The 72,089-nt window shown below is 39.9% G+C and overlaps 2 long non-coding RNA genes and 1 pseudogene across 2 annotated transcripts; 2 read left to right on the top strand and 1 right to left on the bottom strand.

The window, feature by feature from the left end:
• Nucleotides 1-16,559: 16,559 nt before the first annotated feature.
• LOC148877262 (uncharacterized) lies at nt 16,560-18,169 on the bottom strand. The gene is made up of 2 exons (XR_016105321.1): nt 18,032-18,169; nt 16,560-16,956 (listed from the first exon to the last, which is right to left on the bottom strand). It is a non-coding gene; the product is annotated as an uncharacterized LOC148877262 (long non-coding RNA).
• Nucleotides 18,170-18,203: 34 nt separating this feature from the next.
• On the top strand, nt 18,204-19,673 carry LOC148877261 (uncharacterized). Its single transcript, XR_016105320.1, has 2 exons — nt 18,204-18,368; nt 18,461-19,673. It is a non-coding gene; the product is annotated as an uncharacterized LOC148877261 (long non-coding RNA).
• Nucleotides 19,674-51,990: 32,317 nt separating this feature from the next.
• On the top strand, nt 51,991-60,566 carry LOC148877260 (ethylene-responsive transcription factor ERF053-like; annotated as a pseudogene).
• Nucleotides 60,567-72,089: the final 11,523 nt, after the last annotated feature.

The following is a 72,089-nucleotide window of genomic DNA, read 5'->3' as shown; positions in this document are numbered from 1 at the left end:
CTCAGACAGTCTCAATATACCTAGGTTTTGACCCCCTCTAAGGATCTCACTAATTGGCATATCAAAGACAACCCAATTTGACACCTAATTTAGTACCATAATCAAATGTAGGGGTTAGGTGTAACATTCCAGTTTTGCCCATTTATCTCCAAGGTCCAGGGCAATATTGAAATTTGGTCCGGTTTAGAATTTCAAGAAAACCCACACTACATGTACCTTAGGTCTCACCCTAGCAACTGAGACAAGTCACCCCAACCAACTTGGCGACACATCAATGTCAGCCATGACAGGGTAAATCTCCCCATATCTATCCAATCGGCTTATACCCGATTGGACCTAAGTGCAAGTGGGAGCTGTTAGACAGATATGCCCTTAGCTCCAATCAGAATGGTGTATTTTTTGACATTTATTGTAAATGAATAAAGTACATAATTGATTCATGTCATTGTTGTGTGTTTCTCAAACACTTTCTGTGTAAGTGGCTTAGTCAATGGATTTACTACATTCTCCATTGACGATACTTTCTAAATCAGGACGTCCCCTATACTAACTATTTCCCACAGTACATGGTACTTCCTCTCGATGTGTGCTTCAACTTTGAGTGGGTTCGTGGCTCCTTAGCCTAAGCTATAGCTCCATTGTTGTCACACAATTGTGGAATGGGTGATGTGCTGGATGGAACAACTCTTAATTCCTGAATAAACTTTTTCATCCAGATGGCTTCTTTAGCGGGTTCACTTGCGGCAATGTTTCAGCTTCGGTTGTGGAATCTACGGTGGAACCTTGTTTGCTGCTTTTCCAACTAACTGCACAGGCCCCCATCATAAAGATGTACCTAGATGTAGACTTTCTAACATATGGATCTGACTAAAAATCAGCATCAATATACCCTTGGGTCTGTAGTGAACTACCATCAAATACCAAACAAAACTCTTTTATCCTTCGAAATTATTTTAGTATGTTTTTCACAGTTGTCCAATGTTCCTATCCTAGGTTAGACTGGTATCTACTTACCACACTCACTGCCTGAGCTATGTCAGGACAAGTGCACAGCATGACATACATGATGCTCCCTACGACTGAGGCATAGGGAATCTCCTTCATGCCTTCAATCTCCTCGGGAGTCTTGGGAGACATACCCTTGGAGAGAGCGACTCCATGCCTGAAAGAAACATTTCCTTTCTTGGAGTTCTCCATACTGTATATCTTGACTATTTTGTCAATGTAAGTAGATTAGGATAATCCTATTATCCTCTTCGATCTATCTCTATAGAGTCAAAGTCCCAAAATATAGGTGGCTTCTCCAATATCTTTCATGGAGAACTGCTATGAAAGCCATACTTTCACTGTATTTAACATTCCTACATCGTTCCCAGTGAATAGAATGTCATCTACATACCAAACTAAGAACGTCACCTTATCCCCACTAGTCTTTTTGTAAATACAGGATTCATCCGGATTTTGCTCAAAGTCAAACTGTTTGATAGTAGAGTCAAACTGGATATTCCAACTCCTAGAAGCCTGCTTCAGTCCATATTTGGATCGGTTAAGTTTGCATACCATGTGTTCCTGACCTGCAGCAATGTATCATTGTGGTTGCTGCATATAGATATCTTTAGTAAGATCTCCATTCAAGAATGCGGTTTTGACATCCATTGCCAAATCTCTTTGTTTTGGTATACTTTTACAGCTAGCTAGATCTTAATAGACTTCAGCATAGCCACTGGCAAAAAGGTCTCCTCATAGTCAATTCCCTCTTTATGAGTGTACCTTTCGCCACAAGACGAGCTTTATAAGTCTCAATGTTACCATCTGGGCCCTTCTTCTTCTTGTAAATCCACTTGCAACCAATTACTTTCACCCCAGAGGGTCGGTCCACAAGAGTCTAGACCTTGTTGGTCTCCCTCGAGTCCATCTTAGCTTTCATGGCATCTACCCGCTTTAGGGAATCTATGTACAACATAGCTTCCACATAAGTCGTGGGATCCTCCTCACTCGTCGTGGCTTCCACCAAATAACCTTCTTGGTCATAGCCATAATGAACTGGAGACCTGGATGCCCAGGTAGACATTCTAGGTTGAGTGTCTGGAGCTTATGGGACATCTCCCACTACTCCTAAGCTCTCCTCATCAAGAACAACCTTCTACTGAAGATTCTCTAGGATGTAATCTTCTTCTAAGAAACAAGCATTTCGACTACAATTCGGATCATAGAATAGGTAACCTATAGAGCCTTTGAGGTAACCTACAAATAGGCAACGGTTAGTCTTAGATTCCAATTTGTTAGCACTTGTGTTTTTAACATGTGTCGAACAACCCCAAATCTTCAAGTTTTTCACACTTGATTTCTTGCCGATCCAAAGCTCATAGAGAGTCTTCAAAACGGATTTAGTTGGAACTCGGTTCAGCACGTAAATCACAGCCTCCAATGCGTATCCCCAAAAGGATGTCGATAATTCTGAGTGAATGAGAAGTGATAGAATCATATCCAATAGGGTCCGGTTCCTCTTCTCTAACACATCGTTTAACTATGGCGTAGCGGGAGGGGCTAATTGTGATACTATCCCATTGTCCTTTAAGTAGTCCCTGAATTCATCAAAGAGATACTCACCACCTCGATCTGATCGAAAGGCTCTAATTTCTCTCCCAAACTGTTTCTTGACTTCTTGTCTGAACTCCTTCAACTTTTCAAAGGATTTAGACTTATGTCTCATTATGTACACATAACCATACTGAGAATAATCATCGGTAAAGGTTATGAAATAAACGTGCTGAATACGTGTCCTAACATTCAGGGGACCACATACATCAGTATGTATCAGGTCAAGTATGCCTGTAGATCTTTCAGGCTTACTGGTAAATAGTCGTTTCGTCATCTTACCCTGAAGGCAAAGTTCATAGGTTGGAAGATTGACGGGTTTGTTGAAGCCCTCAAAATTAGTACTAGTCCCATAATAAGATATTTGCAGTAAAAGTGGTACTAGGTCAAATCCCACAGGGAGCTAACAATAATCTCTTAGCCGAATGGATAATATTACTGAGTGGGAAAATTAAGTACTGAAATTAAAAGAAGAAATAGCAAACTTAAACAAACAAGAGAAATCAGTCTTACCGAATTCTGGTTCAGGGGTTCGGTTTAGCCAATTGGCCATCAATCATAGGTATCCCTGTAAATCTTGCAATTCAAGCATTTAACCTTAGATTTTTTAGGATAGCCATAATAAACCTTGTGTTTTCCTAAATCAGCTGACCAAACACAGCATTCGATCAACACTTATCACTAATTGACTGGGTACGATAGCGTTCCATATCAATTAGTGATAGCATTAAGCTTTGTGAAAATAGTTAAACCAACACAACAATAATTGAGATAGCTGCAATTATCGAATCTTGTTCCATCGATTCCCTTAGGTTAAACCATGTCAATACATTGGTCAAAGGCTGTCACGAACAATTGACCCAAAAAGATATTAACCTAATTGCTACTTGTACCACTATTCGTGACAATTACGGATCACTGAAATCATAGATAGCAGTAGGAAAATCAACACTAATTCAGTTTGTCAGACTAATTAACATTAACATCCAATGAAAATATGCACAAGAACCAATGAATACTTGAATTAGAAAACAAGAACTTAAAATTAAATACAGAACCTCACAATGACTTAATCGGACCTCCCCCCTTGAACCAGAAAAGAGAAGTTTAGCTGTTCATGATCTTCGAACCCTCCATGCATTTCTTCTCTATGGCCGAACTGCTCTCTTGGTAGCTTGAGTTGCTTGGTGGTCTCTTGGATCTTGGAGTGAGTGATGTTAGAGTTGGTCCACCCCCCTCTTTATATAGCCAAAGGAGAGGGTTGTTTTCCAACTCCTTCTAGGAGATCATCTTATCTTCAGGGAGTCCTGATCTTCTTTGAACTAATCCTATCCTATCTCTTATCTAATCCACAACCTTCTTATCTTTATAGGATTACATTCAAAATTTAGATCTAATAAGACTCTCTCCCCCTTGGAGGTTACATTCGAATTAGGACTCTAGGCTCTTGCATCCGAGTTGGGCTTCTCTAACAACTTGGGTTGCTACCAGGTTCTTTTGCGAGTTCGGCTCCAGTTGTGAAATGGGCCTGGCTGTGAACTTGCTCCGATTTCGGGCCCAGTTTCATACTCGATGCGGACCGAATCTATAAAAACCCAAAACATAAAAGTTGTTGGCCTTTCTTTCATCTTTCTAATGCTTATTGAATTGTCTAATTCGGATTCCGGAATTGAGAATTATGCCCAGATTAGTTACTGTCGCCGAAACTGTGCAAAATCACCGATTTGCCCTGTTTTCTTCCAATTGCCTTCTTTATTGCCCTGAATCGAAATACAAGAGTAATGAGTCAATTTAAGTGATGAAAATTAGGGGATAAAAATAATATTCTTTTTAGTCTCATCAAAGATCTTCTACAATTAGAAAATCGAAAGGACCATCATTTACCAACCTTGTGATACGATTTATGTTAATGTGGCCAAGTCGGTAATGCCACAGGCACGTGAGATTAACTATATCATGGATTCTTTTATTGGGGATTATTCCCAACGTAGTTTTGGTTGATTTCTACAGAGGGATGGAGAACATAGAGACCATTCTGAAATTCCCCATATGCTAGGAATTTGTTATTCCGTTTAATAGTAATCACATTACAAATCAAAATAAAATAACCATCCATGCATAATTTTGAGACAGAAATCAAATTTCTTCTTAAATTAGGTACGAAAAGACAATCTTTTAGTACAACAATCCCTTCTCTGAAAACTCATTGTACAGTGCCTATGGTCGTAGTTGTAACAGTTGTAGAAGTCCCCAAGTAAAGTGTCATTTCTCCATCACTTTGTCTTCTGCTTATCTTGAACATCTGCAGTGAGTTACATGCATGAGTCGAAGCCCCAGAGTCAATACACTGGGAAGTAGAAATGACCAACATATTGGTTTCTATGATGAAAGAATCGAACATACCTTGTTTCTTAGTCTCCACTTATTGAGGACAATTCCTCTTCTAGTGTTCGGTCTACTTGCAGAAGTGACAGGCATCCAATGCCTTGTCTTTCTTCTGCATTTTGGTTTTGCTACTTTTCTTCTGAGTCTTCCTTTTAGCCTTTCGCTTTTTCTTGCCCGATTTGCCACTTTCAACAAGCATCGGCTTATCCTTCTTAATCAGCTCTTCAGCCCTCTGCAACATATTACTGAGTTCTTAAAGGCTAACGTTTAGCTTATTCATGTTGTAATTCATGATAAACGGATTGAAGAATGGAGACAAGGAATTGAGAACATTATCAATTTTAGTGTCATGATCTACCCTTGACCCAAGAGCCTCCAGTTCATTGATATAACTCATCATCTTTAGACAATGGTCATGAACCTGTTAGTTCTCAGTCATCTGTGTGGTTATAAACAATTTTAAGACCTTTTGTCGAGTAGAACAATTTTACTCTTCGTACATAGTCTTCAGACTATCCAATATATCTTTGGACATTTCGATCTTATCGAATTTTCGTTGTATCGGATTGTCTAAAGAAGCTATAATATAACACCGGGCAAGAGAATTTTTATCTTTCCATTCTTGATATTTCTTCTTCGGGCCTCAGAAGCCCTGTCACCCGGACAATCCGGAGCAGGGTTCTTAGCAATTTTGTCCAATTTCTCGGATGTCAGAACCAACATAAGGTTTTGGAACTAGTCAACATAATTAGGGCCCTTGAGTTTGTTATCATCCAATAACTTAGTGAAGTTTTCATTTGCCATTTCTGGTAAATGCAAAGAAGATTTATAAGTCCACAACCTAATTGATTCATGTAATCACATAGAAAGGGATTTTAATCTATGTCCCATTTCCATTTTGGGCATCTCTAAGATTCTCTCCAAACTCAGTGACGAAAATAGTTGTCTCTAGAAATGTGGAAAAACACATGGGATGCATGGAGCCAACTGTTTTAACTGCAAAACCCCACCACCTTTATCCACTCATCTTATGACCTTTCTCTTTGGCCTCTGTTAGACAAGGTTCATAGCCATTTTAGGTTAAACCTTTTCGTCCAATAAGTGCTCACCCATCATGTTTGTGAACGCCAATGTACCATGAGAGAGTCTTACATTTTAGGATATGCCACTCCTATCATCTTATGAAGCAATCCAGTTAACTGCATTAGCAGATGGATAGCCCACTTTTATGTTAAATCTCCATCCACCAATACAACCAACCTTCATACTAATGATGGAAGGCCTTTAGAGAATTCATCATATGAAATTCCCTATCACATGCACTTATACTTTTAGGAGGGAACAAATAATTACACCCTAATTTTATTTAGGTCAAACCAAAGTGGCTCCCATTGACTTTCATAAGGTCAGATTCAAAGTGGGCCCAAAACGGGTAGGGTTCCGAGGTGTGTTTCTCTTGGGGAGAGACTGAAGTGGGCCTCACTGAGAAAGGAAGATCATCTAATGATCTTAAGGGCACCATGGCAATGATGTGCATTCAGCCATGGTGTTCGAAAGAGCCACTATCGAATTAACATGGGCCAAGTACTTATGGCCCATGTACGTAGCACATCATACACCCATACATCACATGCATGATAAAAATTGATCCAATCAATTAAAATATCTGTAAAACCCATAATTAAAGCCCATTTAGAATCCATAATACTACCAATTAATCTTATCTAGGCATATGGGCTGAACTGCAAAGAACAGTTCGACCCATATAGCTTTTATGCTGTATTGGGCTTATCCAATTTTAACAAATTAAAAATGGGTTTTATAGATGTGGGTTGAATTGCATCTTGCAATTAGCCATCAAACCCTAGAATTTTTGGCCTGTTAATAGCCCTAATCGAACCACATATTTGGTCCAACCAGTTTGGTCCAATGTGTGTCAAAAAGGTCTAGGGTTTGATGATTAATTCAAGATCCAATTATTGAAACATGCTATGAAATTAAAGAAACTGATACATGACAATCAAGAATCAGTAAAAAATAACAAGAGGGTTGTTCGTAAGGCTGCAACCCTGCAAAACAAAAGTTAGTTCGTAGTTTGCAGTTAGATTGTCGAACCCAAATCTGCAAAATTTCCTCCTTCGCGCTTCCAGTGGTTTCTTCTGATGAAAAAAAATAAAAAACCTAATTTCTCTATTCATTACATTAGAATCAAATTCCTAATACATTCTGTCTAGAAAATAAAAAAAAAAGTAATTATTTATAGACCTAGAATGGATACAATACAGAAGTACATCCGTAGATTCACAACACTTGAAGAAAAATCGATCTCCACCATACGAACAACCCAGATTCCAAGAAATGTAAATAGAACAGTTCTAAATATATTGTAGAAAATAAATAATTTAATTTCAGATCAATCACCCATAGCTGAGAACCGAATTTTCAGAAAAAACCTAATCTGTGCAAATCGGGTAGAACCGATTCAGCCTATTTGCGCAGGTTCAAGAATGCGAACTTGGCTCTGATACCACTGAAGGGATGAGAGATCCATCATATGGATGGCTGAACCCTACAGGAAGGTTGGACAAAATTTCAAAAAATTTCTCTCTCCCATCTAAGAATCGCATTCCCTACTTTAGAAAATTGCACTTTCAATGATCATTCTTGAAACAAAACTAGACCTTATCTAAAACCAATAGGATGGAGAGGGATATACCTAATACGAAGTAGCAGTAACTCCCAATGAAGGTGTTTACGTCCAAGGAGAAGACCAAAACCCATTTCCAATAAAGATAACATAGTGTGCGATGAAGCAGGATCAGTAGGATGGCTCTTCAACAAGAATCATGATTCTTCAACAAGAATCGAACAGAGGCTGGTGAGCATGACTTCAGATTGTTTCTTCAACCAAGAAACAATATCAAGAACCTTTCTTGATCAATTCCACAAGTGGAGATCGAACTGGGTAGGGATGACAAGAATATGAGAGAATTCTACAGATTGTTGTGTATAAAATTGAGGAATCGCCCCCTATTTATAGTCTTCTTTGAATCAACTTCCTAAGTAATTAGGAGAGAGTTTCTTGATCCAAATATGATATTTGGATATGGACTCTTAAATGGATAAGACTTATCTTATCCTTTAGCTAATCTTAATCAGATTATAAATCAAACCTTGCTCCTTTTAGTTAACTAACTAAAGCCCAATTCGAATTGGGCTTTAGGCCCATTAAGCATATGTGCTCACTTACTCCTTAACCTGCTGCCCAGTTGCCTCTCTTTGTATGGCATGAGACTCTTACATCGATCAACACATTAGCCACATGGGTTCAGTCCAGCCTTTGTTACAAGGCCTGCCCGAATTCACTGTAGGAGATAGTGAACCCCTGAGTCCATCACCATGGGCTCTTAATGGGCCCAACATTTACACTAAATGGTTCTTGGATCCAACCACCTTATAAAAACCCAAGAACTGTAGGCAAATGCAAGATTAGCATATCAGGTATTACCCTCAATGGTCTTACACTTAACCTCTCAGCCCATAATGATCAAACACTGCCCGACAAGAGAGGACCTCTCCCTCGGCTGCAAGGTGCAGTGCTTCACTTTCTACTCACATGGATCGCGATGATTAAAATCTTTTTGCAAACATTTTGAAACCATAATATATATGTATATCTCTATAGAAATATATTTTGGAAAAACAAATTTCAATGTTTGAAATCAACTACTAACAGTTTAGGTTTCTATCAGAGAGAGTGCATTCCCCGATTATTCACTTTGTCTGACAAAGGGGCTGATCCTGTCACTATGATCACCCACTCAGATAAATTCTCAGGTTGTCCCAACATACCTAGGTTTTGACCCCCTCTAAGGATCTCACTGATTTCCATATCAAAAACAGCCCAATCCGGCACCTAGTGCAGTACCATAATCAAGTCTAGGGGTCAGGTGTAACATTCCAGTTTTGCCCATCTATCTCAAAGGTCCAGGGCAATACTGGAATTTGGTCCGATTCAAGGTTTCATGAAAACTCACCCTGCATGTACCTCAGGTCTCACCCTGGCAACTGAGATAAGTCACCTCAACCAACTTGGCGGCACATCAATGTCATCCTTGGCAGGATAAATCTCTCCATATCTATCCAACGACTATGAAAATTCTAAACTAACATGATTCTCATAAGTGTCCAGTTTAAGGGTATTACACAGAAACACACTGCAATGACATGGATCAATTATGTAACTTGTGAAAGGGATGGTAAAATTCATCGTATGGATGCCAAAATAGTTATGGAATGGGTGGGCGAATTTCAAAAATTTTCTACCTACCTTTCAACTGGGAATCGTATTCCCTAATTTTAGAATCAAGATTCAAGGATCCTACTTGAACCAAAACCGAACTAGATCTGAACCAAAAGAGAATGGAGTAATTATACTTGATCCAGAGAAATAATATTTCCCAAAGTTGGTGTTCACGCCCAAAGAAGACACCAAGATCTGCTCCTGCCGAAGATGACACAGCAACTATGGAGCAGAACCAGCAGAGTGCATCCTACACACTAAATCCTTCGCAAGAATCCTTTGGATGTCAATGAGCACTAAACAAAATCAACCTTTCAACAAAGACAGATGTGAAGAACTCTTTCTTGATCTTTCTTTGACAGAGAAATCGAACTACAGTAGATGATGGCAGCTGCAACAAGAGGGAGCTAGAGAAGAAGATGACGAACTGCTTTTTTTTCTCTAGCGTTTCTGAGATCCTATCTCACAAAACTGCAGGGTGTGTTCTGTTTTCCCTAGGGTTTGAATTCTTGTAATTCGAATAGGGTTTCCTCTAGTTGCTTAAGGATTAAGAAAAGATCTCCTGATCATGTCAAGAGTTGTCTTTATCCAAATCTGTATTTGGATTAGGACTCTTCTTAATCCTATCTGCAGATTAGATAAGCTTTTGGGATCATCCTAATCTCAGATCCGCCCTTTGTTAATGACTGATCAAATCAGCCCAATTCGAAATGGGCTTTAGGCCCAATAAGAATCAAGTGCTCAAAAGACTTCCAAACTGCTGCCCAATTGGACTTCTTTGTATGGCATGGGACCCAAGCATTGATCTACACACCAGCCACATGGGTTCGGCCCAGCCTTTGTTACAAGGCTTGGCCGAATTCACTAGAGAGCCCAGTGAACCCCCTGAGCCCATCATATGGACCCTATGGGCCCAACACTTATACTAAGTGGTCCCTGGGCCAAGCCATCTTATAAGAACCCAGGGACTGTGGGCAGGTGCAAGATTACCCCATCAGGTGTTATCCCAAATGGCCTTACACTTAACCTCTCAGCCCATAGTGATCAAGCACTGCCCGACAAGAGAGGACCTCTCCCTTGGCTGCAAGGAACAATGTTGCATTCTCTACTCACATGGATCTCGGGAATTAAAACCATTTGCAAATATTTTAAAATCTTACTTAAATATATATCATATATATAAATTTTGCAAAACAAAATTCCAATGATTGAAATCAACTGTCGGTAGTTTGGTTTCCATCAGAGAGAGTGCATCCACGATCATTACCTTTGTCCGACAATGGGGCTGATCCCGTCACTATGATCACCCACTCAGATGAATTCTTAGAGTGTCCCAACATACACAAGTTTTGACCCCCGCTAAGGATCTCACTGATTGGCATATCAAAGACAGCCCAATCCGACACCTAGTGCAGTACAATAATCGGGTCTAGGGGTCAGGTGTAACTTTCCAATTTTTCCCGTCAATCTCCAAGGTCCAGGGCAATAATGGAAATCTGGTCTGGTTCAAGGGTTCAAGTAATCCTGCACTGCATTTGCCTTGGGTCTCAACCTGGTGGCTGAGACAAGCCACCCCAACAGTTGGCAGCACACCAGTGTTAGCCTTGGCAGGATAAATCTCCCCAGACTTATCCAACGGCTGTGAACATTTATAACCAACACAAGTCTCATTAAGTGTCCAGTTTTAGGGTCTTACACATAGAAGTATACTACACAACATGAATCGAACATGTACTTCATTTATTTACATTACATATCAAAAGTACATCAAAACTTATTGAAGCTTAAGGCATACAAAAACTACCCAACATCTTCCACTTGCACTTAGGTCCAATCTAGTACAAGCCAGAGTCCCATACTTTCCACATGTTTTTCAAACACCTTCTGTGTGAGTGGCTTAGTTAATGGATCTACCACATTATCCGCTGATGCTACCTTCTTAATCTGGATGTCCCCTCTACCAACGATCTCCCGTAGTACATGATACTTCCTCTCGATGTGCTTTGACTTTGAGTGGGCCCGAGGCTCCTTAGCTTGGGCGATTGCTCCATTGTTGTCACACAACAATGGGATGGGTGATGTGCTAGATGAAACCATTCCTAATTCGTGAGCGAACTTCTTCATACACACAACTTCCTTGGCAGCTTCACTTGCGGCAATGTACTCGGCTTCGGTTGTGGAGTCTGTCGTGAACCCCTGTTTGCTGCTTTTCCATTAAACAACACACGATCCTATCGTGAAAACATACCCAGATGTAGACTTTCTATCATCTTGATCCGACTGGAAATCGGCATTAGTATACCCCAGAATTTGCAGTGAACCACCATCGAATACTAGACAAAACTCTTTTGTCCTTCGAAGGTATTTAAGTATGTTCTTCACAGCAGTCCAATTCTCCTACCCTGGGTTGGCCTGGAACCTACTTACAACACTCACTACCTGAGCAATGTCAGGGCGAGTGCACAGCTTGGCATACATGATGCCCTCTACAGCTGAGGCATAGGCAACGTCTTTCATGCCCTTAATCTCCTCAAAAGTGTTGGGAGACATCTTCTTGAGGAGAGTGACTCCATACCTGAAAGGAACGGTTCTTGGATTTTTCCATGCTGTACCTTTTGACAATTTTGTCAATGTAAGCAGCCTGGGATAATCCAATTATCCGCTTCGATCTATCTCTATAGAGTCGAAGACCCAGTATATAGGAAGCATCTCCAAGATCTTTCATGGAGAACTGCTACGAAAGCCACACCTTGACCGAAGTCAACATTCCTACATCATTCCCAATGTGTAGGATATTGTCCACATATAATACCAAAAAGGTGACCTTATCTCCACTGGTCAAACGATTTGATAGCAGAGTCAAAACGGATGTTCCAACTCCTAGAAACTTGCTTACGTCTATATACAGATCTATTAAGTTTACATACCATGTGTTCCTGACCAGCAACAATGAAGCCTTGCGGCTACTGCATGTAGATATCTTCACTAAGATCTCCATTCAAGAACGTGGTTTTGACATCCATTTGCCAAATCTCGTAGTCATGGTATGCTGCTACAGCTAGCAGGATCCTAATGGATTTAAGCATGGCCACGGGTGAAAAGGTTTCCTCATAGTCGATACCTTCTTTCTGAGTTTACCCTTTCTCCACCAAACGAGCTTTGTAGGTCTCAATCCTGCCATCGGGGCCCTTCTTCCTCTTATAGATCCATTTGCAACCAATTGCTTTTACCCCGGAGGGTGGATCTACTAGAGTCCAGGCTCCATTGGCCTCCATCAAGTCCATCTTAGCTCTCATGGCCTCCACCCACTTCTGGGATTCTATGTCCAACATAGCTTCTACGTAAGTCACAGGATCCTCCTCACTAGTCAAGGCTTCCACCAAGTAACTATCCTGGTTATAACCATAACAAATTGGTGGCCTGGATACCCGGGTGGATCTTCTAGGTTGGTCACTATCTGGAACCTGCGGGACATCTCCCACTGATCCCGAGCTCTCCTCATCAAGAACTATTTCCTGACAATGACACTTTCTGCTCACTTGGGTCATAGAAAAGATAACCCATTGAATCCTTTGGGTAGCCTACAAATAGGCAACGACTAGTCTTGGATTTCAACTTGTCCGCACTCGTTCTTTTAACGTGCGCAGGACAACCCCAAATCTTCAAGTGTTTAACACTTGGTTTCTTTTCCGGTCCATAGTTTGTATGGGATTTTCAGAACTGATTTGGTTGGAACCTGATTCAACACGTAAATTGCGGTCTCTAATGCATATCCCCAAAAGGATGTGGGTAATTCCGAGCGTGTGAGAAGTGACTGGACCATGTCTAATAATGTCCTATTCCTCCTCTCTGAAACACCGTTAAGCTGGGTGTTGCAGGATGAGCCAATTGTGAGATAATCCCATTGGTCTTCAAGTAGTCCCTGAATTCGTCAGAGAGATACTCGCCACCTCGATCTGATCAAAGGACCTCAATTCTCCCCCTAACTGTTTCTTGACCTCTTGTCTGAATTTCTTGAACTTTTCAAAGGATTCAGATTTATGTCTCATTAGGTACACGTAACCATATCGTGAGAAATCATCGGTAAAGGTGATGAAATACACGTGTTGGTTGTGGGACCTAACACTTAGGGGACCACATACATCACTATGTATAAGGTCAAGTGTGCCTGTACATCTTTTAGGCTTACCGTTAAATGGCCACTTTTTCATTTTGCCTCTAAGGCAAAGCTCACAAGTGGGAAGGTTTTCTACGGTTAGAAAACCCAAAGGACCATCCTTTACCAATCTTGTGATTCGGTCAATACCGATATGGCCAAGTCGGTAATGCCACAGGCACATGGGACTAACCATGTCACGAGTCCTTTTCTTGGGGATTTCGACTGACGTAGTTTTGGTTAGGTTAGTTTCTAGAGAAGGATGTAGAACATAGAGACCGTTCTCCAGTTCCCCGCATGCGATGAATTTGTTGTTCCTTTTGATAGTAATCATATTACTAAAAGAGACAATATATCCATCCACACATAGCTTAGATTTTGTACATAAAGATAGTCTTTTAGTACAAGAATCCCTTCTCTAAAATTTAATTATACGGTTCCTATCGCCGTAGCTACAACACTTGTAGAAGTCCCCAAGTAAAGTGTCACCTCTCCTTCACTCAGCCTTCTTAGATTTACTTTTAACTCTTTAAAACTGCGCTTTACAAGTTGGGCTGAATTAATCCCTGCAGTTGAACATCAGATTTGGGCCTGGTAGTGTGAGAGAACTGGACTAAAAACAGTCCCCTTTCGAACCCTGGATTCGGTCCAAACAGATTTGGTCCGATCTGGTCCGAGATGGTCCGAAATTGATTTTCAATTCAAGAATTAATTCAGGAAAGATTTGAAATTAATATCTCTGAGTTTTTAGGCAATCAAAAAATAGACTTGGATTGTTCGCACCACCTGCAAGACAGAGGTTAGTCACTAGGGTTACAATTTCATAAACTGCAAAACGCAGACTGCGATCTCTCCATCTACAAATCTCCAGCACCGTCGTCTTCTTCAATAAAGAAAATAAAATAAAAATTAGAAATCCTATTTCTATTAATTAATTACATCCTTGATCCTATACATTCAGTCTAAAAAAAAAATTACAGACCAAAATGAATAGAAATTGCAAAAAAAGGTGCACAGACAATCTGCACCAAATCTGCACTTCGATCTCTAGGTACAAATAGTCCATTAAATCAAGAAATAAATCAAGAACAATTCTAAATAAATTTCTGATTTAAACAAAATTAATTTCAGATCAATCGCCCTCAACAAAAAACAGTTTCTTGAAATAAAACAGCAAACTATGCAATACTTGGATAGAATAGCTTCTATCGAATTGCGCAGGTTCAGATCTGAGTTCTTGGTTCAAGATTCGAACCTGGCTCTGATACCACTGAAAGGGATGGTAAAATCCATTGTATTGACACCAAAACAGTTGCGGATTGGGTGGGCGAATTTCAAAAATTTTCTACCTACCTTTTAACTGGGAATCACATTTCCTAATTTTAGAATCAAGATTCAAGGATCCTACTTAAACCAAAATCAAACCAGATCTGAACCAAAAGAGAAGGGAGTAATTATACATGATCTAGAGAAATAATATCTCCCAAAGTTGGTGCTCATGCCCAAAGAAGACACCAAGATCTTCTCCTGCCGAAGATGACACAACAACTGTGGAGTAGAACAAGCAGAGTGTGTCCTACACACTGAATCCTTCACAAGAATCCTTTGGATGTCAATGAGCACCAAACAGAATCAACCTTTCAACAAAGACTGATATCAAGAACTCTTTCTTGATCTTTCTCTAATAGAGAAATCGAACTGCCATAGATGATGGCGGCTGCAACAGGAGGGAGCCAAAGAAGAAGATGGTGAACCGCTTTTTCTTCTCTAGGGTTTCTAAGATCCTATCTCACAAAACTGCAAGGTGTGTTCTATTTTCCCTAGGGTTCGAATTCTTGTAATTCAAATAGGGTTTCCTCTAGTTGCTTAATGATTAAGAAAATATCTCTTGATCATATCAGGAGTTTCCCTTATCCAAATCTGTATTTGGATTAGGGCTCTTCTTAATCCTATCTATAGATTAGATAAGCTTTTGGGCTCATCCTAATCATAGATCCACCCTGTTAATGATTGATCAAATCAACCCAATTTGAAATGGGCTTTAGGCCCAATAAAAATCAAGTGCTCAAAAGTCTTCCAAACTGCTGCCCAGTTGGGATTCTTTGTATGGCATGGGACCCAAGCATTGATTTACACACCAGCCACATGGGTTCGGCCCAGCCTCTGTTACAAGGCCTAGCCAAATTCACTGGAGAGCCCAGTGAACCCTCTGAGCCCATCATATGGACCCTATGGGTCCAACACTTACACTAAGTGGTCCCTGGGCTAAGTCATCTTATAAGAACCTAGGGAATGTGGGCAGGTGCAAGATTACCCCATCAGGTGTTATCTAAAATGGCCTTACACTTAACCTCTCAGCCCATAATGATCAAGCACTACCCGACAAGAGAGGACCTCTCCCTCGGCCGCAAGGAACAGTGCTGCACTCTCTACTCACATGGATCCCGGGAATTAAAACCATTTGCAAATATTTTGAAACCATACTTAAATATATATCATATATATAAATTTTGCAAAACAAAATTCCAACGATTGAAATCAACTATCGGTAGTTTGGTTTTCATCAGAGAGAGTGCATCCCCGATCATTACCTTTGTCCGACAAAGGGGCTGATCCTGTCACTATGATCACCCACTCAGATGAATTCTCAGACTGTCCCAACATACACAAGTTTTGACCCCCGCTAAGGATCTCACTGATTGGCATATCAAAGACAGCCCAATCCGACACCTAGTGCAGTACCATAATCGGGTCTAGGGGTCAGGTGTAACTTTTTAGTTTTGCCTATCAATCTCCATGGTCCAGGGAAATATTGGAAATCTGGTCCGGTTCAAGGGTTCAAGTAATCCTACACTGCATATACCTTGGGTCTTACCTTGGCGGCTAAGACAAGCCACCCCAACAGTTGTTAGCACACCGGTGTTAGCCTTGGTAGGATAAATCTCCCCAGACTTATCCAACGGCTGTGAACATTTAAAACCAACACAAGTCTCATTAAGTGCCCAATTTTAGGGTCTTACACACAGATGCATACCACACAACATGAATCAAACATGTACTTCATTTATTTACATTAAATATCAAAAGTACATCAAAACTGATTGAAGCTAAGGGCATACAAAAACTGTCCAATAATTTATTCATTTACAATAAATGTTAAAAGATACATCAATTTGATTGGAGCCAATGGCACAACTGTCTAATAATATGCAGCAATGTTCTTTTATCCATAAGCAATACCAAGGAACTCCAAAATGTTTTAGACACCCAAAGCATATGAATCTAACCAAAAGATTTTCATCCCAAATTGCTAAGAAAACATCACCACCATAACCTTTGGTTACATAAACAAGACCATTAGCTAATTACCACGTATTAAATGTTGTCAAATGAACCTCTCTGCATGAGATGGGTACTTTTATCCAATGTATGCTTGAAGACACTTTTGAAAGCAGAGACTATCCATCCACATTCTACTCATACCACAACAGGCACCTTGAGTGTCGTGTCTAAGCTGAGGATGCCAATCAACCCATGAAGAAAAAAATAAAAGAGTGGTTAGTTTCTTTCACAGCCTAGTCTTGTAAAAACTGGAGCCTTATTCCCTTTTTCCTTTCATTCAATATGATCAGTTCTATCAACTTTAATAGGCCATCTTGGCCTCCAACCAGAATGGACCAAGCTTTTGGAGGCAATAGTGTCACCTCAGTGAAATGTCTTTATGCTAAACATCCTACATAAGTCCCAAGTTAGATGTGCATTCTAAACATACTGTCAGAAGCTCTTGAGGATAACATAGCAGTCTATTATGTCATATGATCATTTGGTCCAAGCTAGAAATGTAAACCAGAACTCAGCCAACAGGAAAAATTTTCAAAAAATGTTCTTTTCAGTCAAAAACAACCATCAAGGAATAATTGATAAGTCAGGACTTGAAAACATCAGACATTAATTCATGGCGATATACAATGTGGAAAGTTACTTTTACTGCACTCTTTCATGTGTTTCACAGGTTTACTGAAGTGGCCATTCACTCCTTAATATGTTTTTGAAAAACCCAACCATCATCATCAATTTCATTATCATCTAAGCCTTGTCCCAATTATATGAGGTTTTGAAAAACCCAACCATGAAGAGAAAAAGAATGTGCCATAACGTTTGAGTATACTTTTAAAAGGAAGAATTTTAACTGGACGAATAAAAAGTTCTCCTTGAGATGGAGGATTTTGTCCTACTTTACCAAGATAGAAGTGGATAAAATGATTGAATAAAACTAATATATAAGGGCTACACTATCATTGGCTTTTTAAATCCTTCCAGAAAATGCAGAAATTAAATGTACTGAACAAGAAATATCAATGTGCCCAACTAAATTAGTTATTTCTCCACTAACAGAGAACTTTGTGTGTATATGTGTGATAGGCACACAGCTAGGCCCATCACCACTAATCGGCCCATCAGAATGATCCCCATACAGCCTTATCCAAAGACCTATGTGAGGAGACCATGTCAGCTGGTTAGTTATAACTGAGAACAGACCCGTGTGATATAGGGCTTATAAATAACAGAATAGGAGTAAAGTGACCTACCTTTTTTAGCACAGATCCTCTTTCTTCTCTCTGTAGGAGGTCTAGCTCCCTCCAAGAAGCTCCTGTGGTAGGCAGAACCTACCAAGTGGTATCAGAGCCCAGTCCTGGGTGGCAACATGGTAGGAACCAGATCCTCAGCAAATGATGAACGTATTGAAAAGCTTGAGGGGGGCATCACTGAATTCAAGGCGGCTCTCTCGGCGGTCTTGGCCAAGCTAGAGAAGGCACCCATCAGCAAGAACAACGAAGATGAGGGAGAAGGTAGCAATCAGATCAGCAATCAATCTTGAGGAACAGGGGCATTGAGACAGAAAAATCACCTTCCCAAACTTCTCAGGTGAGGACACTATACCATGGATTTACAGAGCTGAGATTGCATGGAATACCAAACTCCATTGTCTCTAACCAGGATCCTCTATTTATGGGAAGATTTTGGCAGGAGTACTTTTAAGATTCAAGGGGCACACCTGGCACACTCCACGAGCTATCATCCTTAATCTGACAGGTAGACGAAAGTAGTTAACAAATGCATTGAGACCTACTTGAGGTGGTTCGCTGGGCAGAGACCCAAGCAGTGGCTGAAATGGTTACCCTAGGCCGAACTATGGTACAATTCCACCTACCATGTGACTATAGGAATGACACCTTTCAAGTTTTTGTATGGAAGGGAACCCCTCGCCATTCTTCCCTATAATCAGGCTCTACAACAGTAGCTGCAGTCGATGAGTACCTCTCCGACTGAGACTTGATCTTGCAAGAGCTCAAGAACAATTTGCAAAGGGCTCAGCAGATTTTGAAGGCTGCCTATGACCATAAACACCGTTCCTTGGAATTCCAGCCCGGTGACATGGTTTATTTGAAGTTGCGTCCCTAGAGACAGACTTCGGTGGCCAAGTGTGCATGGCAGAAATTGGCACCCAAATATTATGGACCCTTCAAAGTCCTTGAAAAGGTTGGCTCAGTCGCCTACAAGCTTGATCTACCACCTTCCTCCAAGCTCCACCCTATTTTCCATGTATTCCTATTCAACAAGCACATGGGACAAGTAAAGAAAACACAAGCTGATCGACTTCAGTTGGGTTCGCAAGGGCAAGTATTACATAGAAGAAGCCTTAGCTGTTTGGAGCAACCTACCTGAAGAAGAAGCCACTGGGAGGAATACTCTCGATTACAGCAAGAATTTACCCACATCAACCTTGAGGACAAGGTCATTCTCAAGGCGGGGGGAGTTGATAGGCACACAGCTTGAACCATCACCACTAATTGGCCCATCAGCATGACCCCCTTACGCCCTTATCCGAAGACCTACGTGAGGGGACCGCATCAGTTAGTTAGTTACAACTGATAACATACCTTATAAATAACAGAATAGCAGTAAAGAGACTTACCTTTTTGAGCACAAATCCTCATTCTTCTTCTTCTTCTTCTTTCTCTGTAGGAGGCCTGAGTTCCCTCGGAGAAGCTCCTGTTGTAGGCAGGATCTACCAGTGTGTAGATATAGATATAAATATAGATATGTTGAAGTTTTGAATGTGTCTTATATGCATGTGACCTCTTCTTTTTCCCATGAGAAGCAAGAATTGATGTATGGTATTGGCAATAGATACAGATACGTTGACAACAAAAGAGGTATTTCCTACGTCCATTACTTTTTAATTTTTCAAAGTCGCTCCCATTATTATGAAGGATCATTGCATTTCTTGTAGAGTTTAGTCTTGTAGAAATCTATAACATAGACAGTGGTGGATAGCCTTGACAGTGCCTTGATAATTTGACTTAATTACAGCATCATATAAAAGAAATTGGAGGCATCCCATGCATAATTTCTAAGATACATTAACAATGGTAAAGCTGGAATGTTAAAAAGAAAGGAAATGCTATGCTGCTGGAAAGGCATCATACTGTTATACCTTAAGAGCTTTGACCAATCGACCCGCCAGGTGAATTTTGATAAATACCACCTGATTGGTTACCACTTATATGACACCGTTTGATTGGTTACAAGCTTTTCCAGTATCATATCTTTCCTGTATCACACACACAGAGATTATATATATATATATATCAAAGGCCACAGTCAATTTTACCTTCAGAATGTGAATGACAAGCACAAAGTTTTTCTACCACCACTTTTTCATCTTTAGCTCTGAGATTCACCCCATCTGTATACCTAGCAGCAAGAAAATCTGTGAAACAAGGGCAAAAGAACGTTTGAGATCCTCAAGTGAAATCGGTGTAGAGAAAACTTAATGCAAATCAAATTTAGTGCTGTAGCATCCCCATAATTCATTTTGGCTGAAATCTCTATCCAGAGATCTAAAAGTGTCACTGCATTTAATTATTTCTATCCTAAAAAGACTCAAATAAGCCCACCTATCTCCAAGTGTGTCTCCAAAACTGTTCTCTACAAAACGTTAAAACGCAATGTTCTTCAAGGCAGTTATCTACTTAACAGACACTGCAGACTATACTAGGAGGGTTCAAAGAAAATCAAAACCATTCATGTCATACCCTTCTAGAAATATTGATGAGCAATGAGCATCTAAAACTAGTTATCTGTTAGGATTTAAAACTAATATAAATTAGACTACAAGTACAACAGGTTTCAGAGGAAAAAGTATTTAGTTATTTCCTATGATACCTAGATACCTGTACAAGGGTGCCATATTATGTGGAAAACTTAAAGTTTTGGTTTAAATTCCATTCCAACGCCTCTTCCAATCATCTCCTTAGCATATCTGGGTAATATAGATTATTCTCCCTTATAAAACTATAACGTGATTGTGGGCCTTCTCCAACTAGCTACCCTGTTTGTGTTTAGGAATAATATATTTGTTTTCCTTAAGAGGCAAATTTGATCAATGTGGTATAAATTTCTTCTCAATCCTTCTAAGTTCTGCAAAATAAAGGAAAACATTAAAATAACTGTTGGTGAGGATTTTCTGCAACCTAGCCACATAGGTTAAGGGGCTGATGCAGCATGCACATGCCAGATGTAGAATACATGTGGAACTTTTCACAATGCAAATGATCAAGATCCTCTGGTGTAGTTTGATGAAAACCCTGACCAAGGTTGATCTACTGAGAGCCAATCAATGACCATTGTTGGTCACCAGCAGAAATGAAGTAAGTGGGAGAACAACAAGCAATGATGTGAGGTGGTCATTTGTGAGATAAGACACAACCTGGCTCAACTTCAGCAGATTCTAAGATAGTAGGACACCTTTTCTGTTATTGACCTTCTTTTTATCGAGAAGGTTGGTCACAAGGTCAGCAAGAAGCTCTGTGGGCACAGCATAACTGAAGTGGGGGTCAATCATCAAGAAGGCAGGCCTATGTTGCGGGCCAATGTAACTAGGGGTCACACCCACCGTGTGGGATGACTTTGCAACCAAGGTTGTCAGAGGCCAAAAGGTGCACTTTTGCCACCTTCTTGAATATCTTCTAAGTCCTGACCAGGATGGTCTTATGGAGATAGTTGAACCAGTGGCAACTTCCCACATCTGTCCCTGACTTGATCCAAAACTGGCTTTACAGGAAACGTTAAAAGAATAACAACCTTTTTAAAGTTTCTTTGTTAAAGCATTAATCCTTGTCAAATTTAGTGTAATGTTTTGGTGGTTTAAGCTGAAATTATGAACCTCACAAGAAGTGTGGTAAAAAACAATTCATAACTGAAGGTGTACTACCTAATCAAGGTCTTTTGATGCAATTTGATCTTGTAGGTCAGAATTTCAAGTTTCTTTCTCCATGTTCACACATTTGTGCATCAAGAAGTGCTCAGATCATCTTCATTTTCTGAAATTTAGATTTTATTCAATTACATATCCAATGATCCCAAGACCACACAATTTTGAGGTGTTATGGCTAAACACAAAGAACAAAGAAATCACCATGTTTGCATTTCAATCTCGTTATGGTTACAGTTGCTCAAACTACATATAATAACATCTTCTAAAAATCTCTCTTTATTTTCATTTTCTTTCAGTACATGTGCTCAAGTATCTTGTGTAGTAGGACAGTTGAGGTTGTATATGGATCAATAGGTCATATCAGTTTAATAGTAACCTGAGTAAAGAGAGACATATTTAAGATTCAAGATAAATATTTAATATTGAGTATGACAACAATGTTAGGCATGTATATAACACCTTGTTATCCTTTCTCAAAAACACAATCACTTTATGAAGGAGCTAAGCTTGTACTTGAGAATATGTACAAAATAAAGAAGAAAACACATTAAAAACCCATCCCTCAATATCAAAAAATTGTGTAGGCAAAGAGGTCTTGATATATTAAAGCCAAACCCTTTTTGGCTAGGCATGCATTTCATAAGCTAGCAGAGCATAATTTAGAAAAAATAATTCTTTATTCCGGAATGTATGGTTAGACAGTTTTGTATGTCCTTAGCTTCAATCAGTTTTGATGTACTTTTGATATTTAGTGTAAATAAATAAAGTACATGTTTGATTCATGTTGTGTGGTATGCTTCTTTGTAAGACCCTAAAACTGGACACTTAATGAGACTTATGTTAGGTTTAAATGTTCACAGCCATTGGATAAGTCTGGGGAGATTTATCTTGCCAAGGCCGACACTGGTGTGTTGCCAACTGTTGGGGTGGCTTGTCTCGACCACCAGGGTGAGACCCAAGGCACACGCAATGTAGGATTACTTGAACCTTTGAATCGGACCAGATTTCCAGTGTTGCCCTAGACCTTGGAGACTGATGAGCAAAACTGGAAAGTTACACCTGACCCCTAGACCCGATTATGGTACTGCACTAGGTGTCGGATTGGGCTGTCTTTGATATGCCAATCAGTGAAATCCTTAGCGGGGGTCAAAACCTAGGCATGTTGGGATAGTCTAAGAATTCATCTGAGTGGGTGATCATAGTGACGGGATCAGCTCCTTTGTCAAACAAAGGTAATGATCTGGGATGCAATCTCTCTGATGGAAACCAAATTGCCAACAATTGATTTCAATCGTTGGAATTTTGTTTTGAAAAATTTATATATATGATATATACTTATATACGGTTTCAAAATGTTTGCAAATGTTTTTAATTCCCGGGATCCATGTGAGTAGAGAGTGCAGCACTGTTCCTTGCAACCGAGGGAGAGGTCCCCTCTTGTCGGACAGTGCTTGATCGTTATGGGCTGAGAGGTTAAGTGTAAGGCCATTTAGAATAATACCTGATGGGCTAATCTTGCATCTGCCCATAGTCCCTAGGTTTTTATAAGACGGCTTGGCCCATGGACCACTTAGTGTAAGTGTTGGGCCCATAGGGTCCTTGTGATGGGCTCAAGGGGTTCACTGGGCTTTCTAGTGAATTCGGCTAGGCCTTGTAACAAAGGTTGGGCTGAACCCATGTGGTTGATGTGGAGATCAATGCTTGGGTCACATGCCATACAAAGAAGCCCAACTGGGCAGCAGTTGGGAAACTTATCGAGCACTAACTTATTGGGCCTAAAAGCCCATTTCGAACTGGGCTGGTATGATGACCCACTTAAGGGGGCGAATCTACAGATATGATTAACCTCCTGATGAGATCAAGAATGGGCTGATCTAATCTACAGATAGGATTAAGATTATCCCCTATCCAAATATAGATTTGGATTGGGATAACTCCTAATGGGATTAGGAGGTTTTTTAATCACTAAGAAAGGAGGAAATCCTAACAGAGAATTACAAGAATTCGACCTAGGGTTTTATAGTTATACTCTCTGCAATCTGAGATAGGATCTCACCTCCCCTAAGCTGAAAACTGCATTCACGCCTCTTTCAGCTTGAGGGATCTCCTCCAGCCACCGCCACCTTGCTGCATAGTTCGAACTCCATTGAAGGGAAGATCAAGAAATCTGTTCTTGATATCAGTCTTTGCTGAAAGGCTGATTTGGTTCGGTGCTCTAAGCCTCCAACGAGTTCTTGTGAAGAGTTCGGTACGTGAAACGTACTTTGTTGGTTCTGCCCCACCATCGCTGTGTCATCTTCAGTGGGAGCAGATCTTGGACCTCTCTTTGGGCGTGAACACCGACATTGGGAGATTTTCATTCTCCGTATCAGGTATAACTCTTCCTTTGATCTTTGGCTCAGATCTGGCCTGGTTTGGTTCAAGTAGGATCCTTGAATTTTGATTCTAAAATCAGGGAATACGATTCCCAGTTGGAAGGAAGGTAAAAAATTTTTGAAATTCCCCCACCCATTCTGCAACCCTTTTGGCGTCCATACGATAGATCCTACCATTCTTTCATATATCAATGAATTAGAAATATTATTCATTATATGATGGCAGAAGAACAGCATATTGATTTCTCTGATAAGGCTCTTTTTAGTAGCAGAATATGCCTTCAAATTTTTTCTTTGTTATGCATAGCAGTGTATATAGTTTGTTTTCCTTTAAAAGAGGGCATTTTCCGGTCCATAGTTATTGAATATTTGGCTCAGTTTAGGAGTACAAATACAAATATGTAGAGTGCAACACCTTGTATTTTGTATTATTTTGCCTACGTTTATACTGTACAGATTTGTACTTGTACACTTTCCGAACCGAGCCTTAGTAACAAATTGCTTGATTTACAGCACTGACCCTCTTCTCTACCAACCGCCTCCCCTCAAGAAAAGTTTTCTTTTTTTCAACAACAACCATGTGTACAGCCTCACATTGGATGACAATGTTCTTTAATGTAATTCTGAGAAGGAAGCACCGATTGACATGAGACCTGCCAATTTTTCCATTAAGTTCCTGGGAATGCTAAGGGTCATCGGCACTCCAAATTAGTATATGTATTTGACTTATTTTTCTTTGTGAGACACCCTGTTTAAGCAGATCCGGTCTCGTTGTTGTTTGTCTGAGACGGCTCGTCATTCATGCAATATAACGGTCCGTCCACCGCAACAAAACCTACCAAAGGCGATATCAGTTGTTAGAGATTCAGGTGGTGTTTGGCACTGATGCCATTGCTTCAGAAAATGGCTTGCCACATCAGAGAAAACATTGCACCAAGAAACACAACTTCTATTTAAACCCGTTGTTTCAGAAAACAGCCATGCCTTAGAATTTGGGAAAGCATTGTTCGAGAAAACATTGAATTTGGTGTTTTCTCATTTTCTTAACCATTGTTGCCAATAGTACCATGGCCTGGCATCATGTAAACCACTAGACATATGGACCAATGCTGAAAACAAGTATAGAGCATTGATACCAAATAAAACATGTGCCTTTTCCTAGGAAACATCTTATGTGGCAGCATTGATGTCAAACAAGAAAAAAAAAACTATTTTCTCAGAAAATGGCTCTGAAGCAACACATTGATGGCAAACACTTACTTAAACATAAGAGTGGAATATCCTTCAAGAGTAGGAATTCACATTTGCGCCCCACAGCACATCCCATCCCAACAGTAAGAGTGTAAAATGTGGGTGAGCCATGAGCCGAGAGAGAGAGAGGGATGTGGATGATAATAAAAAAGAGTTCACATTAGCACCCCACAATACCTCACAGCACATCCTAATTGTATATTGGAAGCATCTCCCATACAAGGAAAAATCTATTGAGCTATCCCTTAAATTTTAAGAGATCACATCTGCACCCCACAGAGGGTGTCCCACAAACACCCCACATGCACATCTCAGCATGCATTTGGAACATCTCCCGAAGTTGTCAATGGGAGATGTTCACAATACACGGTTGGATTTATACACTCTTTACAGTTCATTATATTCCATTACATTTGGTTTACATGTGATTGCACGTGACTGTTGACCCAAGTCTTGGTTACAGCCTCATGATTTGGGACAAACTCTCATGGAGGTTATATTGCATTATATCAATCAGCGCCCCAATTCCCTTATTTTTCTCCATTCAAACCAGCAACACCAGAGTAGTGACCACCGAAGGTGTTAATGCTTCAATTTTGACCAATTGCAATCCAACAATAGTCATAGCAAGCAAATGGGGCAATACTATGACAAGAATATTCCATTGCTGAAGGTGACACCATTGCTGGTCTTGTTTCGTTTTTGGTTTTGGCCGTTTACTGAAATCCACCTTCCCTTTTCTTTCTCCTTTCCTAAATCTTCCCATTTCTCTATGTCTATACCCTTTACATGTTGGGCCCAGCTCATTATGGGATATTGATCCATATTATAGCCCACTCTCCTTCAGCCAACTGTTTTTTCTTTGTTTTTTAAAATAGAAAAACAAAAATTAGGGTTAGATCTTTTTTGTGCGCGGCATCTTGAAGAGAGAAATCAAAATACTGTGTAGATTTTTCAGTGCGCAGAGTTCATCAAACAGCCGGAACTTTCCGATCCACCGTCCGATCGAGCAGAAATTTGGATAGTAAGTGGACGACTCATTTTTCTTCATTCTGAATGGTCGGATCTTTGATCAGAACTCTGAATCGCCAGTTATTTGAGGTCGAAAAGAAGCAATTCGTAGTTGTTCGGGAAAAGAAAACATCTCGCGGCAGTCTTCATCAATTACTCTGATCAAAGGACATTTTTGGTTCGATTTGGCTGAAATTTGGTGGGATTGTTTGAAACTCATAGACCTACGATCTGAACGGTGGAGATCTGATTTGGAGTAGTAAATGTCTCTATGTTGTGGCATGAACAGTTGCCGCGTTTGTGAGTTTTTCTGACTATTATTTTCACTGCTTTTGGTATTCTCGTTTTTATTTTTGAGAATCTGTATTTGCTCTAAGTTTGTAAGCATATTGTGGTGTTTGAATTGTTGTAATTGTTACCTCAAATTATTACTGGAGATTTTTTGTTGGGTCTCCTTGGCCTCGTGGTTTTTTATCCTTCACATTAGAGGGGTTTTCCACATTAAATATCGTGTGTGTCTCTCTTTTCTTGGCTTATGATTGTTTTTGTTGATATCTTGCTTGGAATTGTGATAGCTGAATATTTACAAGTTTTTATTTTTGGGAGAGAAATAGTTTATAGATAAACTTAGTTTCTTCCCAACAAAGTGGCATCAGAGCCGGGTTATTTGTTTGTGGATTTGTTTGATTGCATGATGGAGCCTAATTATGGTAGAATGATTAATTTGAATGGCACCAATTACCACAAGTGGAGAGGAAAAATGAAGGATCTACTATTTGTGAAAAAGTTACATTTACCAGTTTTTTCTACTCAAAAACCTGAAAATAAATCTGATGAAGAATGGGCTTTTGAGCATGAGATGGTTTGTGGCTTTATTCGACAATGGGTAGATGATAATGTTTTGAATCATATTGCTAATGATTCACATGCCAGAACCTTGTGGGATAAGCTTGAGACTTTGTATGCATCTAAATCTGGGAACAATAAATTATTTATGTTGAAATAGGCTATGAATTTGAGGTACAAGGAAGGTACTCCTATTTCTGATCACATAAGTGAATTTCATGGTGCTTTGATCAATTGTTCGACATGGGTATTAAATTTGAAGGTGAAATTTTGGGACTTTGGTTGCTTAATACTCTACCTGACTCTTGGGAAAATTTGCACGTGAGTTTGTCCAGTTCTGCTCTTGGTGGTGTAGTGACATTGGAATATGTAAAAGTTGTTGTTTTGAATGAAGAAGTCAGACGACGAACTCAACAAGCATCATCTTCTCAATCAGAGGTTTTGATTACTGAAAACAGGGAGAGAAGCAATGATAGAGACCGAGGACAAGATAACAGAGGTAAAAGTAAGGATAGAAGCAAATCAAGGTCTAAGTACAAAAACCTTGAATGCAACTATTGTGGTAAAAGGGACATATCAAAAGATTTTGTTTTTAGCTGAAGAATGACAACAAAGGTAACAAAGGTAAGCAACAAAGTAAAGATAATGATAATGATGATCGTGTTGCCACCACTACTATAGGTGATCTTGTGATTGTTTGTGATGAGAATTTGATTAATGTTGCTTGTGATGAGACAAGTTGGGTTGTTGACAGTGGTGCCTGTTTTCATGTTACATCGAGAAAGAATTTTTTCACATCTTATATTCCGAGTGATTATGGGGTTTTAAAAATGGGTAATAATGGTTTGTCAAAGGTGATTGGCATTGGCACTATTTGTCTAAAAACAAGTAATGGGACTGAATTGATTTTGAAAAATGTTAGACATGCACCAGACATTCGTTTGCATCTGATTTCTACCAGTGTTCTTAATGATGATGGTTATGTTAGTACCTTTGGTAATGGACAATGGAAACTCTCGAAAGGTTCTTTGGTTGTGGCACGTGGAAAGAAGTGTTATGGTCTGTATTGGACCAAGACTTCAGTTTCCATTGATGGTGTGAATGCAGTTGAGTGTGATAACTCATCAGTGTTATGGCACAAAAGACTAAGCCACATCAGTGAGAAGGGACTTAATTGTTTGGCCAGGAAGAATCTACTTTCAGGTTTGAAAGGTGCAAGGTTAGAAAAGTGTGCTCATTGCTTGGCTGGGAAACAAAATAGAGTCTCTTTCAAGAGCCATCCTCCCTCTAGAAAATCAGAGTTGCTTGAGTTGGTGCATTCAGATTTTTGTGGTCCGATGAAGACAAAAACATTTGGTGGTGCACTTTATTTTGTTACTTTTATTGATGATCATTCAAGGAAACTTTGGGTTTATGTCTTGATGAGTAAAGACCAGGTACTTGGTGTCTTTAAGCAGTTTCAAGATTCTGTTGAGAGGGAAACAAGGAAGAAACTGAAATGTATTTGCAATGATAGTGGTGGTGAATATTGTGGACCATTTGATGAGTACTGCAGGTAGTAGGGCATTAGACAACAGAAGACGCCCCCTAAGACTCCTCAGCTTAATGGCCTGGCAGAGAGGATGAACAGGACGTTGATGGAGAGAGTTAGATGTTTGTTTTCAGAAGCAAAATTGCCTGGATCTTTTTAGGGTGAGGCTTTATATACTGCTGCACATTTATTAATTTATCTCCTATTGTTGCTTTGCAAGCTGATGTTCTTGACAGGGTGTGGTACGGAAAAAATGTATCCTATGACCACTTACGTGTCTTTGGTTGTAAAGCATTTGTGCATGTGCCAAAAGATGAAATGTCCAAGTTAGATGTCAAGACAAGACAATGTATCTTCATTGGCTATTGTCATGATGAATTTGGCTATAGATTGTACGATCCAGTTGAAAAGAAGCTTGTAAGAAGTCGTGATGTTATTTTTATGGAGGATCAAACCATTAAGGATATTGATAAGGCGGAGAAATCAGAGTCTTCAAGTACTGATGGATTGGTTGATCTTAATCCAGTTCCTAAGACATATACGCCTAGTGTAGCTGAGTTTGGTAATCATGATGATGGCCATAATCATATTCCTGATGATTTGGTTGAAGAGAATGATGATGATGTTGCTGATGATATTGTTGCTTCTGCCAGTAGTGCTATTGGTGAACCTGTTGCCCCACTTAGAAGGTCTTCTAGATAGCATATTCCCTCTACTCACTATTCGTCTAACGAATATGTGCTTCTCACTGATGGGGGAGAACCTGATTGCTACAAAGAGGCTATGGAGTCTGAGCACAAGAAAGAATGGGTTGCCGCTATGAATGATGAGATGAAATCTTTGGTTGACAACCATACTTTTAAGCTGGTCAAGTTGCTTGAGGACAGGAAAACTGTGCAAAATCGGTGGGTTTACAGGTTAAAGACTGAGGAGAATACTTCTAATCCACGATACAAAGCTAGATTAGTTGTCAAAGGCTATCGTCAGAAAAAGGGAATTGACTTTGAGGAGATTTTCTCGCCTGTTGTCAAAATGTCTTCTATCCGAGTTGTTCTTGGTTTGACAGCCAGTCTTGATTTAGAGGTTGAGCAGATGGATGTAAAAACTGATTTCCTTCACGGTGATTTGGAGGAGGAAATTTACATGGAGCAACCAGAAGGTTTCATGGTGAAGGGTAAAGAAGACTATGTCTGCAGATTAAAGAAAAGTCTATATGGGTTGAAACAAGCCCCGAGGCAATGGTACAAGAAATTTGAGTCTGTTATGATTCAGTAGGGATTCAAGAAAACAACCTCAGACCATTGTGTTTTTGTGCAGAAGTTTTCTGATAATGACTTCATCATTTTATTGTTCTATGTTGATGACATGTTGATTGTTGGTCATAACTGTTCTAGAATTGACAGGTTGAAAAATGAGCTTATTAAGTCTTTTGCAATGAAAGACTTGGGACCAGCAAGACATATACTTGGCATGCAGATTACTTATGACAGAGAGGCCAATAAGTTGTGGTTATCTCAAGAGAAGTATATTGAGAAAATACTTCAACGGTTTCATATGGATAAGGCTAAAGTGGTAAGTACACCTCTTGCTTTACACTTTAAGCTTAGTACTAGACAAGCTCCTTCTAGGGATAAAGAAAAAGGAGAAATGCAACGTATTCCTTATGCATCTGTAGTAGGAAGTTTAATGCATGTAATGGTTTGCACAAAGCCTGATATAGCTCATGCAGTTGGTGTTGTTAGTCGTTTTCTATCCAATCCAGATAGAGAACATTGGACTGCTGTGAAGTAGATATTGAGATATCTCTAGGGTACTTCTAGTTTAAAACTCTGTTTTGGAATTGGGAAACCTATTCTTTGTAGTTTTACAGATTTAGACATGGCTGAGGATGTTGATTCTAGAAAGTCTACTTCTGGTTATTTGATTACCTTTGCAGGGGGAGCTGTGGCCTGGCAGTCTAGGTTGCAGAAGTGTGTTGCATTGTCTACGACTAAGGCTGAGTTTATCGCAATTATTGAAGCATGTAAGGAGTTGCTGTGGATGAAAAAATTTGTGCATGAACTTGGTTTCACTCAACAGAGGTATGTCTTATATTGTGATAGTCAAAGTGCTATTCATCTTGGTAAGAATCCAACATTTCATAATAGATCGAAGCATATTGATGTAAGATATCATTGGATTCGAGATGTTTTGAACTTGAAAAGAATCACACTGACAAAAATGCTGCTGACATGATGACAAAAGTGGTGCCTCGAGAGAAGCTTGAACTGTGTGCCGGAGTAGCCGGCCTTAAATTTGCATAGTTTCCTTTTTTTGAAGTGTCTCCCTTCTCTCATGGGCTGGAGGGGGAGAATTGTTGGGCCCAGTCCATTATGGGATATTGACCCATATTATAGCCCACTCTCCTTCAGCCAACTATTTTTTTTTTCAAAAACGAAAAACAAAAACTAGGGTTAGATCTTTTTTGTGCGCGGCGTGTTGAAGAGAGAGAAAAAGAGAGAAATCAAAATACTGTACAGATTTCTCAGTGCGCAGAGTTCATCAAACGACTGGAAGTGGATGGCCCATTTTTTCTTCATTCTGAACGGTTGGATATTTGATCAGAGCTCTGAATCGCCGATTATTTGAGGTCGAACAGAAGCAACTTGTAGTTGTTTGGGATAAGAAAACATCTCGCGGCAGTCTTCATCAATTACTCTGATCAAGGGACATTTGTGGTTCGATTTGGCTGAAATTTGGTGGGATTGTTCAAAACTCAAAGACCTACGATTTGAACGGTGGAGATCTGATTTGGAATAGTGAAGGTCTCCATGTTGTGGCATGAACAGTAGCCACGTTTGTGAGTTTTCTGACTGTTATTTTCACTGCTTTTGGTATTCTCGTTTGTATGTTTGAGAATCTGTATTTGCTCTAAGTTTCTGAGCATATTGTGGTGTTTGAGTTGCTGTAATTGTTACCTCAAGTTATTACTGGAGATTTTTGGTTGGGTCTCCTTGGCCCCGTGGTTTTTTACCCTTCACATTGGAGGGGTTTTCCACGTTAAATATCGTGTGTGTCTCTCTTTTCATGGCTTATGATTGTGTTTGTTGATATCTTGCTTAGAATTGTGATAGCTGAATATCTACAAGTTTTTATTTTTGGGAGAGAAATAGTTTGTGGATAAATTTAGTTTATTCCCAACATTTCATTCCTACTCTATCGCAAATTCGCAATTGCAAACTCCATCACAATAAGGTGAATTAGGATTCTTTAATACCAAAAACATCTCAGTTTTCTTAATTAGATTGAGCTTTATTACCTTTCTTTTCTTGACTGCATACTTATAATTTACCTTTAGGTTATGTGTGGTTTGAAGGAAAAGATAGGGAAAGGAAGGGAAAAGTAGGAAAATCTATATAAGGTTTGTAAAGGTTTCTCTTTTTTTTCCTACTTTTTCCTTCAAACCCAACACAACCTTAATGTGATAGAATTCTCAATGGAAAAATATATGACTAATAGTTGTTAGAGGAGACATGACTGATTTCTCTTTGCAACTACTACTGGAAAGAGGAGGGCACAGCCATGGAAATGGTATCGGTCTTTTCTCTGATAAGAGAAGAGATCTTCTTCTTTCCCCGAGCAATGGTGCTCGGCACCGCTCACAAAGTAGTTAAGAACAGAGGACAATTTTGGATATTAATTCACTATATATGTTTATTCTCAGACAGAGGTGTTTATATAACCCAATCCGTTACAACTAGTAGTGGAGGATCACCGAATAACCAAATTGATTTTCTTGTAACTGAAAATATTCCCTCATGCAAGGTGGCAAGCTGCATGCAAGATTCCCATGCAAGGTGGTGCTCGGGTGACAGGTGGTCTAGCTGGGATGCATTCGGAGTAGGATCTGGGATCCATATCATCTCCCCACCCCTAGAAATCGTCTTGTCCTCAAGATGGGTGAAGGGATGAGATATCCATTGTATGGACGTCCGAATCTTGCGGAATAAATAGGCAAATTTCAAAAATTTCTCTCCATCGTACTGGGAATCATATTCCCTATTTTAGAAAAATCATATTTCTCAAGGATCAATCTTGAACCAAGAACTAAACCCGATCTGAACAAAAGCAGTAGTAGAGGGATATACCTGATATGGAGAAATAGTATCTCCCAATGGAGGTGTTCACGCCCAAGGAAGGAACCAAAAACTGCTCCCACTGAAGATGGCGCAATGTAGGATGGAGCAGAATCAGTAGCGTTCTTCAAAAGAACCAGATCCTTCGCAAGAATCAGTTGGACGACACGTGAGCACTACTTCCAATCAGCCATTTCACAAAGGACTGATATCAAGATCCAATCTTGATCACTTCCACTAAGAATAGGAGATCGAACTGGCAGATATGGCGGCGGCTGGGAGGAGGCGGTAAGAAAGAATTTAGCACACTAATGCTGAATTCTCTCTTCTGTGGTTTCAGCTCTGAAGAGGATGTGAATATGAATATCTTCTTAAGGCTGCCACCCCTTCCTCCTTTTATAAGCTTAAAGGGATTAGCTCCTAATCCAATTAGAAGTTGCTGATCCAAATCATATTTGGATCAGAATTCCCTTCAAGTGATAAGGGTAAACCCTTATCTTATCTGCAGATTAGATCAGCCCCCTCCTAATCCTATTAGGAGGTTTCCAGATCTGAATCACACATTCAGATCTGGACTCTCTGAGTGGATAGGGTTAAGACCCCTATCTGCTAATCTAATCTCAGAATTCGCCCCTTGTTTAATTGATCAAATCAACCCAGTTCGAAATGGGCTTTAGGCCCAATAAGGTTATGTGCTCACTTAGCCTTCCAAACTGCTGCCCAGTTGAGCTTCCTTGTATGGCATGGGACCCAAACATGGATCTACACATCAACCACATGGGTTCAGCCTAGCCTTTGTTACAAAGCTTGGCTGAATACACTGTTATGGACAGTGCACCCCCTGAAACCCATCACATGGGCTCTATGGGCCCAACACTTACCCTAAGTGGTCCCTGGGCCAAGCCACCTTGTAACACCTAGGGACTGTGGACAGATCTAAGATTAGCCCATCAGGTATTACCCTCAATGGCCTTACACTTAACCTCTTAGCCCATAATGATCAAACACTGCTCGACAAGAGAGGACCTCTCCCTTGGCTGCAAGGAACAGTGCTGCACTCTCTACTCACATGGATCCTGGGAATTAAAACCTTTTGCAAATGTTTAGAAATTGTAATATATATGCTTTTATATCTCATATAAAAGATATTTTGCAAAACAAATCTCAATGATTGAAATCGGCTGCTGGTAGTCTTGGTTTCCATCAGAGAGAGTGCATCCCCGATCATTATCTTTGTCCGACAAAGGGCTGATCCTGTCACTATGATCATCCACTCAGATGAATTCTTAGACTGTCCCAATGTACCCAGGTTTTGATCCCCGCTAAGGATCTCACTGATTGGCATATCAAAGATAGCCCAATCCGACACCTAGTGCAGTATCATAATCGAGTCTAGGGGTCAGGTGTAACTTTCCAGTTTTGCCCATCAATCTCCAAGGTCCAGGGCAATACTGGAAATCTGGTCCGGTTCAAAGATTCAATTAATCCTACACTACATGTACTTCGGGTCTCACCCTGGTGGCAGAGACAGGCCATCCAACCGACTTGGCGGCACATCAGTGTCAGCTATATCAGGATAGGTCTCCCCAGACTGACCCACCGGCTGTGAACGTTCTAAACCAACACAAGTCTCATAAATGTTCGGTTTTAAGGGTATTACACAAAAATCAAATATGTACTTTATTCATTTACAATAAATGTTATAAATACATCAAACTGTTTGGAGCTAAGGGCATACAAAATTGTCTAACAGCTCCCACTTGCACTTAGGTCCAATCTGAAATAAGTCGGAGTCTCATACTTTCCACATGTTTCTCAAACACTTTCTATGTGAGTGGCTTAGTCAATGGTTTGCAACATTATCCGTTGAAGCTACCTTTTGAATCAGGACGTCCCCTCTACCAACAATCTCCCACAATATGTGGTACTTCCTCTCGAAGTGCTTGGACTTCGAGTGGGCTCGTGGCTCCTTAGCCTGAGCAATGGCCCCATTATTGTCGCACAACAACGGGATGGGTGATGTGCTGGATGGAACTACTCCCAACTCTTGGATGAACTTCTTCATTCACACAGCTTCCTTGGCAGCCTCACTTGCGGCAATGTATTCGGCTTCGGTTGTGGAATCCGTCGTGGACCCCTATTTGTTGCTTTTCCAGCACACGATCCTGTCGTGAATACGTAACCAGATGTAGACTTTCTATCATTTGGGTCTAACTGGAAGTCAGCATCAGTATATCCTTGGATTTGTAGTGATGCACCATCAAATACTAGACAAAACTCTTTTGTCCTTCGAAGGTACGCAGTTTTGGCCTGAAATCTACTTACTACACTCACCGCATGAGCAATATTAGGGCGAGTGCACAGCATGGCATACATGATGCACCCCACGGCAGAGGCATAGGGAACATTCTTCATGCCCTTGATCTCCTTAGATGTCTTGGGAGACATCTTCTTGGAGAGAGCAACTCCGTGCCTGAAAGGAACGTTTCCCTTCTTGGAGTTTTCCATGCTATACCTTTTGACGATTTTGTCAATGTAAGCAGATTGGGATAATCCTATTATCTGCTTCGATCTATCTCTAGAGTCGAAGACCCAATATATAAGACACTTCTCCAAGATCTTTCATGGAGAATTGCTGTGAAAACCATACTCTGACCGATGTCAATATTCCCACATCATTCCCAATGAGTAGGATATCATCCACATACAGAACCAAGAACGTAACCTTATCCCCACTGGTCTTCCTATAAATATAGGGCTCATCCGGATTGTACTCAAAGTCAAACATTTTGATAGTAGAGTCAAATCGGATGTTCCAACTCCTAAAAGCTTGCTTAAGTCCATATATGGATCTATTCAGTTTACATACCATGTGTTCCTGACCCACAACTATGAAGCCTTGTGACTGCTACATATAGATATCTTCAATAAGATCTCCATTCAGGAACGCAGTTTTGACATCCATTTGCCAAATCTCGTAGTCATGGTATGCTGCTATAGCTAGCAGGATCCTAATGGATTTAAGCATGGCCATAGGGGAAAATGTTTCCTCATAATCGATGCCCTCTTTCTGAGGGTACCCTTTCGCCACCAGACGAGCTTTGTAGGTCTCAACCCTACCATCGGGGCCCTTCTTCCTCTTATAAATCCATTTGCAACCAATTGCTTTTACCCCAGGGGGCGGATCTACAAGAGTCCAAACTCCATTGGTCTCCATTGAGTCCATCTCAGCTCTCATGGCATCTACCCACTTAAGGGAGTCTATGTCCAACATAGCTTCCGCATAAGTCACGGGATCCTCCTCACTAGTCAAGGCTTCCACCAGGTAACTATCCTAGTCATAACCAAAACGGATTGGTGGCTTGGATACCCGGGTAGATCTTCTAGGTTGGTCACTACCTGGAACTTGTGGGACATCTCCCACTACTCCTGAGCTCTCCTCATCAAGAACAACTTCTTGATGATGATTGTTTAGGATGTAATCCTCCTCCAAGAAATGGATATTCCGATTACAGAACACCTTCTATTCTCCTGGGTCATAGAATAGATAGCCCATAGAGCTTTTGGGGTAACCTACAAATAGGCAACGGCTGGTTTGGGATTCCAATTTGTCCAGTCTCATTCTTTTAACGTGTGTCGGACAACCCCAAATCTTCAAGTGTCTGACACTTGGTTTCTTTTCGCTCCAAAGTTCATATGGAGTGCTCGGAACCGATTTGGTTGGAACCCTATTCAGCACGTAAATCTTAGTCTCTAATGCGTATCCCCAAAAGGATGTGGGTAACTCCGAGTGTGCGATAAGTGACCGGACCATATCAAGTAAGGTCCTATTCCTCATCTCTGAAACACCGTTAAGTTGTGGTGTAGCAGGAGGAGCTAATTGCGATACTATCCCGTTGACCTTTAGGTAGTCCCTGAATTCATCAGAGAGATACTCGCCACCTCATTCGGATCGAAGGGTCTTAATTTCTCTCCCCAACTGTTTCTCGACCTCTTATCTAAACTCTTTTAACTTTTCAAAGGATTCAGACTTGTGTCTCATTATGTACACGTAACCATACTGTGAATAATCATCGGTGAAGGTGATGAAGTATACATGTTGGTTACAACTCCTAACATTCAGGGGCCCACATACATCACTATGTATATGGTCTAGCATGCCCGTACATCTTTCAGGCTTGCCGCCGAATGGCCGTTTTGTCATCTTACCATGAAGGCAAGGCTCACAAGTGGAAAGATCTTCTACAGTTAGAAAATCCAAAGGACCATCCTTTACCAACCTTGTGATTCGATCAAAATCGATATGGCCAAGACGGTGATGCCACAAGCACGTGGGACTAATGGTATCACGAGTTCTCTTGGGAACGTTAACCGACATAGTTTCAGCTATGTTGGATTCTAGAGAAGGATGCAGAATATAGAGACCATTCTCCAATTCCCCGCATGTGATGAATTTGTTGTTTCTTTTAATATTAATCGTATTACTAAAGAAAGTAGAATATCCATCAGCACACAATTTTGAGACAAAAATTAAATTTCTTCTTAAATTCTGTACATAAAGACAATCTTTAAGTACAAGTGATCCTTCTCTAAAAAACAATTCTACGCTACCGATGGCCATAGCTGCAACGCTTGCAGAAGTTCCCAAGAAGAGTGTCACCTCTCCCTCACTCAATCTTCTGCTTATTCTGAAACCCTGCAATGCGTTACATGCATGAGTCGAAGCCAGAGTCAATACACCAGGAAGCAGAAGTAACCAACAAATTGGTTTCTATGACACAGGATTCGGGATTACCTTTCTTGGATTCTAGGTAGGCAGGACAGTTTCTTCTCCAGTGGCCAGTTTAGTGACAATGGTGACAGGCATCGGATGCCTTGTCCTTCTTCTGTCTCTTGGATTTGTTTCCCTTTTTCTAGGGCCCCTTCTTGCCATGCTTGCCTGCTTCCATAAGCATGGCGATGGGCTCATGCTTACGAATCGGTTCCTCAACTCGTTGCAACATATTGTTGAGCTCTTGTAAGCTGACGTTTAGCTTATTCATATTATAATTCATGACAAACTAATTGTAGGATGGAGGTAAAGAATTCAGAATGGCGTCTACCTTGGTGACGTAGTCTAGCCCAAACCCTAGGGCTTCCAGCTCGTTTATGTATCCCATCATCCGAAGACAATGGTCATGCACTTGCTGTCCCTTGGTCATTTGAGCGGTCATGAACTGGTTCAAGACCTTCTATCGAGTAGAATGATTCAACTCTTTGTACATAGTTTTCAGACTGTCCAATATGTCCTTGGCCAGTTCGATCTGATCGAACTGCCTCTGTATTAGATTGTCCAGAGAAGCTATGATATAGCAACAGGCTAGGGAGTTCTTTTCCTCCCACTCCAGGTAGTCCCTTCTGTGGTCCTCAGAAGCCCGATCACCTGGATGCTCCAGGGTGGGGTTTTTGGCAATTTTATCCAAATTTTCAGAAGTCAGTACCAGCATGAGGTTACGGTACCAGTCAGCGTAATTAGGGCCCTTAAGTTTGTTGTCATCAAGAAGCTTGTCGAATTGTCCGTTAGCCATTTTTTGGTTAAACCGTAAACATTAGTCCACAACCTAATTTTATTCATGTTCATTACATAGATATGGCTTTTAATCTATGTTCCATTCCCATTTGTTCATCTTTGAGATTTCCCTCCCATCTCAGTGATGGAGACAACGACTTGTCTCTAGAAATGTGAGAAACCACATAGGGTGCATGGAGCCAACTGTTTCAGCTGCAAAACCCACCACCTTTTTGTGAAGGATCATATCCACTCATCATATGAGTTTTCCCTTTGTCCTCTGTCAGGCAAGGTTCAGAGCCATTTTCAGGCAAACCTTTCTGTCCAATGAGTGTTCACCCATCATATTCGTGAACGCCAAGGTACTGTGAGAGAGTTCTCATTTTCTAGTGAAGCCCCTCCCACATCGGTCTATGACGCCCCTATCATCTTATGAAACACTCAGACAAGCCCAACAACAAAATGGATAGCCCATTTTCTAGTGTGTTTCCTCATTACTGAAGGACCCATCCTCATGCTAATGATGGAAGGCCTTTAGAGAGTTCATCATATGAATCTCCCTATCACATGCACTCATATTTGCTAGAGGGAACAAAAAAATTACGCCCTATTTTAATTTAGGCTAAACCAAAATGGGCTTTTAGCAGTTTTAATAGTTTTATCTACGAAGTGGGCTTTTAGCAACTTTAACAATTTAAAACTGGGCCTTTACAGGTTGGGCTGAATTAAACATTCAATTAATTATCAATCCTTAGGCCCACTAGTGGGAGAATTAGGGCTGACATTCAGCCTTGATCGAACCCTAGATTCAGTCAAACCAGTTTGGAACAATCTGGTTCAAATGGGTTTAGGGTTTGATCTTTAATTAAAGATTTAATTCAAGAAATTAATATGAAATTATATACTCATAAAAGAAAATCAAGAATCAGTCAGATAGGTCTGTTCGCACAATCCATCATGCAAAACAGATGTTAGATCATAGTTTGCAATTTCATAAACTGCAAATTGCAGATAGCGATTCTCCCATATGCGAAATCTCCTTCCTTGCGCCGCCATCTTCGATCCAAAATAAAATAAATAGAAAACCTAATTTCTATTAATATTACATCAGATTGAATGCCTATACATTTAGTCAAAAAAATTATTTTACAGACCAAATGTAATAAAATAATCAAGAAACTACAAAAACATAGGTTCCCTACGACAATCAAAATTTCGATCTCCATGTGTATGAACAGCCCATAAATCAAGAAAATTATAAAGAACAATTCTAAATAATAATCAGATTTATAAAATTTAATTTCAGATTAATCTCCCATTAACTGGAAACAAATTTTCCAGAAAAACCTTATATCTACGCAAATCGGGTAGAACCCCTTCTGCCCATTTGCACCGGTTTAGATTTGATCCAATTCAGTTCAAGATTTGAATCTGGCTCTGATACCACAGAAGGGATGAGATATTCATCGTATGGACGCCCAAATCTTGCGAAATAGAATGGGCAAATTTCAAAAATTTCTCTCCATCTTACTGGGAATCGTATTCCCTATTTTAGAAAAATCATATTTTTCAATGATCAATCTTGAACCAAGAACCGAACCAGATCTGAACAAAAGCAGTAGTAGAGGGATATACCTGATATGGAGAAATAGTATCTCCCAATGGAAGTATTCATGCCCAAGGAAGGAACCAAAAACTGCTCCCACTAAAGATGACACAGTGTAGGATAGAGCAGAATCAACAACATTCTTCAAAAGAACCAGATCCTTCGCAAGAATCAGTTGGATGACATGTGAGCACTACTTCCAATCAGCCCTTTCACAAAGGACGGATATCAAGATCCAATCTTGATCATTCCCATTGAGAATAGGAGATCGAACTGGCAGATATGGCGGCGGCAAAGAGGAGGCGGCAAGAAAGAATTTAGCGCAGTGATGCTGAATTCTCTCTTTTGTGGTTTCAGCTCTGAAGAGGATGTGAATATAAATATATTCTTAAGGCTATCAGCTCCTAATCCTATTAGGAGTTACTGATCCAAATCTTATTTGGACCAGAATTCCCTTCAAGTGATAAGGGTAAACCCTTGTCTTATCTGCAGATTAGATCAGCCCCCTCCTAATCCTATTAGGAGGTTTCCAGATCTGAATCACATTCAGATCTGGACTCTCTAAGTGGATAGGGTTAAGACCCAATCATATCCGCTAATTTAATCTTAGAATTCGCCCCTTGTTTAACTAATCAAATCAGCCCAGTTCGAAATGGGCTTTAGGCCCAATAAGGTTATGTGCTCACTTAGCCTTTCAAACTACTGCCTAGTTGGGCTTCCTTATATGGCATGGGACCCAAACATTGATCTACACATCAGCCACATAGGTTCAGCCTAGTCTTTGTTACAAGGCCTGGCCGAATACACTGTTATGGACAGTGCACCCCCTGAAACCCATCACATGGGCTCTATGGGCTCAATACTTACCCTAAGTGGTCCCTAAGCCAAGCCACCTTGTAACACCTAGGGACTATGGGCAGATGCAAGATTAGCCCATCAGGTATTACCCTCAATGGCCTTACACTTAACCTCTCAGCGCATAATGATCAAACACCGCCCGACAAGAGAGGACCTCTCCCTCGGCTGCAAGGAACAATGCTGCACTCTCTCCTCACATGGATCCTGGGAATTAAAACCTTTTGCAAACGTTTATAAACCGTAATATATATATTTTATATCTCATATAAAATATATTTTGCAAAACAAATCTCAACGATTGAAATCGGCTGCCGGCAATCTTGGTTTCCATCAGAGAAAGTGCATCTCCGATCATTACCTTTGTCCGACAAAAGGGTTAATCCTGTCACTATGATCACCCACTCAGATGAATTCTCAGACTGTCCCAACATACCCAGGTTTTGATCCCCGCTAAGGATCTCACTGATTGGCATATCAAAGACAGCCCAATCCGACACCTAGTGCAGTATCATAATCGATTCTAGGGGTCAGGTGTAACTTTCCAGTTTTGCCCATCAATCTCCAAGGTCCAAGGCAATACTAGAAATCTAGTCCTGTTCAAAGATTCAATTAATCCTACACTGCATGTACCTCGGGTCTCACCCTGGTGGCAGAGACGGGCCACCCCAACCGACTTGGCAGCACATTAGTGTCAGCCTTATTAGGATAGGTCTCCCCAGACCGACCCACTGGCTGTGAACATTCTAAACCAACACAAGTCTCATAAGTGTCCAGTTTTAAGGGTATTACACAGAAACACACCATATATCATGAATCAAATATGTACTTTATTCATTTACAATAAATGTCATAAGTACATCAAACTGATTGGAGCTAAGGGCATACAAAACTATCTAACAATGGGTACCTGGGTATCACTTCAGGAGATTAGACTAGAGCTCCCACGTGGCATCTGTTGGGGAAGTCCCTTGCCATTGGATCAGAAGTTCCGTGGCTGCTAGATTCCCCTTCTTGATGATGTGTCGATCCAATACCTCTATTGGGCTGGGTTGGAGAATACCTTCAGTTGTCAATGGTTGCAAGGTGGCAATGGGGTGTATATGGGCCCCCAGTTTCATTTTCATCCACAAAACATAAAATATTGGGAGTAGTTTACATCCTTTTGGCAGCTCCAAGTGATAAGCTACTGTGCCTATCTTCTCTAGGACTTTGAATGGCCCAAAGAAACAGGTGGATAACTTTTGGGATTTCCTTGTGGCTATGCTGCTTTGGCGACATGGTTGTAAGCGTAAATAAATCCAATCCTTGATCTCAAATACCCTCTCATTCCGATGCTGATCTGCAAAATGCTTCATCCTTTCTGGGCTAGCTTCAAGTTGTCCCTAAGAATTGCTAGGATAACTTCCCTCTCTCTCAGTTCTTCATTCATTGACTGTACCTTAGTGGTGTCTGGCACATATTATAGCAGTGTTGGTGGTAGATATCCGTAAACAATTTCGAATGGAGAACTCTTGGTTAAGGAGTGGTGTGTGGTATTGTACCACCACTTGGCTAGAGAGATCCATTTGGACCAATGATGGGGAAGAGAACTGGTAAAGCACCGGAGGTATGTCTCACGGGTCCAGTTCAGTACCTTGGTCTATCCATTAGTTTGAGGGTGGTATGTTGAGCTCATACAAAGCTTGGTCCCCTGAAGCTTGAAGAATTCTTTCTAGAACTGGCTAATGAAGGTTGGGTCTCGATCAATAACTATAGATATTGGTATCCCATGTAGTTTGAATACCCCATCTACAAATTCTTGAGCAACATCCTGGGTCGTATATGGGTGAGACAAAGGAAGAAAGTGTCCGTACTTACTCAGTCTGTCTATTATCACCATGATGACTGACTTATGGTTTGAAGTTGGAAGACCTTCAGTGAAATCCATGGATATTTCAGTCCACACCTTTGTAGGAATAGGCAGAGGTTGGAGTAGTCCCAGGGTTGGGAGGTTCTCTGCTTTGTATCGTTGACAAACATCACATTCATGGACCCATGCTCATATTTCCTTCCTGTAACCTTTCCAAAAACAGACCCGCTTGAGGCATTGTAGTGTGTTTTGGTACACCAAGTGTCCACCTGTAGGAAAACAATGGGCTTCTTCAAAGAGTTTGATTCTGAACTGAGAATTTGGTCTTATCATCACCCGCCCATTCTTCCATATGAGCTCATGCTTCACTTCATATCTTGGCCCTGGTTTGCCTCCCCTAAGGATGGCCTCCTTGAGAACTTGTAGGTCTGGATCAGTGGCTACCTCCTCTTCAAGTGCTATCCAGCTAGGAATTGGTTTTGAGAGGGCATGAAGAGCTTCAAAGTGGCATCTCGATAGGGCATCTGCAACAAGGTTCTCTCTCCCCTTCTTGTATTGTACCTCAAAATCAAAGCCCATCAATTTGCTTATGAGCTTTTGTTGGGATGGGGTGTGAAATTTTTGTTGCAATAGATAGACTAAGCTACGGTGGTTGGTCCGGATAGTGAATTTCTTCCCCAACAAATATGGCCTCCATTTTTGAGTGGCCATCACGACAGCTAGGAGTTCCTTGCTATAAGTTGAGAGTGAGAGGGCTCGGCCCTGTAGAGTTTTTTTTGAAATAGAACAAGGGTTGACCATTCTGGGAGAGTACTGCCCCAATTTCATTTCCTAATGCATCACATTCTGGGAGAGTACCGCCCCAATTCCGTCTTCAACCCCTGAAAAAGCCAGATCAGCCTTTGCTGCCCAGGCCCACCCTCCCTTGCTAGAAGCTCATACCCCTTATTAAACTTACGATAATACCATGCAAGACCCATAAACCCCCTTAGCTCTTTTTCTGTCTTGGCTTGGGCTAGTTTTGATTGCTTTGTATCTTGTTAGATCCATGCTCACGGCTGATATGATGTGTCCTAGGTACTCAACCCGGTTTGTGGCTAACCTGCACTTCTTCATCCTGGCATACAATTATTTTTTTCTCAAAACTCCCAACGTTAGTCTTAAGTGGATTATTTGCTCAGTGCAAGACCTGTTGTAAACCAATATATCATAAAAAAAAAACATCAGAACAAAGTACCAAAGGTACTCATGGAAAATCTCATTCATTAATGCTTGGAAAGTCGAGGGAGCGTTACTAAGGCCAAATAGCATCACGAGAAACTCATAGTGCCCTTTGTGAGTTCTGAAAGCAGTTTTATGCTCATTGTCGCATTTGTTTTGGATTTGGTGATGACCGGACCTTAAGTCCAGTTTGGTGAAAATGCATTCTCCTTGTAACTCATCAATCAATTCGTCCACTACCGGGATGGGGAATCTGCCGGGAATGGTCACTCTATTTAGGGCCTGGTAGTCCACACATAATCTCCAAGACCCATCCTTCTTCCGAACCAAAGCACTGGAGCTGAATATGGACTAGTACCGAAGGTACTCATGGAAAATCTCATTCATTAATGCTTGGAAAGTCGAGGGAGTGTTACTAAGGCCAAATAGCATCACGAGAAACTCGTAGTGCCCTTCGTAAGTTCTGAAAGTAGTTTTATGCTCATCGTCGCATTTGATTTGGATTTGGTGATAACCGGACCTTAAGTCTAGTTTGGTGAAAATGAATGCTCCTTGTAACTCATCAATCAATTCATCCACTACCGGGATGGGGAATCTGTCGGGGATGGTCACTCTATTTAGGGCCTGGTAGTCCACACATAATCTCTAAGACCCATCCTTCTTCCGAACCAAAGCGCTGGAGCTGAATATGGACTAGTGTTGGGGTGGATTATACCTTCATGGAGCATCTTCTTAATGAGATCCTCAATTCATTCTTCTGGAAGTGGGGGTACCTATATGGACGAACATTTATGGGTCCAATTCCCCCTTCAAGGAAAATAGCATGTTCGTAGGCCCTAGTCAGAGGTAGTCCCACCAGTTCTTCAAATACATTAGAAAATTCAGTTAGTAGTTTATTAATCTCCATGCATGGACTGCTGACCTCTTGTGTTACCATTTGACCCACCATCTGTAACAAGTAGACCTGATGGGCCTTACAAATGGCTTGCTGACTAGAATCAGTCTCTTAGGCCTCTTGCTGCTCTGTCCCCTTGAAGATGTGTGTACCCATCCCATAAGGCTCACTGTGCTAAAGTCCCATTGGACAGGGCCCAGTGTTTTAAGCCAATGGGTTCCCAATACCGTGTCATACCTTATTAGAGCTAGGAGGAAAAAATCCATGGTAATGGTGGTGCCTTGGACTTGTATAGCCACCCCCGACCAGACACCGTTCCCAGTGAGCTTCTCACCATTGGCAACTACAACCTCAAAAGCCTGATCAGAGGTGGGTGTGATATTGCCTTTTTGGGCCAACTGTGGGTCTAAAAAGTTGTGGGTCGATCCATTGTCCACCAAAATGTGCAAGGGGTATTTTCCAATCCTTCCCAACAATCTCATAGTCTTAGGGGAATCACTCCCGATCAATGCTTGCAGAGAGATTTTGAGTGTTACCACATGGTCGCCCCTGTCCATTGATTGGTAGGGTTCATCATCTGTGACCGCCGATTTGTCCTTTTGTGGCCCCACAATCCAAAACAGCTATGGTGTTAAGGGTGGTAGAGCTCGTCACAATGGAAGCACAACCCCTTAACCCATCTTTCTCTAGCTTCTGCCAGAGTTATCTTCTTTATCTCTGGCACCTTGGTAGTGGTTGGACTGGATACAGGAGCCTTGGGTTTCTAGAACTCCGTCTGGTTGATTCTCCTTCTCGGATTTTGCTCCTCTTCCTCAAGAAGAGCTAGTCATATGGCATAGGACAGGGTGACAAGCTCAAACTTCTCGACACTGACTTTGAGGTCGGCATGGAGTCTTGCCACAAAACAGCCAAAGAGAAACTCCTCTGGCAGCCCTTTCACGCGGCTTGACAACCTCTGGAAGTCTTCCAGATACTCCTGAACTCCGGTCACATGGGTGAGCTTGGCCAGCCTACTAGCACAGTTCGATCCCATGGGACCATTGAACCTCCCATCCAAAGCCTCGACAAATTGTCTCCAAGTGGGTGAGGGATGGAGATCCTGAAACCAACTATCCATTGCTCCTCAAGAACTTCTTGAATTTCAAAGTATTGGCGAATCTGGAGGCGCCACTCATCCAGGTTTGTACCATTAAACCGGGGAAGGTCCAACTTAAGTCACCTCTGAAAGCCACCGTGAGAGCTTCCCCCCTTCTCCCCGCCCTAGGTCTGTGAGTCTTCCAGAGCACTCTGTCTAGATCCACCTTCGCCTGAGGTCAAAAGATTGAGCTTCTGAATGACCTTGTCCAATCTCCACCCGAGATCTTTCTGGCTCTTTTCGGTGCTGCTGAGCTGAAGTTCCACGTCCCCCACTTCTGGCTACCGAGGATCCAGTGGTTTTGATACCAAAATGGTATCTATCTTTTCTCTGATAAGAGAAGAGATCTTCTTCTTTCCCCGAGCAATGGTGCTCAACACCGCTCACAGAGGAGTTAAGAACAAAGGACAATTTTGGATATTAATTCACTGTATATGTTTATTCTCATATGGAGGTGTTTATATAACCCAATCTGTTACAACTAGTAGTGGAGGATCACTGAGTAACCGAATTGATCTTCTTGTAACTGAAAATATTCCCTCATGCAAGGTGGCAGGCTACATGTGAGACTCTCATGCAAGGTGGTGCTCGGGTGGCGGGTGGTCTAGCTGGGATGCATTCGGAGCAGGATCCGGGATCCATATCACATGGAGACATGGAGTCCTACACCTCATGAAAAAAGATGAATTTTTGTCTGCACTCATCTAGGTCAATTTTAATGTTGAGTATGGAAATTTCAACCATTGTGAATTTAGAAATAGATTAAACACCATGACTTCGTTACCATTATTGAGTTTAGAGAGGTTTGGTATTATAGATGATGGATACCGGTGATAGATGCCTAGACGGTGTCTCTCCTCTCTGCTTGTGTCCAAAATAGTAAAGAGAGAGAGGTGGTGACGGTAACAATTTATTGATCAAATTTCTGTGAGATTTCAAAGGTTTTCATTTAGCTTTACTATCTGTCACATTATTCAGAAAATGTTCTATGTCTTGGAAAATTTTGAAGATTAATAAAAGGCAAATTTGACATTTCAATCTTTTTCTCAATTGTTTAACACTGATGTTAATTGTCAAAAAACTTTGGGGTGCTTTAAGGGATTTTGCAAACAATAACGGTGTATAAACCTAGTTCTGAAAACTTATGGATAATTTAAGAGATTCTCTTAAAAAATAAGGAAAAATATGTAAAATTGGTTTAGACACAGAACGCAGAGCAACAATTGGAGAAGAAGACTATGATTTCATTAAGTGACTGAGATATTTATAAATAAAATTTGTAGGAGAAAATGCCCAACTTGGATAAAAGGTGATGAAATTGATCGGAGTTGAGAGCTTTTAGTAAACAAGTCAGCCGGCTGGTTGTAACTAGGTAAATGTTGTGGATGGATGGTTCCTTGCTGAACATGGTCTCTAAGAAAGTGGCAATCGATCTCGATGTATTTTGTACACTCGTGAAATACTAGATTTGCTGCGATGTGTAAGGTAGCCTTACTGTCACAATATAGAGGTATGGCATTAACAGAGATTGTGAGTTCAGCAAGGAGTCTTTTGAGCCATAAGAGTTCAGAAGTTGTGCCTGCCATTGCACGATACTCAGCTTCAGCAGAGGAGCATGAAATGGTATGTTGCTTCTTTGTTTTCCAAGATATGGGAGAGTTGCCAAGCATGGTAATGTAGCCTGTAGTGGAACATTGTGTTAGTGGGCAGTTGGCCAAATCTGAGTCACAAAATCCTCAAAGGGTGAAGTCATTCTGGGCTGCCATGAAGATGCTAGAAGAGGAAGTGCCTTTGAGATAGCAGACAACACGCAAAGCAGCATCGAGATGTTCTTGCTTGGGGTCATGCATGAACTGACTTAAGTAGTTGACAGTGAAGCATAAGTCCGGTCTAGTGACAGTGAGGTACATTAGTCGGCCAATAAGCCTACGATATTGTGTGGGATCAGCCAGAGATGGACTAGAAGAGTCAATGAAGTGTCTTTGGCACTCCAAGGGTGTTGGTGCAGGCTTGCAGTCTATCATTCTTGTATCTTGAAGTATCTCACGAATACATTTTTGTTGATTGAGGAATAAGCCTGAATCAGTGCGGGTTACTTCAAGGCCCAAGAAAAAACTGGGTGGTCCAAGATCCTTGATTCCAAAGTGCTCATTGAGGTAGGCTTTGAGAGAAGAAATGACTAAGGGATCATTCCCAGCAACTATAACATCATCAACATAAACTACGGCAGCAGTGTAATTTGTTTGGCAAACAATGAAAAATCTGTCATAGATTGAGTGAAGTCTAGGAAAAGAAGAGCTTGGGTGAATTTATGAAACCACGTGCGAGAAGCCTGTTTGAGCCCATAAAGAGATTTCTGCAATTTTCATACTCGACAATCACCTTGTTTGGAAAAAACGGGAGAGATAGTCATGTAAACTTCTTCATCAAGATCTCCATGTAGAAAAGCATTGTTAACATCTATTTGGTGAATGTTCCAATTTTTGGCTATGACAATAGCAAGTAGGCAACATACTATAATTAATTTTGCTACAGGCGCAAATGTGTCATGAAAATCAACACCTTCCACTTGGGTGTAGCCCTTGGCTATTAAACATGCGTTGAACCGCTCGATTGAGCCATCAACACGATATTTAATGCGATAAATCCATTTTGAACCAATAGATCGTTTACCATGTGGCAGTTCTGCAAGAGTCCAAGTGTTGTTCTTTTCCAAGGCTGCAGTTTCATCATCCATCGCTTATTTCCATCGAGGGTCAAAGGTTGCTTGGGCATATTTAGTGGGTTCAACCTCTAATGAACTGGTTGCATTATTAGAGGATGATGGTGGGAGGGAATATATGTAATCTTGTAGTCGGGCTGGGACTTTGTGAGACCATTATGGTCGTGTGGTGATAGCTGGGATCTATTGATTTGCGGGTGAAAGAGGCACAGTGGTGGGTTCAGGTTCATGGATATTAGGACTTGGAGGGGTCGAGTTTTGAGTGGATTCGGCAATGATCTCATTTGTGGACTGGAGAGCAGTATCAATGTGGGTCTCATTTGATTGTGGTAAAGGAATGATGGGTGATGGCTGGGGTTTCTGAGTTTGGGAGAAGGGGAAGATATGTTCATAAAAACTTACATCCAGGAAAACAAATATACGACCAGCGGTTAGGTCGAATATACGGTATCCTTTCTAACCATGTGGGTAGCCGACAAAGATACCTTTAATAGCCCAACTTGAAAATTTATCAAGGGTCGGGATGCACTTGAGCATAATATAGGCACCCAAATACACGTAAATGTTCATATGATAGTGGTGAATGAAATAGTGCTTCAAAAGGTGAGTAGACAGATAACACCGATGTAGGGAGAAGGTTGATGATGTAAGTGGCTGTCAATAAACATTCCCCCCAAAATGAAGTAGAGAGTGAGGCCTGAAATTTCAAAGCACGAGCTACTTCCAGCAAATGTCGATGTTTGCGCTCAACTATAACATTTTACTGGGGTATCAATGCAGTGGTTGGATGCAAGATGCCATGGTGAAGGAAGTACTCTTGCAGTGGCCGTGACATGAATTCAGAGCCATTGTCGGATCTGACCATTTGAACTAAACAATTGAATTGTCTATGCACCATGTTGCAAAAGTATATGAGGAAAGGGACTGCCTCTGATTTATTTCATAACAGATATACCCAAGTACAATGAGTTTTATCATCTACAATTGTTAGAAAAAAATGAGCCCCAGAATGTGAAGGAGTTCGATAGCCTCCCCATATATCACAGTGAAGAAGCTTGAATGGTTGAGAAACACGAGTTGTGCTGATTGGAAATGGAATCCGTGCTTGTTTGGCACGGTGGCAAGCATCACAACAAGTGTTTTGGGAGCTAGTTTGAACACCAAGAATAGAAGAAATACTACTTTTGGAAGCTTGGCCAAGTCGCCTATGCCATATGGTGCAATTATCTTCAAAGACAGTCGAATAAGTAGATGAGGGTGTCTGATCCACAGACTTGAAGTGGTAGAGACCATGGTGGAGTTTACCCACTCCAATCACCATCTTGGAAGCAAGGTCCTGGAGGACACAAAAGGTTGGAAGAGTAATACCACGCAGTTTATTTGAGCAGTAAGTTTACTAATGGACAGTAAATTGCACTTGAATTGTGGCATGTATATCACGTTATGAAGAAAAGTCCCATTAGCTAGAGAAACATAGCCTTGTTGGCTTGTTGGAATTATGTCACCAGTGGATAGATGAACTGGTTTAGTGAGGTTGCAGTGTGTGGTAAAATTCAGGTATGAAGCAACCATGTGGTCAGAAGCTTCATTGTCCAAGATCTAAGAAATAGGAAGGAAGTCATTACCGAATGCATTTGCCACTGCAAACTCAGGGGAGCTTACGTTCAACAAAGAGAGCAGTTGTGTATATTGCCGCATGGTAAGTCCATTGATTGGAGAGGTATCAGTGGTGTTGCAAGGCTGTGAAGGAATGGATTCAGTTCCAACTGCACAAGAACTCGATCCATTGCTAGGCCAGGTAGCTGGGGCCTTGTTGCCTTGACGGCCATATTTTCCTTTTCCCCAGTTGGGAGGGTATCCGACTAATTGGTAGCATTTGTCTTGAGTATGCCCCTATCGTTGGCAATGATCGCATCGAATCTTGCTTCAAGCTGGTCCATTTGAAGCACGAGGTGGTGGTTGAAATGAGGCTTGCAGTGCCGATGCTTCAGGAACCGGCGGGCCACAAAGAGAATTAGACTGCTGATGGCGTTCTTCTTGAAGTATCAAAGAATGCCTTATTGAGACAGGGCAATGGATCTGACCCATGGATGCTGAACCGTATGGTGTTGTAGTTTTCATGCAAGCCCATAAGGAATTGATGCAATCTTTCCTTCTATCGTTCAGCCGCAAGTATCTTTGTAGCAGCGCCACATGCGCATTTTGGATAAGTGATCAAGGTGCTGAGCTCATCCCAGAGTGTTTTTAATCTGGTGAAGTAGCTGGTGATAGAGAGATCTGCTTGCTGTAGCATGGCCAAATCTTGTTTCAATTGATGGATTCTTGGAATGTCACTCTGCGAGTATCGGACTTCCAGTTCTTTCCACACATCAAAGGCTGAATCTACGAATGCCACACTATCGTAGATTTCTTTTATCAGCGAATTGAGATCCATGCCACAACCATGGCTTTGCACTTCTCCCAAGCAGTCCACTCCGGCGAGGTTGGGTCAGGACATGACAAAGATCCGTCTATGAAGCAGCATAGATTTGTCAAAATCCTTCACGGTGTTTATCTTTCTGGCAGCATTGATTTGTCCCTTCCCAAAAGTAAAGATGGTTTACAATCTCTTATGGATAGGTATTCATCAAAAATTATGGATGTTTTGATTGGTCATAAGTCTTCCGGTTTCATGTATTTGTTACAACAACCTTCGTGCTTAGGTGTACAAATGTTGACGGCGATTGGCCACGGATCGAAAGATTATCCCAAGCGCGCTCATACCATGTAAAATTGGTTGAGACGCAGAATACAAAGCAACAATTGGAGAAGAAGACTGTGATTTCGTTAAGTGACAGATATTTATAAATATAATTTGGAGGAGAAAATAACCGACTAACATTTGTACACCTAAGCACGAAGGTTGTTGTAACAAATGACAGTTGTACAACTAACTTACAGTTGTAATATCTCTAACAAAATATATACTTTTGAAAAACTCACCCTTTTTGAAAAATCTATGATATCAAAAATACATGAAACCGGAAGACTTATGACCAATCAAAACATCCATAAATTTTGATGAATACCTGTCCATAAGAGATTGTAAACCATCTTTACTTTTGGGAAGGGACAAATCTATGCTGCCAGAAAGATAAACACCGTGAAGGATTTTGATCAATTGAAGTTACCCCGTGAATGTGGGTACCAATGTTTATCATGCCTTTGTCTTCATGGTATCAAAACCACTTTTACCATGCCAACGATCGAATCGGTATGATGGTATCGAGTATCATTTTGGATAGCTTGGACACAGATAATCGGTATGGAAATGCTTGAATATGTCAAGAAAGCATATGCAATATTTAAAGTTGAATTATCTACGAATAAGGTATAAAGTATAAACACAAGACATGCACACTTTAATAGGTTAAGAGAAACATTAGGATCAATAATACAAAGCTCTAAAAACATGTACGCATGATACAACAATTATTATTATATTTTAGTTTTTATAGTTATAACTCTATTCTAGTTTTGTAATTATATTTTTTTTATTTTTCTTAAGTTTTTTAGAAATATTTATTATTTAGTATTTTATATAAATAATAGCTCTATTTTTTCAACTAGTAAATATGTTTTCATTTTTAACATATAATTTATATGTAAAATAAAATATATAAGCATGTAAATCATTTAAGGTAGATAAAATAAATTATATTTTAATTTTCAGTTTTTAATAATTTTTTGGAGAAAATTAAATATTAGGTTATTTTTTTTCAAATTTATAATTATAGACATATTTCAACTTTTATAACTATAATTTTTATTTTTATTACAATATAAAAACAGTCCAAAAGTGGTTAACATAAAGAGTGATTTGAACCTTCACCACTTGTGTAAATAACAAATACTATTATCACTAAGTTATGACCAACTTATTTATTAAATAAGAGTTAGTTTTTTGTTTTAAGTACATAAATATAGGATTAAGGGTAAATTTCTTAAACTACTTTTATAGTTTAGCTAATTGACTAAGTGTACTCTTATTGTTTGAAAATTGACTAACACTACCCTTATTGTGTTGTTTCTGACAATTGACTAATACTTCCCTTACCGTTAGTGCCCTTTAATGGAAAGACAAAAAGACTATTTTACCCTTTATTCTTCTTCAATTTTTCAAAATAAAACTATGATTTGGAAAAGAAACACTAGTTCATCGAAACCCTAACCTTTCAAACCCAACCATCATCCTCCTCTTCGACCCTCTCTCTCCGTCACCTTCGTTCCGTCTCCTCGTCCCCCTTCTTCATGTTATTCTAGTGCTGGCACCGACATCAGCGTTAAGCTGGTGTCTTTTATCTTCTTTTTTTGCTTTTCCTTTTTGTTTGTCAATCCAGATCTCATCTATTTCTCAACAGAGCGGGCGGCAGCATGAGTGTAGCCGACATGGCAAACGTCAATAGCCGAAACAGGGATGTGGTAAGACTCAAGACAAGAGCAAGAATCCAATTAGCTTAGAGGGGCGCCAATGGATGCTGGTTTTTGAGTGGGCATCCATATCACCCAGGCCTCTCAAGAAGATACGAAGCCCTGAATGTAAGAATTCTTGTGTTTCAATCACAGATTAAGCAACTCACGTCTCAGTTTCTTCAGTAGTAGTACAGTTACTACAGATACGGTGATTACTCGACCTTCTTCCATGATTGTGTTCCCTTTCACCTTTGATGGATCTCAACAAACAGAGATGACCAGCCATTTCAGAACAACACCGTTGACTTTGTTCCATCAGCTATCGCCACAGCACCAACAACACCATCCACAGCATCAGCAGATAATTTCATTCACTCCCCAAAACCATGTGATGGGTTACCCGCCGTTCTTCCACGGAGAAGGGCAGTCGTTGCAGCAACTGTTGGACCGAGTGGCAGTCATTTGAACATTTTGGGTTCTAAATTCTTATTATTAAATCTACCCTTTTGTTATTTAGTTTTGTTCAAGTTGTTGGCTAAAAAAAGGAATTACAAGAATTAATATCATATTGAAATTAAAAAAAAAAATGATACTACTTTATTAAAGTTTCAAATGAGAAAATTTTGGATTTGCATCTCTTTTTCATTGAACTGCTGCATTAGTATTTGATTCACATTGGAGTGATGGAATTTGCTAGAGTGATTTATTAGGTCATTTGATATATATTTCTAATCCTTTGTTTTTTGGTAGACTACTCTCCTAAAAAAAACCTTGTGGCCATTTTCCATTTTGAAACTAAATTGTTTTTTTTTTTGCAAGATGTTCTTTTAAGATTATTGCACCTAAATGATTCAATTGTTGGATTGTTAACCACTAGTCCACTGCTTACTTTCCTATTTAATTTCCTAGAAAAGATCACTAGATTTTTTTTTGACTCCCTATTTACGTTGAAATTGATTTGTCTCTAATAGGAGTCTAGCATATCTGTTGTCTACCTTTATCTCTTCAAGATAACATCTTATCCTATTAAATCTCATTTGAATTTTAAGAGCAACAATTAACACATCAACTAAACTTTTAAATAAATTAATTTTATTTTGGACACCATGTACTAGAGGTCCATCTTATCCTCTTTGAACAATTATTATGTGATCCTCAATTTTCTTATAATTGCAATAGTCTTTGAATTGTTGAAACATTTATTGTTTTAGTCCTCTCTAAAATATCACACTTCAATCCCTATTTTATACATGTACTCCCTCAGAATTAGGAGTAGAAAATATATTTCTAAAGTTTAAAATAATAAAAACTAATAGAGAAATTACTATCCCTATTAATTAAGGAAGAACAAGGATAGTGAGAGTGAAATAGCATTAAAATACACACTAAAAGAAGTTGGAATGGAAAGCATGGGAGGATCAGCAATTGTAGTTAGTGAATTGAGCAACATTGAGAAATTAAATTGGAACTAATTTTCATATGTGGAAAGGAGAATTAGGACAATTTTGGAAAGAGAAGAGATAAATTACATGGTAGACAAGGAAATTCATTTATCTCCAAAAGATGAGACATCTCCGATGACAAATAAAGAATATGAAAAGTTTGTAAAAGATAATCAAAATGCAATATTAGCCATGTTAACTTTTATGGAACCCGATATAGAATTAATTTTTGAGGAACATGAAATGCAATGTTTGAAGCTATAATTGATAATATGATAAAGTGATTGAAACTAATATAGAATTGTAATTGAAAAGTATTATGCATGTAAAATGGCTGTATCCACCATATTAATGTATATCCAAGGAATTAGTTACTGCCAAAAATCCTATGCCTAAGAAAATGCAAGTATCCACCATATTATATAGCCATTAGAATCTTGAAAACTTATAGGGATAACATTAAACCTATCTGATACAACACTAAATATGCAAAACCTCCCTACTTTATTTGCCCTTGAATCTAAGAGGGAAAACAAAAAGAAAATATCACAAGCAATGATGGCAACGTCAAAAATAATAGGGCTAAAATGAAAATGAAGATGTCCCTCAACAAAATGAAAAATTCAAGGAAAAATATGAGGGAGAGAAGAAATGGAGAAAGAATTCAAAAAAAAAAAAAAACTTTAAGAAAAGGTTTTAATGTTACCATTGTGGAAAATTGGGCCATACTAAGTACATTTGCAGAGAATTGAAAAATAAAGAAAAAGAAAGGAGAAAATATATCATATGCTAAATCACTCGTTAGTGAGAAATATATTGGGAAAGTCCTGAGTATTGAAATTTACATAATAAATAAAATACCCACTAAGACTTTATGAAATGTGGAATGGTAGGAAGCAAGACCTATCACATATAAAAATATAGGGTTCGAAATATTTATATGTTAGACCCTATTTATAAAAAAAAGGCTAGGTAATAAAAAGGTAAGATGTACCTAAAAGATTCCAAGGGTTACACATGGTACAAAAGTGACTAAAAGGATACAAATTCTAGAGGACAAAAAAAGGAGTATGTAATGCATAAATTAAAATAAGCATTATATGGTCTAAAATGAGCCTCTAGAAAGTGGTCTTGTACTTTTTAGTTATGAATATGAAAATTTGTACTCATTAATGGGAGTTCTCACATGATATTATGTATATATATATATATATATATATATAGTTCCACATGATATTATGTATCATAGGAAAAAGGAAAAAACAAATTATGGTTAGCTTCTAGACTTGAAATGAAAGATATTATGTGTAATATCAATTTCTTTTACCAAGTATTAAAGAAGAGGGAAGAATTCTTCTCTTTCACAATAATCCTACTTGGATTAAATTATTTTGATTGAAAATATTTAATTTGATGAGAACTCCAACTAAGAAAGGAAAAAGAATTATGTAAGGAAAAGACTCCATGAAAAAGGAATTAGAGAAAAGGAAAACAAATACATTCAAATGCATTATATACATTAAAGCAAAAAAAATGTATTATATATGATGTGTTGATATAATTGAGCATTTGCAAAAGGTATTGCTAGTTAATATTAAAATAACCTTGGAAATTGCATTAGAAGGTGATTAGAGAGATACTAAGAATTATTCAAGGAGTAAAAAAATATTATAAATTAACCTAGCAATGCAATGATTTGAAATTGATAAAATATTGTGATATAAGTTTTATTTTGCAGGAGACAACCTGATGAGAATAAAAATTATCATATTTTTATCCCCAAATATTCAGTCTTTTATACTTAATTATTACTTAATTGGACTCATTATTCTTGTATTTTGATTCAAGGCAAGGAAACAAGTCGCAAGAAGGAAAACAAGGCTAGTCGGATGGTTTTTCACAGTTTCGGCACCGTTCAGTAATTTGGGCCTAACTCTCACATCCTAGCTCTGATTGGGCTGATTCAAGATGCACTGCAAAGTAAGAGCGAGATCTACAACTTTCATGTTTTCGGTTTTGACAGATTCGGTCTGCATCGATTTCAAAATTGGACTCTAAGTCGAAGTAAATTCGTAGTAAAGCCCATTTCACAGTTGAAGCCCAATTCGCATAAAAGCCTTGTAGCAGCCCAACTCGAATTCTAGAATAAAGAGTCATATCAGATTTAAATTTCAATTGAAATTCTATAAAGATAAAAGATTGAGATTACTAGATAGGATAGGATAGGATTAGATCTAAATTAGGACTTTCTACTTTTAAAAAAGAACTCCTAAGAGGAGTTGGACACAACCCCTCCTCCTAAAGCTATATAAAGGGGGGGGGGGGGGGGGGGAGGGGGACTAGCTTTTGGCATCAATCAATTACTGAAGTTCCCTATGAAGTAATCAAGAAGATCATCAAGAAAACTTCAAGAAGGAGATCAGCAAGAAGGAGGTGGTGGCAAGAAAAAGAAGAGATCTCAGCTCCAAGGGCGAAATCATGAGTTCTTCCTTTCCTCTTGTTTGATTTATTTTCTTTATTATGAACTGATTTATTTATACCTAGGGCCGTGGAAATCCTAACCATGACAACGAATATATTTTTATTAATATGATTTTTCCAAGATCGTGAATGCCATATAGTCTATGAATTATTTGCTTAATGTGATTAGGAGTGGTCATCTCTTAATTGATTAGGTTTATATGAATGAATCGGGAGAGGAATTCATATATTAGACCACATAATTCATAGTGTGAATTGAATGGTATATAAGGATATATACACATGATTCATCTAAATGTATATATTTTTCTTGCACTTAATGCATTTCTATCTTGAGAATTCCAGTCGAGCGATCGAGGGGTGACTTGATAGAAGTAGGTTTAATATATCTTGGGAAAGAATATTAAATAAAATTGGAAAAACTTCAGCTTATAGGAATGACAAATTACCTTGGTTAATCTCATCCTTTAATATTCATTGGAATGGTTTGGTGGACCAATGGTCCTAGCAATATCAATTAATCATTGCATATTCAGTTATTGATTGCCCTTGCTTTTATTTTCTTTTTTCTATTTTTAATTTTCAGTAGTTTTTATTGTTGGATCTGAATTTCAATTGTCCAAATAATTAGGGAAGGTTGTAGTTCTAATACTTATTTTGTTAAATCCTCGTGGGAACGATATTTTTATACTACTTGATAACTAGTGCACTTGCTAGGGTTATAATTTTAGCTATCACAACCTACTACTAATTATATTTTCCTCTTGGAAGGAGGAACAGTCTCCTAGAAAGAGTGTAACAAAACACACAATGAAAATGGAGTTTATTGCAATAAAACTATAGTTGAAGCAATAAAGCAATATGGATCCACAAGTTTATTGAAAATGTCAAGGTGGAAGGTACACCGCATACCTACAAGACCGGCCATGAACAAAAATGTTGATCAGGCCACAATCAAGATCATCAAAGATAAAGAGATTGGGCTGATTGAAAAGCATATGCTATTACAACATCATTATGTTCTTGATGTATGTAAAAAAATATGAATTGAATATGTGCCAACATGTGAAATAGTTGCCAAACCGTTGACCAATCCCAATTTAATTGATGGGCATTTTTTTAAATGGCATGTGAGGTCAATAGGACTACTGGGCAGCTAGTGCATCTCAGGCCTATACGACCAAGTGGGAGATTTTGGACCGAGTGGCCTATGGCCCTCGATATATATCATCCTCGACATGTAGTTCTATCCGTAGGCCAACGGGAATAACCACACGATCGATGGAGTATTTGCTCTATGTGGACCAGCATGCACACACAATCAACACATCTTTTTCAATTATTATTGTTATTTATTATTTTCCTATAAAATAAAATCTGTTTTGACTTATCTCTTTTAAACTTGGTCCACTAGAGTAGTTGTTGGTTGAGAAAATGTCTCAACGACCAAGGACAAGTGTCTCATCCCAATGGAGGCTAATCCCAACTGTTTAGAGAGATTTTTGGGTAGTTCCTACCCATTGGAACAAACCTAGCAGTCATAAAAGGGTTTATAATTAGAAACCAAAATATTGAGGAGTGCACTTGAACTACTGAGAACATTTCTCCCTCTCAGCATAACACTCTCTCTTAATCTATCTTGATTATTAGCTATAAATATATAACTCTAGCAAGTGCACTAGTTATCAAGTAGTATAATAATATCGTTCCCACGGGGATTTAACAAAATAAGTATTAGAATCACAGTCTTCTTTAATTATTTGGACAGTCGAAATTTAGATTTAAAGAAACAAGAACTACTGAAAATAAAAACTGGAACAAAGAGAAAATGGAAACAAAGGTGATCACTAACCGAATATGCAATTACGAAATCGCTAGGACTTTTCGTCCACCTAACCAATGTAATGATTATCGATGAGTCCAATTATCCAAGACTAATTTATATTCCCATAAGCTGAGATTTTCACAAATTTATTTAATATTCTCTCTCGAGATATACTAAACCTACGCCCATCATGTAACCCTTCGATCTCTCAAGTAGAGCTCTCAAGATGGAAGTGCATTAGGTCCAAGAAAACCATTAAATTCAGATGAATCATGTATATATATCTCTATATACCATTCAATTTACACTATGAATTATTCTATTAATTATGTGAATTCCTCTCTCAATTCATTCACATAACCCAAATCAATTAAGAGGTGGCCAAGCTCTAAATTGCATTAAGCACAATAATTCATAGACTATATGAAAATCACAATCTTGGATAAATCAAGAAGATAAAAATATATTCATTAACATGGTTAGGCTTTCCACAGCCCTAGCAAGAAATAAATCAGTTCATAATGGATGAATTAAAACAAACAAAGGGGAAGAAAGAACTCTTAAATTCGCCCATGGTGCTGAGATCTCCTCTTCTTGAAGTTTCTTGAATTCTTGAACCTTTCTTGAACCCTTCTTGACTGATTGCTTCTTACTCCTTGATTCAAATCAGAAGTTGAATGATTGAATGATTCAGTGATCAAGTGGTTCAGTGATGCTTAAAGCTGGTCCTTCCCCTCCTTTATATAGCTTAAGGGGAGGGGGTGGTCTCCTACTTCCTCTTGAAGTTTATCTTACAAGAATAGAAAATCCTATTCTAATCCTATTCTTATCTCTTTATCTAATGAACTCAATCCTTAGATTACATCAAGAATTTAGATCTTGAAAGACTCTTCTCAGTTTCTTGTTCTTGGATTCATAATAGACCTCCTCTGCGAATTGGGCTTCAGCCAGGCTTTTCTGCGGGTTGGGCTTCAGCTGCAGATTGGGCCTTTCTACGAAATTGCCCCGACTTCGGGCCCGGATTTAACTTCGATGCAGGCCGAATCTGTGAAATCCCAAAACATAAAAGTTGTGGCTTTTTCTCTCATCTTTCAAATGGATCTTGAATCAGCCCATTCGGAGTTCGGAGACGCGATTTAGACCCAGACCACTGAACGATGTCGAAACTGTGAAAAATCATCCGATTTATCTTTCTTTGTTCTTGATGTCTTCTTTCATACCCTGGACCAAAATACAAGAGATATGAGTCCAATTAGATGCTAATTTAGTATAAAAGATAGAATAATTTAGAATAAAAATATGATAAATTCTACTCTCATCAGCCTCCACTTTGGGTTGTTGAAGAAGTTTGGTCCCCGTGTTCAAACTTGGCAAGAGTTCCTGGATTTTCACATTGTATCATCTCAACCTTCAGCAACAGCAACAATGTCTGCAATATTGGAGTGACGCGTTGAATCTTAGCCCTTAGGGCTAGACGATGATGATGAACAAATTGGGACAACGTGGCAGGAACATGTTCAGACCTCCAGTCGCTCCAAGCTACACCACCCATCTCTATAGAGGAGTAAAGCAACGTCATTGGGGTAAACGGGTAGTTGAGATTCGTCTCCTTGCAACAGGACTCGCCTTTGGCTTGACACCTTTGACATAGCAGAAGATGCCACCTTGGCCTATGAATGAATAGAGATTCGTCTTTAAGAGGTATGGACATAGATGAAGATGGAGGAAGACGATAAACAATTCCCTATTCATCTTTGATACACCTTTGACACAACAAAGATTCGTCTCCCTCGCAATAGTTCTCTGTTCACCATCAAGAAAACAATGAATAGAGATGAAGATGGAAAAGGAGAAGGGGAAAGAAAGAGGGAAGAGGAGAGAGAGAGATCGGGGAAGGGACCTAGGCGGAGGTGGAGAGGGTCAATGCCGATTCTCCGTTGTTGTGCCGAGAGTTGGAAGAGATGATGAACAATGTTTTATAGGTTGTCTCAAAATGAATTCGGGACAAGGGGGCTAATATTAGATTTTAAAAGAATTTTAAACACCACGTGGTCTCATGTGTATACAAATTTTGATAGAATAATAATGGATACTAACGGTGAAGGAAGTATTAGTCAATTATCAGAAACAATAGGGGTAGCGTTAGTCAATTTTCAAACAGAAAGGGTACACTTAGTCAATTAGCTAAACCGTAAGGGCAGTTTAAGAAATTTACCCTAAGATTATTAGGTTTGGATAGGTTGGACTGGGTCAAGGCAGGTTTGGTTGAACCCAACGCATTTAATTTTATATAACATGGGCATTAATGGGTTAGATGGGTTGGGCTGAAGCTGAACCCAAACCCAACCCAACCCAACCCAACCCAACCAGCCCAATTGCCACCTTTAATTATGTTAATGTTAGAATTAGGGTTCCAAGAAAACAAAATTAGATCACCCACCCAATAACATTTTCTCTAATAAGTGGGGGTGGGGGTGGGGGTGGATGTATTAACCCAATATGGTTGTGGGAATAGGGGATGGAAAAGGTTGGGGGCAAGGACCCCACCCAATAACTTGGTTCCATCCCTCGTTATGGCATATCTGTTAGATAGTTATGCCCTTAGCTCCAATCAGATTGATGTATCTTTCGACATTTATTATAAATGAATAAAGTACATAATTGATTCATGTCGTTGTGGTATGTTTTTGTGTAATACCCTTAAACTGGACACTTATGAGGATCGCGTTAGTTTAGAATCTTCACAACGCTTGGATAGATTTGGGGAGATTTATCCTATCAAGGCTGACACTGATGTGCCGCCAAGTTGGTTGGGGTGGCTTGTCTTAGCTACCAGGGTGAGACTTGAGGTACATGCAGTGTGGGTTTTCTTGAAACCCTGAACTAGAACAAATTTTAGTATTGCCCTGGACCTTGGAGACAGATGGACAAAACTAGAATGTTACACCTGACCCCTAGACTTGATTATGATACTGCACTGGGTGTCGTATTGAGCTGTCTTTGATATACCAATCAGTGAGATCCTTAGAGGGGGTCAAAACCTGCGTATTTTGGGACAATCCGAGAATTCACCTGAGTGGGTGATCATAATGACAGGATCAGCCCCTTTGTCAGACAAAGTGAATGATCGAGGAATGCACTTTCTCTGATGGAAATCTAAACTGTCGTCAGTTGATTTCAAACGTTGAGATTTGTTTTGTAAAATATATTTATATAGAGATATACATATATATATATATATATAAATATATATATATTTTATGGTTTCAAAATGTTTGCAAAAGGCTTTGATTCCCGGGATCCATGTGAGTAGAGAATGTAGCATTGTTCCTTACAGCCGAAGGAGAGGTCCTCTCTTGTCGGGTAGTGTTTGATCATTATGGGCTGACAGGTTAAGTGTAAGACCATTGAGGGTAATACCTAATGGGCTAATCTTGCATTTACCCACAGTCCTTGGGTTTTCATAAGGTAGCTGAACCCAATGACCATTTAGCGTAAATGTTGGGCCCATTAAGAGCCCATGGTGATGGACTCAGGGGTTCACTATCTCCTATAATGAATTCGCCCAGGCCTTGTAACAAAGGCTGGGCTGAACCCTTGTGGTTGATGTGTAGATCATTGTTTGGGTCCCACGCCATACAAAGAGAGCCAACTGGGCAGCAAGTTAAGGGGTAAGTGAGCACATGAGCTTAATGGGCCTAAAGCCCAATTCAAATTGGGCTTAAATTAGTTAATTAAAAGGAGGCAAGATCTGATTTATAATCTAATTAGGATTAGCTAAAAGGATAAGATAAGTCTTATCCATTTAAGAGTCCAGATCCAAATATCAGATTTGGATCAAGAAACTCTCTCCTAATTAGATTAGGAGGCTGATCCAAAGAAGACTATAAATAGGGGGTGAATTTCTCAGTTTTAACACACATAGCAACCTGCAGAATTCTCTCCTATTCTTGCCATTCCTACCCAGTTCGATCTTCTCTTATGGAATTGATCAAGAAAGGTTCTTGATATTGTATCTTGGTTGAAGAAACAATCTGAAGTCGTGCTCACTAGCCCCTTTTCGATTCTTACTGATGAATCTTGGTTCTTGCTGAAGAGCCATCTTGTTGATCCTGCTTCTTCACACACTGTGTCATATTCAGTGGAAGTGGGTTTTGGTCTTCTCCTTGGGCATGAACACCTTTATTGGGAGTTACTGCTACTTCGTATTAGGTATATCCCTCTCCTCCATTTTGGTTTCGGTTGTGGTCCAGTTTTGGGTTCAAGATTGATCATTGAAAATGCAGTTTTCTAAAATAGGGAATGAGATTCCCAGATGGGAGAGAGGAATTTTTGAAATTTTGCCTAACCTTCCTACAAGTTTTGGCCATCCATATGATGGACCTCTCATCCCTTCAGTTGTATTAGAGCCATGGTTCAAGTCTTGAACCGAATTAAATCAGATCTGGATCTGCGCAAATGGGCGGAAGGCGCTCTACCCGATTTGCGCAGTTTGCGATTTTTTCTAGAAAATTGGTTCCCAGTTTGGGGAGAATGATCTGAAAATAAATCTCTACTATTTTGTTATATATTTAGAATTGTTCTATTTGTACTTATTGAATTTTGGGCTGTTCGTATGGAGGAGATCATAATCTTTCAGTGGCGCAAGAAATCTGTGCATATGCATTTTTTCTATTCATTCTTGGTTTGTAATCAATTTTTATTTTTTATAATTTTATACAGAATGTATAGGAATTCAATTCTGATGTAATATTAATAGAAAAATTAGGTTCTCTATTTTATTTCATTGAAGACGAAGCTGGAAGCACGAGGGAGAAAATTTTGCAGATTTGGGTTCCGTAATCTGTGATTTGCAATTCTGGAAACTGCAAACTAAGTTTTATTTTGCAGGGTTGTAGCCTTACGAACAGCCCTCCTGCTATTGTTTACTGATTCTTGATTGTCATGTATTAGTTTCTTTATTTTTAGATCACGTTTTTTGAATTGGATTTTGAATTAAATATCAAACCCTATACCCATTCAAACCAAATTGGACCAAATCTGTGGTTCAATGGGGCTATTCTCAGCCCTAAAATTTCCTTCATGGGTCGAAAGGTTGATAGTTAATTGCAAGATGCAATTCGGTCCACACCTGTGAAACCTAGTTTTGATTTGTTAAAACTGCTTTAGCCCAATTTAGCATAAATGCTATATGGGCTGAACTACTCTTTGTAGTTCAGCCCATATACCTAGATAATATTATTTGATAATATTATGGGCTTTAAATGGGCTGAAAAGGTTTTATAAATTTTAATTATGGGTTTTACAGTTATTTAATTGATTGGATCAATTATGGATTTCATGCATATGATGTATATGATGTGATGTGCTGCGTACATGGGCCATAAGTGCTTGGCCCATGTTAATTCGACAGTGGCTCTTTCAAACACCATGGCTGAATGCACATAATTACCATGGTGCCCTTAAGATCATTGGATGATCTCGCTTTCTCAGTAGGGCCCACTTCTGTTTCTTCCCAAGAGGAACACCCCGGAACCCTAGCCGTTTTGAGCCCACTTTGAATTTGGCTTTATGAAAGTCAGTGGGAGCCACTTTGGTTTGACCTAAGTCAGATCTAGGGGTTTTCTGTTCCCTCCAATAAATATAAGTGCATGTGATAGGGAATTTCATATGATGAATTCTCTAAAGGCCTTCCATCATTAGTATGATGGCTGGCTGTATTGGTGGGTGGAGATGCACTATAAAATTGGGCTATCCATCTACTAATGCAGTTGGCTGGATTGCTTCATGAGATGATAGGTAAGTCATAGACCGATGTGGGAGGGGCCTATCCTAAAATGGAAGACTCTCTCACGGTACCTTGGTGTTCACAAACATGATGGGTGAGCACTTACTGGATAGAAAGGTTTAACCTAAAATGGCTATGAACCTTGTCTGGCAGAGGCCAAAGGGAAATGTCATAAGATAAGTAGATAAGATCATTCACAGAAAGTGGTGGGGTTTTGCTGGCAGAGGCCAAAGGGAAATGTCATAAGATAAGTAGATAAGATCATTCACAGAAAGTGGTGGGGTTTTGCAATTGAAATAGTTGGCTCTATGCACCCCATGTGGTTTCCCACATTTCCAGGGACACAACTGTCTCCATCACTGAGATTGGAGGGAATCTCAAAGATGCCCAAAATGGAAATGGAACATAGATTAAATGCCCTTTCTATGTGATGACATGAATCAATTAGGTTGTAGACTTATAAATCTGCTTTGCCTTTACCAAAAATGGCAAACGAAAACTTCACCAAGTTGTTGGATGATAACAAACTCAAGGGCCCTAATTATGCTATTTGGTTCCGAAACTTTATGTTGGTTCTAACGTCTAAGAAATTGGAAAAAATTGCTAAGAACCCTGCTCCGGATCATCTGGGTGATAGGGCTTCTGAGACCCAAAGAAGAGAGTATCAAGAATGGGAAGAGAAAAATTCTCTTGCCCAGTGTTATATTATAGCCTCTTTAGACGATCCGATACAACGACAATTCGATAAGATCAAACTGGCCCAAGGATATATTAGATAGTCTGAAAACTATGTATGAAGAGCAGAACCGTTCTACTCGACAAAAGTTCTTCAAATTGTTTATGACTGCACAGATGACTGAGAACCAACAGGTTCATGACCATTGTCTAAAAATGATCGGTTATATCAATGAACTGGAGGCTCTTGGGTTAGGGCTAGATCATGACACCAAAATTGATGTTGTCCTCAATTCCTTACCTCCGTCCTTTAATCAGTTTATCATGAATTACAACACGAATAAGCTAAATGTTAGCCTTCAGGAACTCAACAATATGTTGTAGAGGATTGAAGAACTGATTAAGAAGGATAAGTCGATAACCATACTTGTTGAAGGTGGCAAGTCGGGCAAGAAAAAGTAGAAGGCTCAGAAGAAGGGTAACAAAACTAAAAAGAAGAAGAAAGACAAGGCATCGAAAGCCTATCACTTCTACAAGCAGACCGGCCATTGGAAGAGGAATTGTCCTCAATACCTAGAGACTAAGAAACAAGGTATGTTCGATTTTTTCATCGTAGAGACCAATTTGTTAGTCACTTCTATTTCCTGGTGTTTTGACTCCGAGGCTTTGACTCATGCATGTAACTCACTATAGGGGTTCAAGATAAGCGGAAGACTGAGTGATGGAGAAGTGACACTTGGGGACTTTTGCAACTATTGCAATTATGGCCATAGGCACTGTAGAATTAGTTTTCAGAGAAGCGATTGTTGTACTGAAAGATTGTCTTTTCGTACCTAATTTAAGAAAAATTTTGATTTCTGTCTCAAAATTGTGCGTGGATGGTTATTCTATTTTGTTTAGTAATGTGATTACTATTAAACGAAATAACAAATTCCTAGCATATGGGGAACTTGAGAATGGTCTCTATGTTCTCCATTCCTCTCTAGAAATAAACATTTCCAGAACTATGTCAGAAATAATCCCCAAGAAAAGAAAGTGAGATACAATTAGTCCCGCGTGCCTGTGGCATTACTGACTTGTCCAAATTAACATAGATCATACCACAAGGTTGGTAAAGGATGGTTCTTTGGATTTTCTAACCGTAGAAGATCTTTCAACCTATGAACCTTGCCTTCAGGGTAAGATGACGAAGTAGTCATTTAACGGTAAGTCTGAAAGATCTACAAGCACACTTGACCTTATACATACTGATGTATTGGTCCCCTGAATGTTAGGACACGTAATCAGCATGTTTATTTTACAACCTTTACCGATGATTATTCTCAGTATGGTTACGTGTACCTAATGAGACATAAGTCTGAATCATTTGAAAAGTTCAAGGAGTTCAGACAAGAAATTAAGAAACAGTTGGGGAGAGAAATTAAAGCCCTTCGATCAGATCGAGGTGGTGAGTATCCCTCTGACAAATTCAGGGACTACTTAAAGGACAATGGGATAGTATCACAATTAGCCCCTCCCGCTACACCATAGTTAAATAGTGTGTCGGAGAGGAGGAACCGGACCCTATTGGATATGATCCGATCACTTCTCATCCACTCAGAATTACCTACATCCTTTTGGGGATACGCATTGGAGACTGCGACTTACGTGCTGAACCGAGTGCCAACCAAATCCATTCCAAAGACTCCCTATGAGCTTTGGACTGGTAAGAAACCAAGTGTGAGACACTTGAATATTTGGGGTTGTTTGGCACATGTTAAAAGAACTAGTGCTAACAAATTGGAATCTAAGACCAGTCATTGCCTATATGTAGGTTACCTATTCTATGATCCAAAAGAACAAAAGGTGTTTTGCAGTCAAAATGCCTGTTTCTTAGAAAAAGATTACATCCTAGAGAATCTTCAACAAGAAGTTGTTCTTGATGATGAGATCTTGGGAATAGTGGGAGATGTCCCACAAGCTTCAGATACTCAACCTAGAAGGTCTACCTGGGTATCTAAGCCTCCAGTTCATTATGACTATGACCAAGAAATTTACTTAGTGGAAGCCATGACAAGTGAGAAGGACCCCATGACTTATGCGGAAGTTATGTTGGACATAAATTCCCAAAAGTGGGTAGATGCCATGAAAGCCGAGATGGACTCGATGGAGACCAACAAGGTCTGGACTCGATGGAGACCAACAAGGTCTAGACTCTTGTGGGCCCACCCTCTAGGGTGAAAGCAATTGGTTTCAAGTGGATTTACAAGAGGAAGAGGGGCCCATATGGTAACATTGAAACCTATAAAGCTCGTCTTATGGCGAAAGGGTACACTCAGAAAGAGGGAATCGGCTATGAGGAGACCTTTTCGTTGGTGGCTATGCTAAAGTCTATTAGGATCTTGCTAGCTGTAGCAACATACTATAACTATGAGATTTGGCAAATGAATGTCAAAACCACGTTCCTGAATGGATATCTTACTGAAGATATCTATATGCAGCAATTGCAAGGATTCATTGTTGCAGGTTAGGAATACATGAATTGCAAACTTAACCGATCCATATATGGACTGAAACAGGCTTCTAGGAGTTGGAACATCCTATTCGACTCTACTATAAAATAGTTTCACTTTGAGGATAATGTTATGTTCTTGGTTCTGTATGTAGATGACATTCTACTCATTGGGAAAAATGTATGAATGTTAACTATGGTGAAAGTGTGGCTTTCACAGCAACTCTCAATGAAAGATCTTGGAGAAGCCACCTATATCTTGGGACTTTGACTCTATAGAGATAGATCGAAGAGGATAATAGGATTATCCCAGTCTATTTACATTGACAAAATTGTTAAGAGATACAGTATGAAGAACTCCAAGAATGGAAATGTTCCTTTCAGGCACAGACTCACTCTCTCCAATGATATGTCTCCCAAGACTCCCGAGGAGATTGAGGGCAGGAAGGAGATTTCCTATGCCTCAGCCATAGGGAGCATCATGTATGCCATGTTGTGTACTCATCCTAACATTGCTCAAGCAGTGAGTGTGGTAAGTAGATATCAGTCTAACCCAAGACAGGAACATTGGACAGTTGTGAAGAACATGTTGAAATACCTTGGAAAAATAAAAGAGTTTTGTCTAGTATTCGATGGTAGTTCACTATCGATATAAGGGTATACTTATACAAACTACTACTCAGATCCAAATGGTAGAATGTCAACATCTGGTTACATCTTCATGATGGTGTTCTATGTAGTAAGAATAACAGTCCACAACCCAATCTGAGCACATTGCCATAAGTGAGGCTACCTAATAAATGAATGTGTTCATTCTAGAATTTAGAATTCAGCACATCACCTATTCCAATGTTGTGCGACAACACTAGATATACGGGAGATTGATGTTAAAAGGTAGCATCAGCGAAAAATGTGGCAGACCCATTGACTAAGCCATTGACACAGAAAGTGTTTGTGAAATATGTGAAAAGTATGGGACTCCGGCTTGTACTCGATTGGATCTAAGTGCAAGTGGGAGCTGTTAGACACTTATACACTTAGCTCCAATCAAATTGACGTATCTTTTGTCATTTATTGTAAATGAATAAAGTACATAATTGGTTCATGTCATTGTGGTATGTTTCTGTGTAATACCCTTATACCAGACACTTATGAGACTCGTGTTAATTTAAAATCTTCATAGTCATTGGATAGATCTGGGGAGATTTATCCTGCCAAGGCCGACACTGATGTGCCACCAAGTTTGTTGGGGTAGCTTGTCTTAGCTACCAGGGTGATACCTGAGGTACATGTAGTGTGGGTTTTCATGAAACCCTGAACCATACCAAATTCCAGTATTGCCCTGGACTTTGGAGACAGATGGGCAAAACTAGAATGTTACACCTAACCCCTAGACTCGATTATGATACTGCACTAGGTTTCGGATTGGACCGTCTACCAATCAGTGAGATCCTTAGAGGGGGTCAAAACTTCGTGCAGGCCGCGCGCAGTTCACGTGGGCCACGTGCCAGGCCATGTAGTTCACGCGGGTCGTGCGCCAGGCCGCGCACAGTTCACGTGGGCCACGCGCCAGGCCTCACGCAGTTCATGCGGGCCACGCGCCTGGCCGCGCGCAAGTCGCGCGTACCGCGCGCAGGTCGCGCAGGTGTGCGTCAGGCCACGCGTAGGTCATGCCAGGCCGGCCAAACTAGTGCCCGGGTGGGTCACCAACTTTGTAAGTTTGTTGGCTGGGTGTTTACCTAGTTGTCACGAGGTGCCATGTGTCACAATTTCACTGGAGGACCAAATCTGCCCTCATCAGGTCGCGCGTGCCGCGCGTAGGTCGCGTAGGTGCGCGTCAGGCCGCGCGTAGGTCGCGCCAGGCCGGCCAGACTAGTGCCCGGGTGGGTCACCAACTTCGTAAGTTTGTTGGCTGGGTGTTTACCTAGTTGTCACGAGGTGCCACGTGTCACAATTTCACTAGAGGGCCAAATCTGACCTCATCAGAAATGCTGCAATATCAAATCATACAACAACTCAATTTGGGCTTTTAGTAGATAAGGGCAACTTTTTGTCCTGAATATCAATAAAAAGTAATAATTTTATAAAATAACTAAAATAAAATAATTTTTTAGAAAAATATAAAAAAAAGGGCAGTGATACTGTTCATCGTCTTCCTCTTGAGAGGAACATCGAAGCCGCTTTGGTTGACATGGTGCATTTCCACAATGCGCCTGGGCCCAGGCATGAAGACAGCCAGTTCCCTTGAAAAATACATCCCCACTGACAGTAACAACCAGCAACACTCCCGACCACAACAACAAAACCAAAATGATCGAATACCCAGAAAGCACGTTGTTGGCGGTTGCTCTTCCTCAGTTCCTCTTCCTCCCGCAATAGCCGCTGGTCATGGCCATCGGCGGCAGCTCTCCCTCGGTTCGACGATGACTTAGTCGTTCTCAAATGGCTTTCCCAAACCATATAAGCCCTGCTTTCTAGATTTGGGGAAACTAGTGGATTTGGACATCGCCACCGTCTATGGTTCAGGGAGAGTCATGAGTAAAATTTTCTTTCTCTTACTCACTCCCATTTGAATAGTGAGATTTTTTTTATATAGAGGCGAAGGGGTATGAAGTTTGAGAAAGATTTGAGGAGATGTTTCTGCAACTACAGGCAACAGTCGGAGACTCACTTGCCAGTGTTCGACTATCAGCGACGCTTTCTTGATCATCGGAGATGACAGCTAGAGGCGGTGCGGGCAGCTCTGATGAATAATCTACAAGAAGAAAAAGATGAACAATAACTTTTCCTTTTTTATATTATTTTTAAAAAGTTAACTTATTTTTTAAATTTTATTAAATATATTACTTTTATTGATATTAGGGCCCAAAAGTTGCATAACCCCATTCAATTTTAACGATCAAAAACGTGTTTGTTAGGGTATATTCAACTTTTCCTATGTAGCGCCTATGTATTTGAAATGCCTACGAAAATAGGGATATTTTAAATCAAAACATCTCTTTTTATTTTTCTACTTGTAGTCAAAATTTATGGTACGTTCTATAGAAATTGCTGCAGAATGACTCAAATGTGATGAACCCATGTTAAAAATCAATAATTTGTAGTAACAACTTTAATATTGTAAAAATGCACATAATAAACTATGTAATGCCAATCAGTACCAAATGTTATTCTAAATTTCTTCAAACGTAGACACATAACAATATGATATCAACATCAGCATTTACAGAGCAGATATATAGGCAGAAGGCAAGACATTTGGAATTGGGATCTGTGCTTACATGGCTGTGTGTAATGGGCTATGTAACTAATGGAGAGCCGGACATTCTTAGGCCCCATTCAGTTTTCAATAAGTTATTTTTTCGGGTAACTATGTTTATCTATGCTTTTTTATTTTCAAAGTAAGTAATGACCATTTTAGCTAAAAAAAATCTATTATTAAAAGGGGTATTTTTAATAAGGGTAAATTACAAAGACCCCTCTTACTATGGGGTCTGTGACAAAGACCCCATGTACTTTGTTTTGTGACAAAGACCCTCCTATACTATGACCGTGAGACAAAAAACCCCTTTTGTTAGCTTTTTGTTGAAATCTGCCATTGCAATGCCCATATTACCCTTCTAGAAAATTAGGAGAAAACATTGTTCATCTTCTCCAAATCATGATACACAAACAGCAGATCCACATTTCTCTCTCCCTCTCTTGACTAATGGAAGAATGGGCGAAGATAATGGAGACGAACTGGGCTGGGGGTAGCGATTGATTCGGCGGAAGTATGGGGGGGGATTAGCAATGGGTTTGGCAGTGACAGAGGGCGCATCAACTGTGGGAAGGAGCAGAAATAGAAAAAGAAAACAATAATAAAAGATGTAGAGAGAGAGTGAGAGGGGCCAATGGTGGATTCGCCGCCACTGAGTTTGAATCCACCATTGCAATCAGTTGTAGTGGTGGAAGTCGGTGATGGGTTTGAAGGCGGAGGCGGTAGTGGAAGTGGAGGAGGAGGAGTTGCTCTTCTGGAGGCTATAGAGGAGGAGAGAAAGGGAGATCGGCAAGTTGTCTACCTCCCAAAATAAGCCATGTTTGCGCCCAGGCATTCATCTCCATGACATCAATATCTAGCTAGGGTGCTATGCAACCTAGACCAGAGAAGGTGCGACACGTGATGAACTACGATTCTCTTAACAAGCCAACTAACACAGTAATAATAATGTCATTCTTCGTTGAGCTTTGTTCTTTCAAGTTTTTCCCC

The sequence above is a fragment of the Nelumbo lutea genome, chromosome 1 (assembly GCF_056320005.1).
Source record: "Nelumbo lutea isolate HS-2025 chromosome 1, American lotus-T2T, whole genome shotgun sequence".
Taxonomy (NCBI): domain Eukaryota; kingdom Viridiplantae; phylum Streptophyta; class Magnoliopsida; order Proteales; family Nelumbonaceae; genus Nelumbo; species Nelumbo lutea.
Note: the sequence above shows the minus strand (reverse complement) of the source record. Positions and strands in the feature narration are given on the sequence as shown.